Source organism: Pogona vitticeps, chromosome 3 (assembly GCF_051106095.1).
Source record: "Pogona vitticeps strain Pit_001003342236 chromosome 3, PviZW2.1, whole genome shotgun sequence".
NCBI lineage: Eukaryota > Metazoa > Chordata > Lepidosauria > Squamata > Agamidae > Pogona > Pogona vitticeps.
The window spans coordinates 196901686-196966436 of record NC_135785.1 but is presented as its reverse complement, the minus strand read 5'-3'; the positions used below and the strand labels follow the sequence as shown (position 1 = coordinate 196966436).

The window sequence follows — 64751 nt, the reverse complement described above, 5'->3', positions numbered from 1 at the left end:
AGAAAAGAATTTATTCTTCCAACCTCTGGAAGTTTTATTTGTTTGAAGAAAATTATTTTATTTATAACATGGGATAGGGTATCTTTTTAGCTATAATTATGGAAGAGCTGGTCCAAGATCACTTTCTCTTAGGATTTCTATCTTTCAGGTCATGAGAATTCACAGTTGATTCAAGCAAAGATGAATCAACTGTGCACAACACTATCAGCATATGAAACATTAATGCATTTCAGTGGTGCCTTAACTTTCCTGCAAAGCTCTTGGTTCTCAAAATTACTTTTAATGTTTTTGTTAAAAATCTGCTTCAGTTGGAGGACTCTCCCAATGGCTTTGAGATTATGGCGTGCGCGCGCACACACAAATAAAACAAAAGCTATTTCAGTTGCATGTGTATTCAGCTCAACATTCTGGTATATAGTGTGTTTAAGTACATAGCAACGGCCAGGTAACCATGGAAACTAAACTGGATCGTTACAACAGTAATGCAAAAACATGGGGTGAAGGGGGAGAGGGAATGTAATATTAATTTGTTTTCCACAGTGGTGCCACAATTCTCTTCAGTCATTCAACAATTCAAACCTACACAGAATTCTTCCATTGTGTTTGTTCTACTTTAAATTGCCACAGAAAATGCCACACCATATTTATTCCCTGAATTCTTTCAGTTACTTAGGGTTAGATGGAAAAAAAAGATATACGTCCATTTGTTACAGAAAATATCCTGGTTCTTCTCCTGCACAGCTTTGCATATCACAGGAACCAAAAAGCAAAGATTTCCATAGCACCCTGTGTTGTCACTGCATGAGAGTGCAGTGATATGGTGCTGGCAGAGCAAACTGACATTCTACAAAACAATTGTAAAAATGGGGGCAGCCCAGACAAAAACTTATAACATAGAAACTAGACTTTTAATAAAAATTGTTCCAGCTATAGCCAGCTGAATGCAAAGTAATTGTTTCATGCATTAATCACAAAAAGCTTCAAAGCCCCCAACCTCTCTAGGGACTTATTTGGAGGAGGGGTGTACCTTACTATTAATCCATTTAATGGTATCACATAAAATTTAGTTCTGTACAATGTCAAGAAGATTCTTTTGTAGATCCTATACCTATTACTAACTTGATTCACAAATTACTCCAAGTTTGTGAGAGGAAATGCTGCCCAATATGAGTCAAGTATACTGCAAAACTGGTTTGGGACTCTGGCAGAAAAAATGAAGCACTGATTTCAGGCTTGCTTATCCATATCCTTGCACATATTGATGCTCGGTAGCTCCACAGATTGTTCTAGATGTTTGCAAACTTTCTATCCACAGTTTAACAACAATTTAAAAACGATCACTGACATACCTTGTTTCCCCAAGAATAAGACCTAACCTGAAAATAAGCCCTAGCATGATTTTTCAGGATATTTGCAATATAAGCCCTACCCAAAAAATAACCCCCAGTTAAGTGAAGCCCCGCCTTCCACCATTATGCAGCAACCAGAAGATGACATGACTGTATTTGAATAAATATAGATTGTTGTACATGGAAAAAAATCCCCTTAAAATAAGCCCTAATGTGTTTATTGGAGCAAAAATTAATACAAGACACTGTCTTATTTTTGGGGAAACACAGTACTTTTGACTCTCTGGCAAGCTTTCAACTTTGTTACAGTTCTGAGTTCTGTTGGTTGGCTCCCTGAGGTACAGTATTTTTATGTTGTTTTTAACTGAGAGCCATGTTACTATTACTTCCTCATTTTAATGATATATTGCATCACTATTTGTTTTAGATAATGTTTCCTGGAGTTCTGCTAACCAAAAATACCTCTGGAAGGGGAAAGTAGGGTATAAATTACAGCATAAATATGTGATTTAAAATGTCTACAGAAGAATTATGTAACTTTAATGTGGTTTGTGAAGAAATCGAAATGGTTAAAGATCTTCTATGCTGTGGTTTTGTCATCAATCAGACGGCAATAGCCGTCATTTATGAACATGAACTAACTAATAAGCTAGCTAACTGTGAGGCACTAATGGCAAAAGGGAAGCGAAGACCCCCTGGTGCCCTCCCCTTTCTGTCTTTTATACAACACAGTTCAGTTTTGCCCTCACACTGTTGGCAATGCTTGACTTCCAACAAGGCTCAAACCTGAATGGAGATTGCACTTCGGGGTGGGCTGATTCTCAAGTTACAGTGGCTCCAGCTCAGCACTCACTACATGTATTTTGGGGGATTTGCTCTTACCTTTTTTTTTTAAGTCTTCCCGAACTCCATGCCCACATACCTATGAAGGATGTCTTACCATCACAGCAGATCATCCAGCAGTAGTTAGCAGTAATATGGGTAAACTATTGATAGCGACTGACAGTAGCATCCTAAATCTCAAAGTTAGGTGACGACTTTTGAGGTACACCAAGAAACAAGCAAACACTCTTCCCATGGAACAGTGAGGTAACATTCAGCAAGCCGCTCAACTGAGGGGTGTTCCCTTCTGCATATATAGTGAAGCAAATAACTGCCATAGGAAGACCTTTCTTTTGCTTTCTTTCCCCTCTCCCAGTCCCAGAAATTGGCCTGGGAGATTCTAGGTGATTTCCGGGACTGGGAGTACTTGAATTACGAAAATCCCACCAACTGCCACTTCACGTTTGTTTTTAAATGGCTTCTTAGGAATACCCTAAGCCAGCATGATAGCTCTATGTGTGGAAGCAGGCTGCTCATTATGGAAAAGCTCCTCCCTATCTGGATGAGGTGCAGACATTGAACAGGCCCCAGCAAGTCCCTCCCATTCTGGGCCGCTTCCTTTTCCGTCCATTAGTAGTCCCCTATCACTACTGATTCAGGCTGATCTGATCATGGTCGCCTGAGAAGAAATCCTGTATAGGGGACATCAGTTCCAGACATCACTTTGCTGACCATTGGTGGGCTACTTGAAGGATCACTGATCACAATATTGTGAGTTCAGGGCCAACAATGCATGGAGGGCTGTTTTGTGCTATGCAAAAGAAGGAAGAGAAGCTCATGTGGCAAACAGTGAAGGGGTCGCTCTGTTTTGTTTAATGTTTTAATTATGTAATTATCCACCATGGAAGATCATGCATTACATGCTGTGTCTTTACTCTGAGAAAAGCACCTCTACAGCATGTGCAAGAGATTCCCTTTCGGAATGAATGCAGGGGAATACTCAGAACATTAAGAGACCATGGGGTTTTAATCATAAAATTCAGAAGGCTATGCACCAGTGCTGCTCTCCAGGACCTTCATCCTTCTATCCAGGCACCAAGTTCCCCTTCTTCTGTTCTCAACCCTGGTCATCAACATTTAGATTGGCTATGGCTACCAAGATATGGAGGCAACGACGGATTTTACTTTCTTGGGCTCCATGATCACTGCAGATGGAGAAAGCAGCCACAAAATTAAAAGACACCTGCTTCTTGAGAGGAAAGTGATGACAAACCTTGACAGCATCTTAAAAAGCAGAAACATCACCTTGCCAACAAAAGTCCGAATAGTCAAAGCTATGGTTTTTCCTGTCGTGATGTATGGAAGTGAGAGCTGGACCATAAAGAAAGCAGACCACCGAAGAATTGATGCCTTTAAATTGTGGTGCTGGAGGAGGCTCTTGAGAGCCCCCTGGACTGCAAGGAGAACAAACCTATCACTTCTAAAGGAAATCAAACCTGAGTGCTCACTGGAAGGACAGATCCAGAAGCGGAGGCTCCAATACTTTGGCCATCTCATGAGAAGACTCCTTGGAAAATACCTTGATGCTGGGAAAGTGTGAAGGCAAGAGGAGAAGGAAACGACAGAGGATGAGATGGTTGCACAGTGTCATCGAAGCAACCAACATGAATTTGTCCCAACTCTGGAAGGCAGTGGAAGATAGGAGGGCCTGGCGTGCTCTGGTCCATGGGGTCATGAAAAGTTGGACACAACTAAACGACGACAGCTACCACTGTAGAGCTTCGAAGTGTCTGTTAACAGCTGTGAGCATGCGCCTTTGCAGCTAGTGGGTACTTCACAGCAAACAGATTGCCTTGCAAAAGTCGTAACATTAACACAGCTTGAATGCTTTGGAGTGTTTTAAATCGATACTTTAATGCTAATTTAAGTGATGTTCAAAAGGCACATTTCACTAAATTATGGAGATGGAGAAGCACAGATGATTTCTCACATTTGGCAAATGTAATTATCAGTGAAAACATTAACCTATCTGAATCCCCGATCAAAATACTTCATTAGTGTAATTTGCAATCTATACTGGTTTACCTGAAATACATTATTTTCTTTTTAGAGAATGGTATGCTACATTTATCTATGTTCATTACCAATTTGGCTTCAGTGCCCGATTTAGATTTAGATTTGGAAAGCCAGGGCCCAACATATCCCCATACAAGGTGACCATGGGCCAGGAACTACATTGGTGTCAGAGTCATAACTACATTAAGACCTGCTGTAATCAGTAGAATGTAAGTAGCCATGATTGACTTAAATTCCACTGATTTCAGTGGGACTTACTACTATAAGGTCCAAGGCACTGTCTCTTAGTTTAATCTACCACATAAAGTTACTGGAAGAATAAAGGGCAGGAAGTACATTCATTTGTGCCAGAATGAAAAACATTATCTGCATTGTATTTGGCAACCACTCTCTGGGTCCCTAGATTCTGTTTTAAACTAAGTGCTTCCTAATTCACTCGTTTAAAAACAAAGAAGAACGCAAAGTAGCATCAAATTCATTTGCAATAGAGGAGATATTTGTTTGTGCAACTCAGGAGCACAATGTCCAGATGAGGTCTGGCTTGCAAAATTGATGCCTGGCAGCTGCATTTTAGAAGGGTGCAAACAAAAACAAAAGGGATGGAAGACTCTTCAAATAGCGAAAGGCCTAACACTCAAAACAAGGCAAGAGTTTGCATCTTTACTACTGGCCGAGAGGGCAGTATTATATTTAACAGATTTAATTTACAAGGGGATAGGCTTTCATTGGACATTAGGAGAAAGGTATTGACAATAAGAGTTGCTCAGCAATGCAGCCAAACTCCTCAAGAGGTGGAGGGTGGATGACCTTGACTAGACATCTCCAAGTGAAGACCGGGCTGCCATCTACTGGGAATACTCTACATTTGTTACAGCAGGCAGAGGAGTAGACAAGGATCCTACTTTGGAGATCGAAAAAATTATGTTGTTGGACTACAACTCCCAGTATTCTTAGTCCAAAATTATAATGTTTCCAAACACTTGACTCTCTCTCATTTCCTGTAAAGCAGTTCTTGTAAAACAAGTAACACACCCTTCTCTCTGCTTTTATCAATGCAACTTCTTGGAAACTTCTTTTTATTTCATTATTTCCTTTTAAAATTATGTAATATTACTTATTTTGATTCATTCAAGTCCATGATGAGTTTTGCAACACCAAATAGCTAAAATATATTTACAGTTCTTCTGCAGCTTAAGAAAGCAGTAAGCAACAGGCACTTGATAGAATCAGCATCTAGTGTAATAAGCTACTAGAGAAATCTTTTAACATTTATTTGTTCACTGTAAGATTTTTAAAATTAAGGGTGAAGTTTTTCATAAGCATTAGGAAATGTGCAAAGCTGCGCTTCTGGTTTATTCTCATTGTTTTATTGGTGGGGTAGTGATGGAAGAGAAAGGTCACTGATTTTCAACCAAGTAAAATCAATTAGGGATGAAAAACCTCTGTTGCTTCACAGGGAATGGCTTAAATTTGGTTGGATATGTTGTTTCAGGTGTCCCAAAGAGGGTCTCTCCAAACACAACATTCTCAGCATGAAGAGGAAAGCAACAACTGTTGTTTCAGATACACTCTTGGGCGATAAGTCCCTTTTTATAGGCAAAGACTCCAGCTCCAGCCAAAGAGGTGATGAAAGCAGAAAATCCAAGGAAGGCCAGGAATCCTGGGACGGACGGCAAGTTTCTCTGCAGAAATGTTGTTGTGATGGGGATGGCTGGAATATCCTAAGAAGGAATACATCCAATGTTACTGCATGACACTTAGAACAACTGAGGGTACAACTAGCCAACCCAGTTATCTCAGCCTGAATCAGTCTAGATTATGGCAAACAGGGTCACTTTGAGAAGTGGTATGTCATTTGGGATGATCCTTGCATCGACATGCAAGAATTGATCACACCATATCTTAAGCAACCTTGTTTAGCATGATCTAGATAATTTTTTTTCCTTTTAAAGGCAGAGAGGAAAGAAAAACAAAGAAAAAATAAAAACTCTCCTGCTCTTCCATGCTTTACCTAAGCTCCTTGATGATCTTGAGAAAGGGGAAGCTTCTTTGCTGCTCACATGTAGAGGAGAAGCAAGAGGAAGTTTTCTCTTTCTTTTTAACCGGTGCTGACACAGCATATCGATGATGCTTAGAAAAGGCTTTTGGGGGGAAAAGAACCCTTTCAAAGCATTGCTGGTGATCAAGCAATAATTAAAAAGAAATGGAAAATTTATTCTCCCTTCCCCTCCATAGGCATGCAGCAAGGAAGCTTCTCATTTCTCAAGGTTGTTAAGCAGTTTCAGCAAAGGGACAGCCAGCCAGCCACTCTGGTTCAAACCCAGTGATCACACATGCACCAGGAAAAAAAAGTAGCCACCACTTGGATTAGGACCTGGAAAACATGAATCCTATTCAGACATTATATGTCCTAGAACGCCTTCTAGATATTTTTAGACTACAACACCCATCAACCCTCTACTATATAGCAGAGCAATGATGAGAAACACTGGAAGTGACAACCCAACAAAATCTATTCCAGATTACGTCAGCATAAGACAGCACACTAGTCTGCCCTCATCTGTTTTTCCCTCTTCTCCCATGGAGAGTAATCACCCTTTGTGTGTGGAGATTGTTCACACAATTGCAAACCCTGAAAAATCAGTGTTCTTGATCACACAGAGAACCTTTACACATATGTACAGAAGACCCTCCTCTTTGTACCATTGCCCTCTGCACATGGAGAATGATGACAGAGAGGAAAGGTAGCAAGCTTCCTTCCTGATGTTTGTTTACTCATGGTGCAATCAGATGGCAAGAAAGGTGCACCTGTGATTGCACTGGAAAGGGTTGTTTTTAATGGGAGCAATCTCCCTAAAAGTGACTCTTCTATTCATTGTGGAATTATTCCAGTCCAGCTTCGAAAAGTACAGGCCTTACTGTTGAACCAAAAAGATCCAGCTTAGGCATGGATCAGGGTCCAGCAGAGTGCTATTGCCTGTATATCATGTGATAGCTGAGAAATGGCTCACAACATACCACAACACAGTCAGTCCAAAATGCAAGTTATATGCCACATGATCACACTCTTAATCCAAACCATATAACACTCAAGGTGACAGTTACAGTTGGATTTGACAAGGGACAATAAAGTGTCAAGTTTAAACAATGGTGGGAGAATCTGCAAAGGATATTAGGAACTAGAAGCAGATATAGAGAGGTGACATGGGGTACAGATGAGCAATCTGGGGCACAAGTGTGGGAGAATGACAAGATGGGGAAGAACTTTGTTCTGTACTTGTTTGTTTCATTTCTAGGCTGCCTTTCTACCTGCAAGGGAGAAATCATTCCCATTCTAAGCTGGTAAATCCCATTGTAAAACCAAGATAGAAAGGGAAATTAGGGACCTAATATTGCAGACTGAAAAGGAGTTCAAATACATATTTCCTGTATATCTTTTCATTCCTTGAGCTGAAATATCAACCAGTGATCCCTGACACTACCAATCATACCCTCAAATCCAGTAGGATAGAGAACCCATTTTATTCCCTACTGGCTACTCCCAGTTGTACCACTATAATGCCTCTCCAGCAGGCTGCAGGTTACAAATGAAATCTCAGAGACACTTCCAAGTTAAGTGCTTCACATAGAGAAAGAATAGCCGTATCAATTCATATGCATGTATAAAATGGTGAAAGAAGTACAATCCTTCACTAAAAAGTGGGTCGAAGGTTTTTGCATGAGGCATCCTCCTCGTAGTATGCCAAGAAATTAATCAGTGAGGTCATATAATCTAGGTAATGCATCAAGAATGTTGTATTCAGGATTTCTAGCAAGGCACTTAAGAAAACACTTGCCTTCGATTCTGGTTCTTTTACCCAAATTTCATTCTTTGAAATTTTCCCCATGCTCCACAACACCTGGAGAATTGAAAACAGAAAATTATATTGTGCTAACGATTATTCTTTTATATCATAAAAATGATACAGTAAAAGACTAAAATATCACAAAAGGTAACATCTTTCTGTTCCATGTATAGTGCAGATGCAGTTCAACACATCTGGATTCTGCAAAGTCTGTGTCTTTTAATTTGGGGTGGGTGGAAAGTCATTTGCTGCTCTGCCTCTGGCCCAGCCCATAATATAGTGGGAAATGAATTCAGAATTTTTAAAATATAAAACATGTAAACATTCCGTAAGCTACAATCATTCACATAGCCAATCCTTTCAAATCAAACCCTGTTATTTATTCTAAGCAATTGGCAAACCAATCCAGATGGCTGAAGATGGTCAGTTGGGTCATACATAATACTCTCATTTGCATGGGAGATCAGAAACTGTTTATTAAAAATACTTATAACATAACAATTCATGGCAAGAAAAATACAATATGACATAGAAGAGCTAGCTGCTCGATAGTTGAATTATGCATTTTTATGACTGTGAGACATTAATTTCTTAAGGAATTACTAGTTTCCTAAGGAATTACACTCATGTATTTGACTAGCCCTGAACGATCACTGAAACTGTAGAATATTGAAAAAGCCTGAATTTGACCATGCCATTCAAATTATTCTGGTTTTGTCTGAAAAATTAAACTTATACTTAAAACCTGTTTCTTTTAGCAATTAAACTCAAGGAGGCACACTCTTTCATGATGAAAAAACATTATTGTGCATCATTGTTAATCAGCCTTCCTAATTTGATATGCCTTCTTTCTTTTACGTAATAATAGCATTTCAGATGTGAATACCAAGAGCCCAAAACTCTTTGGGGGGAGGGACTTCTTTTTACCTCTCTGGCTGCTCTTTCTCCAGCTTCCACTGCCCCTTCCATGTAGCCACTCCACTGAGTAGCTGTCTCAGTGCCAGCAAAGTAGATCCGACCCGCTGGCTGGCGAATTACCCTTTAAAACAAATATCACCACATGGATTATTATGAGAATAGAGATAACCCTCCAACTTGCAGGTAATGGCTTTTTATGAAATGCTGGTATTATGTACCAAGGATGAAGAACCTAGAATATGTGTAGTAAGGTGCTAGTGTCGTGTTTGATGTTCTTAGGAGAAGAAATCAACAGCAGCAGCAACAACAAAGATGTTCACAAGGAATGTGAAAATATTAGCAAATCCCCACCTCTCTGGAATTTGTCTGCATTTTTTCATGTGTTCACATTTATTAACTTAATCTGACTTTACCTCAGGGAGAAAAGTGGCGATGCCAGCTGGGGCACTACTTATCCTGTCTTCCTATGTTCATAGACATTTTTAAGAGTTTGACCATAGATGAGAACTATCTTTACTAATTTTGGCAGAATGTGGAATGTGGATGAACATTCAACAACATGTCTGTATTTCTACAAACCAGATGATAACACTTCATGTGTCGAATGAAGTGCACAAGATTCATAAAAGCTTTTGTTATTAGAAATTACTTATTCTGCAAGATGCCAGCAATTAAATGCTTGGAAAATATGGTAAGAGTACTATGCTTTACATTTAGAAAGTTTTATTGTTCACTGATGTCCTATAACAGTATCAAAAAAAAGTATCTAATTTCACCTTCCATACTGGGACATGATGCCTGGTGGAAAATACGCTGTGTAGCAGCCTCCAGAATATTGTTCTGAACTCCAGTTCTTTTCTTCATAATGCACTGGCTGTAAGAGCAAAACAAACATCAGAAGGTGAGTAGCTCATTGATTCTCGGCAGCATTAAGACTGGGAATGCTGGATCCTTCTAAATTTTCCTTTATTACACTATATGGAGAAGTATTCATATAAACCAAATACATTAGAGTGAAGCAAGCAGGGTTGCACTTTCATAGAGCTCTGACTCAACAAATTTGGACTGAGCTGCATTTCACACCTATTGGCCACTACACAAAATGTTTCAAAAGCTTTCCCAATCCTGTGCTTTATTTATTTCTCCAGTACTTAGAGTGTTTTTCAAGATTAGTTGGTGAGATAGTTATGTTCCAGCAACCTTAAGAAAAAACTGTAATAATGGAGCACAACTTATTTCCAGAGCTGGCACTGTTTCTGTGTAATGATCACATTGTGTGGAACTAGTAGGCAAGACGCATCAACCCAACGGTGGCATTTCAGTAGGAGTGCACAGCTTAGTAATTCCTGGCATTAGAGGCTTTCTGCTGTACATATGAAGCCCTTCTTTGCCATGGTTTAGCGGTTAGGAGAGAAAAGAGGGAGATGGGAACAGTTAGCTAAACTGGCTCATGTGAACAGCAATTAACAGGATAATTCCACTGAAATTTAACTGAGTGATGGTGCCTTTTTTAATTAGCTATAAGATGCCTAGTCCATTCAAGTCAGTGGGATGTACTCATTACATAAATCAAACTTGCTTCATACATTTCTCATGTGCCAATTCTAATGAGTGGGGAAACAGTGGTGGGAAACGGTTGATGGAGAAAATGAAGACTGCGGTTGATTGAGAAAATGAAGACTGAGGAAGTCACTCTGCTGGAAAGACAGATGACCCATGAAGAGACTTTTAGGTAAGCCAACTCTCACTTTGACCCAACTTTGTACCACAGTCATTTGCAAGTGCAGAAAGGAATAGCCATATTCACACCTATGCCAGTGTACTCTATAACACTCAACAAGGTCTGAAGTTAGTTGTAACTGCTGGATAGCTCAGTGGTTTAATCATCGGTTGGGAGTTCAATTCCCTCCTGTGTCTCTTTGAAAGGGGCTGGACTCGAGGATCCACATAGTTCCTTCCAGCTCTGTAGTTTAAAGGTTAATAAAAGCTCTTGATGCTGCCCATTACTGAAACTTATTTGACTTATTTATGAACTGTGCTGCAGTGCTTCTGACATGAATGACAGAGACAGGGAGAAGCATAGTAGCTCTGTCCCTAGGTTGGAGAAGGTTTAGCCTTGGCATAACTCCTTCCTCACTCCATCCTTTCTCCACCATTTTGATGACTGTTCTGCTGGCGGATCTTAGCCAGCAAAATGTTGCAGTTGACAGATCTCTAAGATCAGTCAGCAGAAAGGGGTCCTGATAGCATATAGATATTTGCACAGCACATCTTTGCACGATTACTCAGTATGCTTTTCCAAACACAGAGCAACATGGCTCCTCATTTTGTAACAGCTTCACTTAATGACTTGTTTGTATTCTTGGTTTTTCCCCACTTCAGAATAAAGTAATCGTTAATTTCAGGGGAAGTCAATAATGAGAAGAACCTGGTGGCCCAACATTTAACACTGGAAGTCAAAGGTAGTGTCCCATAATCAATGATGATACAGCACAATGTCACTAATCATGCTTGTTTACAACTTAAAACAAGTTGTAAACTTGGACCATGGACAATCTCTCAGGAGGACTCCTTTAGCCAGATCCAGATCCTTCATAAGGCAAAACAGGACCAGGACAACATGAGTACTCCACCTTGATTTAGGCTTGAAAGATGAAGACGTATGCTTGCACAGAGGGTAAGATGAAAGCTGGAACAACTTGTTATACTGCACACCGCTACCAATCATGGGGCATGCATGTTACATACTTAGTCTAATATATAAGACTTTTCTGGTTTTACACAGATTAAGTTATGCCAATTGAGAAAGGGGCTTCTTACCAGCTGGCTGCTGTACTTTTTTTGTGATATACTTTCAAACCATATTTTTTGTAGCTGAAATTTAAATCTATAGTGTATCGTTCATCTTCCTCTGTACTTTAACTGTACCTTTTATTCAGAATTACAGTGAACTACTGCAAATCCTGGTTTTGGGGGGAAAGGCAAGCTATAAATCCAATTTTAAAAAAATAATCTAAAATAGCCTTCACTCTGGTCTTCAAAGCTAATCATTTTTTGATCAGTACAGGGCAAAGTAGGTACAAAATTATTCCCACAGCAGACAGCATAAGCAGATCCTGCATCACAATCTCAAATTATATTGTTTGAAGTTTCAGTTTTATCCACTTAAAGATTTTCTATTAGTACTCTATCTACCCTCTTTACCTTCTGCAAACCTGACACACATGAAAAAGCATTTGGTGGTGTAAACTTAGACATCTGAATCACAGGAAAAAGCATTTGAGGGTTTGAAGGAATTCATTCAAACTGAGAGGTAAAAATAAGTGTCATAAATTATCTTTTCAATTTTTTCAAAAAAAATTGATATAAGTAAATTAAAATGGCCAGTTATTCACATAGTGATTAAATCAGAACTATGTATATAATGCTTCACAGATGTTAGATGGTGTTCTTCCTTACCTGTAATGCTTCTGTTGATCCCAATACTTTTGCATACAGTTCACTTATCTTTTTCTTCCTACATGAAGAAGGAAAAGATAGAAGGAAAAGATAGGATCCAAATCTGTCATTAGATTTTCAGCTCTTAGAATACCACAGTACAAAAGTACAGTACAAGGCAAATACTGGTCCACAATATAAAACAAATCATTCCATATAAATGTAACAAGTTCATAAAATCAAAGATTAGTTTCAACTTATGTAAGAATGAATGGCTTAAACATGCCACCAAGTATGAAAAGGCTGCAGGTTTAAAACTTTGCTTGAAACTCCTTGGAAGAAAGGTGGAATAAAATATAGTGATATTAATATTAAGGGAAAAAATAAGATTGGATAAAAGTAATTAGTTGTTGTATGTATTACAGTCATCCACAGAGGTCTGACTGCATACATTACAATACTGTAATTTACTTAAAAACATATTAGTAAACATTATTATTAGTTAGTTTTACATAATTTAAAAAACATAAATTTTTAAACTAGATATTTAAAAGTCATGTCTTCTTACCTCTCCTCTTTGCTAAGCTCTGCTAATCTAAATGCCCTTCTTGTAAGAATAAAGCTAAATGGGGAAAAAAACCACCAAAACATAATTAATATGTCAGTATCAATATCAGTATCTATTGATCGATCGCTAACCAAAATATTTGTGCTTAAGTAATTATTTTTAAAAAGCTATGTACAGTTCAGTTCTACACAGACAACTATTTTAAAGAGGAAAAAGAAATGAATTCTTGATTTTACATACTTTCACTCATTTCACAGTGGAACTCCTGACACCTCTTTTTCTTTCTTTCTTTCTTTGTTGTAAAAACAAACAACCACAGGATATCATTCTAATCAGGTGGAAGGAAAGGGACTGTATATACTCTTTAACTTTTTGCACTACTCTGTCTGAAATCATATCTCCACTCTCTGATAGCCCATTGTTGTATATTTACTGGAGGCCTTGGTTTCATGGCTTGAGAATAACCTCGTCGTCCCCCCCCCCCCACTCCCAGCAACCTTACACAGACTTTCTCCCATATTTTCACCTGAATAGCTACAAGAAGGGATCTGGGAGCTTTTCATTCTGTGTTTGATCAGCTACAGTGTGACATGTCACAGTAACCCAAGAAACAGTGGTTAGTCTTGAAAATGGTTTGTTTGAAACAAGTGAACTACAGAGCACAACCTTTGGAGTTGGCTTGATTCAACAAGCCATAATTAAAATTAACCAATTTATAGTTCAGATACGTAGGAAACTGTGGCTAATCAAGGATGAAACAAAAGTTTCAGTCTCCTTTTCAGTCCCCACATGGAAGAACAGATGGGTATATGAGCCGCTGAGGGAAGCTAGACATGTTAGCCTTGATTTTCACACTCCCCCTGTAACATCTTGTAACATTCCAATGTGTTTGGAGGTCATGTAGGCCTTATCGTATTTCTAGGAGTCAAAGTCAGCTAAACTTCATTACATTTGGTATGAGGAATCTTGTTTCTATACGTGTGCTACCTTACTATATGTTGATGTATGTTTCACTACTTTTCTTATTCAATACCTACTCGCTATAAGAATCTCTCTCACAATATTAAACAATGGATTAGTATCTCATAAAATGATCTGTACTCCACAAAAGCTGGTGCTAAAATACAATTTTTTAACTGAAAGCACCCTTGAAACTTTCTTTTATTATGCTGAAACAGGCTAACATGTCTTCTTCCTTGAAAATCTGAACACAATATCTGTCTACATACCACTTGCTATAGAATAAATGACATAAGCCTCCATTCTGGACCAGTTTAGGTGTATATGAATGTACATTTAAGCAGGTTTTATATGGACAACTTTCAGGGTTTATGGCAGTAAGTCATTATAAGGGTGAGGATGATTATGTAGGGCTGGGAGTGTAAGTACAACAATTCAGCAGAACTCCCTTCAAGAAACCAAGTAGTACCTAGTACAGTGGGGTCTTGACTTGAGAACTTAATCCGTATTGGAAGGCGGTTCTCAAGTCAAAACGTCTGTAGGTCAAGTCTCCATTGACCTACAGTGCATTGAAAACCGATTAATCCCGTAACAGGCCGTTTTTGTTCCATTTTGGTTTTTTTCTGGTCTGTAAGTCAATTCTCAGGCTGCAAGTCAAACCTAAATTTTGCGGCCAGAGAAGTCTGTAACTCAAAAAGTCTGTAAGTCAAGCCGTCTGTAAGTCAAGGGTCCACTGTAATTGTGTGCCCTATACGTCCAGCAACACGTGTAAACAGATAATTACATAAGACATAAGACATAAGACATAAGAAATTTATTTGTCATTGCGCTCACAAGTGGGTGCAACGAAATGAGGTGCTCTTCCCCAAGGTAAAACTGGACAACACTACAAAAAAAAGTTAAAATATACACAACTTTCACCATCCAAATATAGATACCCCGTTTTCTCTCAGCAATTAAAATCCACCAAAAACCTATGGCCCACATTTAAACTCAATACTGCACTTGGGTAAAAACTGTTCTTGAATCTGCTTGTCCTTGCTTTCAATACCCTGAATCTCCTTCCTGATGGTAATAGTTTAAAGAGCTGATATCCCGGATGAGAGGAGTCTTTCAGTATGTTAGATATCTTCCTCTTACATCTGTTCTTATACAATTCTTCCAAAGAGGGGAGTGAACAGCCAATGATGTTTTGGGCCGTCTTAATCACCCTTTGAATTGCCTTTTTCTCTGCCACTGTGCAGCTCGTGAACCATACACAGAGACAGTAGGATAATATGCTCTCAATCGAACTCCGATAGAAGGTGATTAACAAACTCTCAGTCAATTGTTGCTTTCTAAGAATCCTTAGAAAATACAACCGTTGTTGTGCCTTCCTGATTAACACAGCGGTGTTTGCACTCCAAGTCAGGTCATTTGTTATGATAGTCCCAAGAAACTTACATTCAACCACCTGTTCCACACAAACTCCATCTATATACAGTGGCTGAATGTCTGCTCTTTTTTTCCTATAGTCCACTATGAATTCCTTGGTTTTTTGGATGTTAAATAAAAGATTGGTTTTTTTGCACCAGCGGGATAGCTGTAATACCTCGTCCCGATACGCAGACTCATCATCCCCAGAGATAAGTCCTACTAGTGTAGTATCGTCTGCAAATTTGATAATCCTATTACTGGGATGGTTATTGGTGCAATCCGATGAATAAATGGAGAACAGTAGTGGACTAAGGACACAGCCTTGTGGAGTGCCAGTGCTGAGTATCTTGTCAGTAGAGATGTAGTCATTCAGTTTAACCCTTTGTGGACGATTTGTTAAAAAATCCAAAATCCACAGACAGATAGAATCTGGAAAATCAAGATCTTTAAGTTTGTCTATTAATCTGTGGGGTATAATGGTGTTAAAAGCAGAGCTAAAGTCCGCGAACAGCATTCTTACATAATTCCCTTGTGTTTCCAAGTGGGATAAAGCCATATAATTACTTCATGTATAATAAATTTAGGGGCAGGAAAGAATTAGTAGGATAGCAGAAATATTTCTCTGTAGTGTTATTTCATTTTACATAAGATGGTGACTCTCAGTCTTTTGTGTCTTTATATTCTACCCATTGTACTATCAACTAATCTGCATCCTGCTGGTGGTATATGTACCACTGGCTGAGAATAACTGACCTAGGATATGTTCCATAACTCTACAAGTCTAATCTGATCTATCTGTTTATGTAGCTGATTTTACAAATTAACATTTTAATATATATATATTATTACCCCATAATAGCAGGTATGGACCCATCAGGTTTCGTATCATCTAAAGTTACTGAAACTGGAGCCTCATCATCCAGAATCAACATGGCTCCACAGTATCCTAGCAGGAAAAAAGAAAACAGGAATATAATCAGAAATACTGAATGCAATTATCTCAATGATATACATATGCATATACCTTCACTATTCTTCCCAGTTCCCAAGCATTCTGTATATTTCAGCCTATCTAACTATCTAAAGGAACACACATTATTATTTTTCAGGTTTTTATGATGAAAATGTCTGCACCAAGCAACGTATTGATATGTATTGCCATTTCCCACTGCCATGCACAATGGTTGCATTAGGAGTTCAAAACGATTGAGGCAGTGTAACATTAAGGCTGTGATTTAATAAGAGCTGAACAAAGAAAACACATTAAGCTCGGTGATTGTGCATACTCACATGGGCAAGAGGACGTGACCCACCAAACCCAAACTGGCAGTTTCATCACTACTTCTGGGTTTTGCCATTGAGGAAAGGGTTGGGGAACTCTGCCAGGCTTGCCCCATTTCAATTCTCCTTTGCAGGAGAAGTTTTGAGCAATGAAAAGTTTGACTCAAATTAGTTCAGAAACTTTAATTGTGCTGTAATTAATTCATACTCACCCATTCTTTTCCAAAAGGGTTCTTTGTAGTACATCATGGTTTTAATAACAGAGCCCATTGGAAGGCGCTGGATTAACTGGTTTCTTTTTGTTGGCAGTTCTGGTTTGAAATGGATTTTTGTGGTTAGGATTGGCGGAATGGCACAGATCACAAACTTGCACTACAAAATATAAGGAAACATCTGAGATATCATTTTAATTATATATCTAAAACATTTTAATTCACTTTTCAGGACCCATTTCTTTTACAAGACTCAGACCATATAAAATACAATTCATGTTAAAATAGAATAAAATATCAGCAGTTCAGGATTTTTTCAAGTCCTGTACAATTAAGTTAAATACAGATGGAAATAAGAATGATTCAGAACTTTAAACCCGCGCCCCTCAGTCCTCAAGCAAAGATGAGGTCATAGGTGTCTCTCCTTTGGGATACAAATTCCAGAGCAGTTCTCATAGTGGCTAATGGCTCAGATTCTGGGACTGAGCTTTTTGAAGAGTTGGACATGACTAAACAACTAAACAACAACAATACATGGTCGGGATACAAACTTTCTAACTATGTACACTTAGCAATTCAATTAATTTGACAGGCACATTGGTGCAAGACAAAAGCAATGAGCCGTGCAGTAGTTGACCAGAGATATACTGACAAAAGGAAACAAAGTACAGAGAAAATAAATTTCAAAGACTATACAAGGGCAGGCCAATTACACTGGGCTAAGAGGTCTACTAGATATGCCCTCTATTAATAAATACACATGATTTTTATTCTGACTGAATTACCTTATATATCTCATGGTTCAGTGTCTCCACAACGACGTTATCACCTGATTGATCAATGCAAAATACAGGACTCTCCAGTTTAACGTTTCCTTTGAGTCGCTCCATGATCTTTTCTGTTATCTGTCCAGAACCCCCAACAAATTTTCTCTCCTGGGAGCATAAGAAACAACAACAACATAATTGTGAACTTTAGCAATGCACAAGTGTTCTACCAGAGCCCATATTTAGCCTGAGGGCTAACATCTACATACTTTGTTGTTTTGGATCACCTATTTTTTCACTCTCACATATGCATTCAGTGTCCCAGTTTGATCAGAACCATCACATACAGGAGATTATGCTTTAAACCTTTCCCTCCTCTTGTCAACTTTTCACCTGTACTCACACCTAACCTATACAGAAACCAAAAAAGTCATGAAATGGTATCTGTACCAGTACAGGGCTTTCCCTTCCATTCACCCCTCCTCCTTGTATACCCTCTATTGAAGGGGAGAAATACACATACACACATACCTCTGGTATTCTGAAGCTTAAAAAAGAAGGCAAGAATCTTTTGTGCTCAGATTTCATTTTGCCTACAGCTTAGAAACTGTTTCTAATGATCTGAATAAATGACACTAATGTTTAGCACTACCTAACTATTCTGGGTGAATTGTTATTTCTGTAGATATTTGATTTATTTGTAAAATGAATAAAGGGAAAAAACTGAAGTCAAAAAAGACAGCTAGAAAAAATTAAAAACAAACAGTGAGAAATATCTATTCCTATCAGGATGGTGCTTAACAAATAAGAACTTTTATTATGAGCCAACAGTATAGTAAGGCTGCAAAAAAGGGTCAATAATCTGTTAGGCTTCATTAATTAACAGAAGGATAGTCTCCAAATCACATGCACTACTAGTTCCCTGGTATCTAGCACTAGCTGGGCCTCATCATGAATATTGTGTCCAGTTCTGGATCCCACACTTAAAGAACGATGCAGACAAACTAGAACATGTTTAGATGGGAATAAAAAGGATGACTGGAAACCAAGACCTGTAAAGAAAGACTGAAAGAACTGGGCATGTTTAGCCTTGATAAAAGAAGATTGAGGGGAGATACAATAACAAATACTTTTAAGATGTCATACTGAGGAGCAGGATCTGTTCTCAGTCATTCCAGAATGCAGGGCATGTAATAATGGGGTCAAGCTACAGGAAGTCAGAATTCAGTTGAATATCAGGAAAAACCTCTCAACTGTTACAGCAGTACAAAAATGGAACCAACTTACCTCAGCAGGTGATGAGTACTCCCAAAACTGGAGGCAAAGTAGCCATCTGTCAGATATACCAGTGATTCCTAACCTTGGGTAACCCAGGTGTTCTTGGACTGAAATTTACAGAAACCCTGGCCAGCAGAGCTGGTAGTGATGGCTTCTGGGAATTTCAGTCCAAGAACACATGGGTTACCAAAGTTCAGGAATCACTGAGGTACACTGTGAGTCAGATTCCTGCATTGAGCAAGGGGTTGGACTTGATGGCCTTATAGCTCCCTTCCAACTCCATTGCACTATCATTCTATGATTACTGAAATTTCTACTGAATTTTTCATGGGCAAGGAAAATGTTCATTGGTTTGTGCATTCATGAAAGAATGCAGAGCAGGTCAGAGATTTACTTTAATCTCTCCCCCTGCAAGAGGAAGTTTTCTTTCCACGGCAGAAACAGCACAGTAACTGTGTTTTATAAAATCTGGGAAAACTAACTATGTATGTACATGGGTTTTTTGTGGTTACCAAATTCCTAATCATTGCCTGTGCTTTTATCAATGATCACATACAACCAGCAATTTCCTAAAATATATATAATTGTTTGCAAAGAACGTTAAAGTACAATGATTAAAGAACAAGACAATCTGCAGGCTTACAATGTAATTGACATAACAAAGAGGAAGAAGAGATTGGGGGACAAAACTGAAACTAACAACAAAAGAAATGTAAACAGCAGGAAAAGTGACTTTCTTGGATGCCCAAGTAATATGAATTTTGCATTTTCTTTATTCTTTAGCTAGGAAATCACATAAACTAGGGCCAGAAACCTACACTAGAGATGATCTGTGACTGGAAAATGGAAATTGCTGACCAATGTGCATATCTGAGAGTCACAATTTGAGCTCTTTTCACTTTCAAGACTATGCAGATTAGCTTCTTTTCTTTGATGACAGGTCCTCCAGATTTAAGCATGGGACTCCTTTGTAGTTTGATTTCACAAACATGGAAAGGCTGTCCCAATCACCTTTCTGCAACATTAAAATGCTTTTGGCCATCTCTATGGGCCATCTCTAATGTCTGTTTCTTGCCTAATTGTTTTAAAAACTAGTTTTTAGTGCTGCCATCAAAATCATTGCTTGAAGAGGAGGGCATGCTCACTAAAACTGCAGTCAAGCCATGACTTGCCAGAGCCTCAAAATACATTCTTCAGTTCATATTCAAGAATAAAAGAAGACTGAAGCTTCCACCTGAATGAGAGGGTCATGTCAAAGCCACATGTCTTCCTCTGCATTGCTGACTGAGGCATTGGTTCCCTTGGCTTCTGAGGACCAGAATGTCAATCTGAACTTGGGAAGTTACTAGCTTAGAGTACAGATCATAGAGTCCCCCAGTCTGTGTGGCCAGTGGCAGAATTCTATCTGTAGGAAAGCAGATTGCTTTTCTAACATTGAAGGTTATTTATTTGACTGTAATTACAACTAATCCAATAAAACCTTTTGCTACAACGTCAGGCTGTAGAGACATGGACAAAGACTAAAATGAAAGCATAATGCTTCCAAAGTGTGATTCGTTAATGGCATTCCATAGCATCAGTAGAGTGTTGCTTTCTATAATTTATTTTCTGCAATGGTATCTATTTCTTCCTGACTTCCATTAGAAAGGTTATTTTTTTAAAAAAAAGGAGAAAGAAAAATAATGTTCTGCAGTCAAAGGACCTTCACAAAGACCTTGGGGATTATGATATCCAATAAATAGTACTTCAGATGCATGTGTATTCAACTTGAGATACATGTGTATAACAAGCTTAAGTTAAGTAACTAACTAGTAGCCATGGAAACTAAATTGCATCATTATAATGGACACAGCAAAAACTATACTGAAGACATTATGGGGTGAATAGAGGAGAGGGAAAATAATATTAATTTAACTCTGCAGGATTCTAAATGTGATTCCAACATTTCTATGTTGTTATTCAAAAACTGCAAAATTACACAGACTTTGCACACAGGCAGAAATCCTGTTGGTTAGCATACTAAATTGCATGAGACTAGGCCCATTGAATCCATGGGGATTTGATAAGTCAACTCCTCTGTAAATTCCATTAATTAAAAAATATACTCTTAAAATAGGCTCATTTGAATCAATGGAACTTACAGGGGAGTTGACTCCAAATATTCATAACTGTGTGGGGCCTACTGTAGTGTGACTTGCTGTGCTAAGCAATGGAATTTCACTGTATTTTAAATTCTTCATGAATTTCAAATTCATGAAGAATTTTTTAAGAGCCAACTTAAGACCTGGCTCTTTAGGCAGGCCTTCCCTCCTGTCAATACTTGATTTTTAATTTTATATTTTAATTTTCGTCTATATTTTAATCCATCTTGAATGATACTAATATTACTGATTTAAATTGTTGTTTTTAATTCTTTTATGATATTTCTATTGTAAGCCGCCCAGAGTAGACGTAGTCTAAATGGGCGGGATATAAATCTAATTAATTAATTAATTAATTAATAATATCACACCACACTTATTCCACAGACTTTCTTAAAGGAAAGACACAAAATTCCACGTACCTGCCCTCCATTGGTCACAGAAAAGATCCTGTATGTTCCTCCACACAGTTTCACATACCACAAGAACCAAAGAGCAGAGACTTCATGCAGCTCAGAAGTGACATTGACATTAACAAAGAGAGTAGTGAAATCTCTAGCAGCTCTGTATATAATTGAGAAGGAGACACAGCACAGAGAGAGATTCAGTTTATTTTGCTACAGCTATTATGCAGTTATGCAGCAGTTATGCCCACTGGGTCTGGTAGGGCAAAGTCATCCTAATCAGCAGCAGTTATGCCCACTGGGTCTGGTAAGTCATCCTAATCAGGGTCAACTACCCCCAGTTTACAACCTAGGCCCTCACATGTCCTAAATATGTCTTAAACCCACATACCTGCTGGTTGGGAGGCGCACTGAAAGTGGTTGGTGCCCCACCTGCCCAACAGTAGGACCACCTCTGCTTCAAAGTATATTTCTTTCTACAGAAGAATTGTCAAAGGAATTACTTCTTGGAAGAGTGGGTTGAACATTTCTTTAGTTTGATGGTGAATGCCCATTAATTCTCTAGTGCTACAGAACTATTCAGGGTTTATTATATGATATGGGAAAGCTAAGAAACTAGAATATTTGGAAGCTGCAGCAGGAACATCTCTTTGGAACATCTCTTTATAACTCCTATCTTGGCTCAGTCACACTGGCTGCCTGTTTGCTTCTGGGCCAAGTTCAAGGAGCTCATGTTAACTTTCAATGCCCTTAACGGTTTAGGATCTTGTTACCTGGCTGAGCGCCTCTCCCTCAAGACATCTATCCGCCCCACCCACATCTCTCATATTGGGAAGGCTCCACGTGCCCACCCTGAGGGAGGCCCAGAAATCAGCTACATGGAACTGTGCCTTCTCTGTGGTGGCCACTTCTCTCTGGATCTCCCTCCCACTACAGGTGCAGTTGGCGCCATCCCTCCTGAGTTTTAGGAAGCAACCGAAGACCTGGTTGTTTTCCCAAGCATTTCAATCATTGGCTTCTAATCAAGTAATTTTTTTGATTCCCTCTTTTATTTGCCAAGACAGAAAAACAAACGAATTTATTTATTTATTTAAAATATTTTATGCTGCCTTCCTCCTTAAAAAGAACTCAAGGCAGCTAAATAGATAAATAAATATTAATAAAATGGTTTCAATATGGGTTAAAATCTCCTACTTGGTCCAGCAGTGTTTGTTAATGAACTCTTTCATGGTCATTTTGTCTAATTCTTCAGCAAATGGTGCATCCCATGGTGCTTCAGCAGGAATCTAGAGAGAAATACAAAAGAGGTTGTATTGTGAAGGCTTTCATGGCCAGGATCTAATGGTTATTATGGGTTTTTCGGGGTCTTTGGCCATGTTCTGACTCCTGTCCTCTGAAAGATGCGGGATGGCCACAGAGACTGGCGAAACGTTAGGAAGAACGACCTTCAGGACACGGCCAAAGAGCCTGAAAAACCCACAACGACCATAAAAGAGGTTGTATGGTCAGTCCACTGTTCTTGTTTACTGAGCAAGGTCAAACCTGAGCCGGTTCAAAGCAAGGTGACATCCAAACAACAGCATCACTTCACAATCTGATCCTGAAAATAGAGCATATTGGCCCAAGTTGTCTTGTATAGTTATGCCAGGGGAAAGGAAATAGCATAATTCATAGCAGCAAATTACTGTCAATTAATGAGTCCCTGCTAGGATTCCTCACTAGGGGTACACAGTGAGGAGTCCCAGGGAGAGCACTCATTAACGAACAATTTGCTGCTGCATGTTATGCTATTTCCCTTCCACTGGCATAATTACATGTGGTGGTGTTTTTTGTTTGTTTGTTTGTTTGTTTGTTTTGCTATTAAGGCAATTCTAAATTTATATCTACTTCTTCATTTATGAGGAACAAACTAGCATGGAGTAAAATTCAGTAGGTAGAACAGAGCCAGAACAGGGAAATTGTTATTTGAAGATAAGTACAGTATGTTTCTGGATATTTTCTAATGCAATAGAACTTCCCTATCTTTTTTTCCTTTATTCTGATATACTGTATGTTTTACTGTCTTTCTCTGATGTATAATTGCAATATCCCTGTGAACAGGACAGTTATTTTGCTTATTTTCTTTTCAAAATGCAACTATTTAACAAGTTATGCTTTGAGCAATTGCTAGGTATGTATTCAACATTCCCTCTAATTTTCATCCCAGCTGTGCCTGGCTGCATGTGGGGGAAGGGGTTTCATCGCAAACCCGGAAGTAAACAGGCATCAACAACAGTTGCCGCTGTGCCAATGAAGCTCTGTGCACACACACAGAGACCCCTTAGAAGGAACACTGGGTGTACTGCTTGGTGTAATGGTGATAGCCAACATTCTCCCTAATTTTCTGGAGTCCTGCATGGGAGATTTGCCCCCAGCAGCAACCAGAAACAAATGGGCATTAACACTTGCTTGGCTGTGCACACCCAATGCAGCACTGTGTGCCTACACACCCACACAGCTTAGAGAGAATGTTAGTAGTAGCTGTGTGCTCAAATACCTATTCAATGGCTCACACAAGTACATGGTATCCCTTCACTGTTTCCACCATACCTGTTTTCCCAATTCATCCATTGTTCTCCAAATATTGTTAAAATCTAGGTATACAAAAGGATTCCATGTTGAAGGAAAGAAACCATAGAGTGGATAGGATTTCCCCTAGAACAGAAATAAATGTAAGTATATGAATATTATTATTTTTTTAAATTCTAGCATTTATGTAAGTCTCCATAAGTAATAAATTTATGTGCAGTTATAGTGGTGATGATAGCTGTGTTCAATATACAAATCTGAAAAGTAATCAGCAACATAACATGCACCCCCACAAAAAGCATTTGGAGGATAAGTCTAGTTCTAGTTTTGGGAATTATAATTCTCAAGAATCCTCAAACAGCATGCCCACAATATTCCAAAAATGCCATTTCCAGGAGATATTCTTCCTCTCATTTGCTATTAAACCATAGGTTGAAATAAATTAATTATTTTTAATTGATTAGGCTATTCTACTACTTTTTTAACTCAGTAAGGGTTACTATTAACATGGCCCTAATTAGTTTAGCACCCACCATTGTCTACAAAACCTCCTAGAAAGGAACTGAATACCAAACAGGAGTAAAAAGCCTGTGCCCTTAGTATAGTTAACAATCATGTAGGTTCTCCTATTGTTATTTTATGCCAGGGATTCTCACACTCTTTTACAGTACAAAGCTTCAACGGAATAGATCTAAATATCAAAGGCCACCATCCCACTTTGACTCACAGACTTTGCAACTTTCTAACCAACCAATTACTGTCTCTGTATTTTGATGCCCTGTCTAAATATTTGCCATGTTTTCTCTCTCTCTTTTATGTCTGAGGAAGTGGATTTTATCCACAGACACTCCCATTAAAATATAACAGTCTTTAAGGTGCCAAATGTTTTTGTCTTTTTAATTTGTTCTTTTATTTTTGTTCTGTTTTGTTTTCACCTGATATGCTTGCCCAGACCAAAGCAGCTACCTCTTCTAAAACCTGTAACTCTCATATCTTGAATAATATCTGTTATGCTGATCTGAGTGGTAAAAAAGGGGATCAGGTTTTGTGGAGCTCAAGAAAGAGGCAAGGGGTCATCTTCAGGCCACTGCTGCCAACAGAAAAGGAGCTGCTGCTGGAAAGAAGGGCATGGTGGTGCTGGGACTTGACGAATGAAGAGTTAGAGGCACAGACAGAAGGAGACAGGAAACGGATCCTGGCAGCAGCAGCAGTGGATGGTGGGGGAGGCTAGTGCATGAAACTGCCACTAAACCCGGACATTGCCAGAACAGGTACAGACAGGTACAGAATGCAAGGTTTCTGTGTGGGGGAGGTAACTGGAGCTGACTTTACAGAGGTGTTGGGGAGGGTCAGAGTAAAGCCTTCACTCAGAAAAATGAGAGCGGAGGGATCTAAAGAAATTTCCACTCAGATTTTACAAGCAGAGCTATGCAGATTCAAGGGACATAAGAATCCCTCTCTCTGCATGATAACTTTGGATTTTCACTTTTAATCATGTGTGTGGATTTTTAGTGGGTGCATGAAAGTTCAGGATGCTCTTCAGTGGTACTGAAAAATGTCCTCGCTATGCTCAGAGGTACTCAAAATGTTTTATTAAGAACTCTCTGCCCATGACACACTGCCTGCACTTTGTAGTCACATCATTGCACTTTAGAGTATTTCACTAGATTAATATCCTTTACCTGTAATAAATGCAGTTTTCTCTTTTTTTCCCTAGACAAACAATAAATGCTGTTTAGAAGGTGAGTGTAATAAGTGAAGTGGGGAAGGAAAAACAAAAGCAGATCTGTAGCAAAGCTTATCAAAACAAATTGTTAGCCACATTTAGAACAACATTCTCCAACCAAGCACTTTACCTATATCTTAGACTACAAACTGAATAATCACCAGCCAGTAAATGAACTGTACGGTTTGTAAACCAAGTCTTCTGTATAAAGTACCAGATTGTTGTTGTTATGTGCTGTGAAGTCACTTCTGCCTTACAGTGACTCTATGAAGGAGCCATCTCCGGAATGTCCTGTCCTCGACAGCCCTGCTCAGCTCTTGTAAAGCCTGTAACTTCCTTTAGGGAGTCAATCCACCTCATATTTGGTCTTCTTCTTTTCCTTGCTGCCTCCAACCAATCTCAGCATTGCTGTTTTTACCAGTGAATCTTCCCTTCTCATGATGTGTCAAAAGTACAAAAGCCTCTGTATCATCATTTTTTGCCTCCAGAGATAATTCAAATTTGATTTGCTTTTTTTTTAGCCCCACAGACCAGCTGGGGAAGGTGGGGCACCTCCTCTGCTCATGCACATGCATGAAGGGTGGCGCAGTGCTCGTGCGGGTGTGTGCATGCTTGCATCCAGGTGCAAACAGGCTGGGGGGTGCGTGGGGGGGTGCGGGGGAAGTCTCTCTCCACGGCCTGGTCGGGCTCAGGCCACGGACTGACACTGGGCCGGGAACCGGGGTTTGAGGACCTCTGCTCTAGGACACAATTGTATCTCCAAAGCTCTCCTGTAGCATCATATTTCAAATAAATTGATTTTTTCCCTGCAGACTTTCTTCATTTTCCAGCTGTCATACTCATACATGGTGACCTTAGAATCATCTTGCTCTTGGTCTCCAGTGACACATCCTTACATTTGATTATCTTTTCTAATTCCTTCCTTGCTGCCCTTCTGAGTCTCAGTGTTCTTCTGATTTCTTGGATGCAGTCTCCAGTTGTATTAATGATTGAACCAAAGTATGCAAAACCTTTAACACTTTCAATTTCTTCATTGTCAATGTTAAAGTTGTGTAGTTCTTCTGTACTCATGATTTTTGTCTTCTTAATGTTCAACTGCAGTGCTGCTTTGGAACTTCTTTCACTTTCATCAAAAATTGTTTTATGTCGCTGCTGCTTTCTGTGAGTAAGATGGTGTCATCTGCATATTTAGGTTTCCTCCACCAATTTTCACTCCTTCTTCATCTGAGTCTAGTCCAGGTTTCTGTATGATATGTTGTGCATATAGATTGAACAGAAATGGGGATGAAATGCATATTTGCCTGAATTGCTGAAAAACTGCATTGAGGGTTCGGGCCCTATTTCTGTGATCTTTTACAGTACTTTTGCTTCTTGCCTGTCCTTTACAATGTTTCTTCCATTATCCATCTAGGTTTTTCTTTTTACTACTGGAATTGTCTTTTTGCATTCTCCTACAATGACATACAGTGGGGTCTTGACTTGAGAACTTAATCCGTATTGGAAGGCGGTTCTCAAGTCAAAAAGTCTGTAGGTCAAGTCTCCATTGACCTACAGTGCATTGAAAACCGATTAATCCCGTAACAGGCCGTTTTTGTTCCATTTTGGTTTTTTTCTGGTCTGTAAGTCAATTCTCAGGCTGCAAGTCAAACCTAAATTTTGCTGCCAGAGAAGTCTGTAACTCAAAAAGTCTGTAAGTCAAGCCGTCTGTAAGTCAAGGGTCCACTGTATTTGGTTTTAATCCATAGTTATGATTCATGGTTAACTGAGTTTAGTAATGAAAATCTGTTCTTTATATGGCCCTAAAGTTCATCAGGAATATTGTTTAAATTATATTTTGGCACGATGATTCTTCTAGTGTTCTTTTTCAGCTTAAGTCTAATGTTAGATATTAAGTACCACAATCTGCTTCTGATCTTGTTTTGGCAGAAATACAGCAGCCACATTGCTAACTGGGGCCAGTCACAGAGATCACCCTATTATGGCAGCCCCACTGGCTGCTGATCTGTATCTGTATCCAGGAACAATTCAAAGTGCTGGTTTTAACCTATGCAGCGCAAAATGGCTTGGGTCCAAGCTATCTCAAAGACCGTATCTCCCATTATGAGCCAGCTCAGGTGTTAAAATCATCAGGAGAGGACTTTCTCTTGGTCCTGCCACTTTCACAGGTGCCTCTGATGGGGACACAGGAGAGGTCCTACTCTGTTGCTGCTCCTAGACTCTGGAACTGCCTCCCATAGGAGGCCAGACTGGCCCCATCTTTGCTTTCCTTCCGCAAGCAGGCAAAGACCTTTCTCTACAGGCAAGCTTTCCCTTAGTGACTGGCTGCCTGAGTGGGCCTTTTATTTAAATAGATTGTTCTCCCTTACTATTTTGAATGTGTTTTAATGTTGCTTCTGTTTACTGTCTTTTACTGTGGCATTTCTTTGATGCTTTTTAGTATTTGTACACTTAATTTTTTTTTTTTGCTTTAAATATTGTCTTTAACGATGTATGCCACCTTGGGTCCTTAAAGACAAAGGTGGGGTAGAAATGTTTTAAATAAATAAACAAAAACAAATATGCCTGTCAAACACCATGCAAAGTTTGTAGGCGGCTACAGCAGGCAAAGTCCAGCAAGAATTTGCATGCTTCTTTGTATGTGCTCTCATATGCATTCATGCTCTGTAGCTCCTCAGTTTAGAATGAATCCTAGAGCAAAGTATTTGCAACCTTTCCAGCAGCCATTGAAAAGCAGCTTGCCTTCCTATTCTGTTCACAACTTTCCAACATTTAGAAAAAAACTTGTCTTTCCCCATAAGCTTTTAACTTTGTTGTTGCTCTGGGTTCCTTTTTATTTGACTCCATGAGCTCTTTTTGTGCTGTTTTAAAGCTGAGCAGTGTGTTACTTTCATTTCCTGAAATTAACTGTGTGCTTTATCATTATTTGCTTATATTTTTAATGTTGTTCAGTATTAGCCAGTCAGAGCATTGTGATAGCTGTGGCAAGCAGGGCAAAACTCTTAGTTTAAACAGATGAAACATGGACAGACACATCAAGAGCTCCACACATTCATTCCATGGTACCAGAAAAAAGTAATAAAATGCATGTTCATCCTTCAGCTGCCATAGATTTAAAGGTTAATCATTATCAGGAACTTTATTTTCTGACTTTCAGCAGTGCAGGGAAAAAATTCCTTCAATGTTAATTTCCTCTTCAGCTGTTTTCACAGCTCTTTTTTTTTTTTTTTTTTGCAAGAATGCATCAATTTGGTCTTTGGCATAGATGATGATGATGATGATGATGATGATGATGATGATGATGAGAAGAAGAAGAAGAAGAAGAAGAAGAAGAAGAAGAAGAAGAAGAAGAAGAAGAAGAAGAAGAAGAGCAGTGTGCTATATAGTTGATTCTGACTTATGGTGACCCTTTCCAGAGTTTTTAAGGCAGTGAGTGGTTTACATTCCCTTCTTCCAGAGGCCCTTGGGACTATGCAGCTTGCCCAGATTACACAGGCCTGCTCTTTCCCTGGGAAGGAGCGGGTAATCCAGCTCCCAACATGACAGCCAGATAGCTAAACTCTTGAGTTACCCGGCCAGCTAATAATTGTGTGCCATCAAATCAGTTCTAACTTGTGCTTTTCAGGGTATCTAAATAAGCAGTACTCAGAAGTGGCTTACCCTTCCCTTCTTCTGGGGGCACCCTGGCACTCTGCAGCTTGCCCAAGGCCACAAAGACTGGCTCTTCTGGGATGCACAGCAGGGAACTGAACTCCTAAACTCTGGCTCTGCAGCCAGATACCTAACTCACTGAGCTATCTGGCCAGATTGACACAAAAAGCCAAGGCAAAAGATATTCAAGCATCCAAGCAAACACAACCAATTACTTAGAGACTTTTTTTGTTGTTATTTTTGTTGTTGTTGTTAAATTTTCCTACAGAAAAGAGCTGATATGTATAAGTTGAGGCAGGGTCAAGTGAGAGAGGCTAGGGTTTCACCAAGTAAAATTATGTTCTGTTTATTTTCCGGGAAAGGAAGAACAACTTGGGACCTCTGCCAGCTTAAAGAAGCCAGTAGCAGCAGCTGAGATAGTGCTGTGGCTAAACAAACATGCTAGTAACATAAATAAGGAAGCTACATAATGGCCAAAATTCCATTTAGAAATACAGTATGGTACATGTAACCGTGTCATTTTTGCAATTTGCTGGCTGCTAATAAAGGAATCTGGTTGCATATCCCGTTGCAGAACTAGATGGTTTTGGAGGATGCAACAGATAGCTGGCAAGATGACTTCTATTACTTGCATAGCTGCTGTTATACAACGTGCAATAGGATTCTAGGCAATGATATTTGATGGGTCACATCTCACTGAAACCGATGTTTCTATGTTAGTGTTCAGAGTTACAAGGAACTACGTAGTACAGAAAAAACAAACAACCTGTGGTCCCTGCACAAAACAAAGGCAAGGACAGGCAATACTTTAACTGGACCACTAAAAAGAAATTTAAACCAATATCTAGCTTTTGACCTAAGTAGTTTTCATCAGGCTGTGAACCAGCTTTGTTTCTTTTTGAACAGCCACCCAGAGAATCATCTAGAAGACAACATGGATACTTAGCATCAACCAAACAGGACTGGAAACTCAAGAAAACATCTGAATCCAAGCACTAGGTAATACTATTAACTTGGCTTTAATTTGGCTTCAGTTGGTTTCACCTAGTGGGTACACTAAATTTTATTCCCAGTTCTCTGATGGGGGCTTGCCACATTTCTGTGTAACTTTTTTTTAACTTGGCCAAATAGGAACTTTGTGTTTCAAAAGAAGACAATGGAAGAGGGAAATTCTGAGTAATTGCACTTCTTTGTTTGAGGTGTGAGAAAATTCAACCAATAGCTACCAAAAATACATTGGTGCACAGCCTGATGAAGACTGATTTGGGTTGAAAGCTAGATATTGGTTTAATTTTTTTCAGTATGCAGATTAGGGTATCACCTATACTTGGCTTCATAAGGGAAGGTTTTAACTCAAAGTCATTCTGTTTAGTTTTTTAAAGCTATTAATCCAACTGGATGAAGCAAAAGTATTAACAGAAACATGAGAAAACTTGGATACTTCCAGACACATTGCTTTATTTTATAGCTCTCCTTCACACAATTTTACAGAGGGCCCAAATATAGTCATTTGCCCCTTGAAATTGTTTTGTGTTTTATTTCACCACCAAAAACCATTACAGGGGGCAAGACAGAACAGCTATTTATATAGAAGCATTCTTTATTCAATTATTACAACCAAATTTGATATATCCCACAATACACTGCTGGCTTAAAATTACCTTTTGGAAAAGGAGTAACATATATCCATATAAGCACAAGAAAAGTAATCATAATTCAGGGCAGCTATTTCTCCTCAACAGTAAAAAAGATATTGTACTTCTAGGTGATTTGTATACATATGAAGAAACTTAACTAAATACTTCTTTTTAAACCAGTGACAGCTAGTTTAGAATTATAGCCTCAAGCTTTGGAGGGGAATGAACATGTAAGCCAAGCCAACATGGTAACAATTATTTCTTTTGACATATATTTTTGGCTAAGACGTCCATTATTGTTCATTTTGAAACCTCTTTTTTAATTTTCTGAAATGTCACAAAGTTTTCAACATGCTTAGCTTTATCTATGAGTCCGAGCCAACAAGGCCTGAAAGGAGATTTACAAAACAATCCTATACACAGAAGTACTGGACAACACCAGCAATCATTATGTCAGACTGCACAGGGAAGCCACTGAAATCCACAAACACCACCAGAGCTTCAACAAAAAATAAGGAAGTCTAAAACTCAAGAAAGCCTGCCTCCCAGCAATGAAAAATACAGTGTGCAAAAAGTCAACGAACTCTACCCAGCCACAAGGACCAGTGGTCACTGCATACAAAAGACCAGCTAACAACACCCTTCAATCACAGTGACAGATCATCTCTCCCCCTTATCACAACAATACACCCACAACAAAAAACGTGCTGAACACATAATCACCCAATCTCCTGAAAAGGACAAAAGCAGATCCCACAGTTATAAATACTCAACTATCCCACAAAGCTGCACCAGAGCACAGACAGAGTTCTGACTCCTGTCCTCTGAAGATACCGACCACAGAGACTGACAAAAAGTTAGGAAGAACAACCTTCAGAACACGACCAAACAGCCCGAAAAACCTACTACAACAATCCCATACATATTTATTCAGAAGAAAGCTCCACTGTTTTTCAAAGAACTCACAGTGAAGGATACAGAGAATTTCAATCTTAGTTTTAAAATTTTTGAGAGCAAGATGCTACCTAACTGAGAAACACTGAAGTGACAAGTAAAGAGAAGGCCCTCAGTATTCACACCTGTAGCCGCCCAGAGTAGACATGGTCTAGAGGGGCGGGGTAAAAATCAAATAAATAAATAAATAAATAAATAAATAAATAAATAAATAAATAAATAAATAAATAAATAAATATTCACCTTTCTACTTTTTAATAAAACAGTGCTTCTACGGCTGAAATTTGGCTAGAGATCACACTTTCTGGCCTGTCAGTCATGACTGGCTTAAATTAAGCACTTGGCTGAAATCTCCTTTGGCCAGTGAAGGTTGGTCCATTATTGCATCTAGGGCAGTGTCCCAGGTCATGGCTGGAGCCCTAATCCTAACCTTCTGCCAGTCCGTTCCAGTCTGACTCCTCAAAGAAGACTAGGGTTAGGGCCCCTCCCTTGTTCCTCTCCTACAGAACCTCTGGTCCTACACTCTGTGCAAGTGGGTGTGGGAAAGGGAGGGTGAAGAGGAATACAGGAGCAGGTAGGAACATTTCTAATTGGGCTGAAACTATTTTTCTGCTCCTCAGTTGAGACACCAAATGAAGAACATGCCTTGGTTGAATGCTTACCTGCCTGTATGTATCTCTGAATGTATGACCCTGTGTATCTGTATGCTGATATAAACAAATGCCCCTAGTTCTGCCTCATACCTGTAGTAATGCCCACAACTGGCTGCTGTCCCTTCTACCTCACCAATCACAAAGTGCATCAGTTGCTGCAGTTCCTTCCAATTCCATTCTAGCCATTCTTAATTTTCTTAGACTCTGTGCCAGCGTACCTATCTGAAGCTCTCTAACTTCTGATCAGATCACCCAGTAGTAATGAGCAGCTGTTTGTGCAATCACAGAGACAGACAATAACAATTTAAGTCTTGTGTTTAGAGAAGCGTGTTTGAGGACCACCAGCTAAGGAACAAAAAATCTGAGTTGAAATTACTTACAATCACTATAAAAGTGAAACAATTGAAGCATTGGCCCTCTATGGAACTTCACAATCTCCTCTTTCTATTATTTATGAAGTTTGCACCAACAGATACTACAGTTCATTCACTGCTAAAGATAAACAAAGTGGCAATTTGAGGCAAAAGAAGAATATGGAGGCTACACATGGAATATTTCAAATTAAAAACTCTAAACACAAATTGATCCTCCTGTCTATGAATAAAGTGTTAGATCCTCCCCTCCCTTCAGCAATTTCCATTGGAAGAATAATATGTTTGCTGTTTAGTTTTTAAATAAAGATGCAACAGCAAGAATCCAATAGATTTTTTTACATTGGTGTAAATGCAGTGGTGTAACTCAGAGCAAGGAGTTTCTGGTTGAGTTTCCTAGTCACCTGTCAAGCCTCACAACTGGTGTGCAATTAAGGATTTAATTTAGCACTCATCAATTAGCAGCTATTCACTGCTCCAGGTTGCACCACTGCAGATATGGTGGTGTAAATATTCATTTGGATTCTGGCCATTATCATTGAGTCAACAAAGTGAAGCACTGAGAGCAGAGGGTTGCTTTGAAGGAGGAACAACACTCATTCTTCTTCAAATCTATAATTTTTCATGATTACACTAAGCCCTGAAATAGCTTCTTTCATTCAGACATTCTTCACTGTTCATTGCACTGCCCTAGCAAGCTGAGTTTTAGAGAAACAACTGAGGAATAAAGCAGAAACACTTCACTTAGTTAAAACAAAAACAAAGCCCTGTGACACTTTAAAGTTGAACTAGTCTTATTACGGTATAAGGTTTTGGTGGACTCCAGCAGGTTCACAATAGTTTATTCTAAATAAAACTTCTTAATCTGTAATCCTTAAAGTTTCACAAAACTCTTGGTTCTTCTTTGCTTCAAAAGACTAAGATAGCTAAGACCCTGGAAACTCTACTCAGCTGATGACAAATGAACGGAGAAACCATGCTTAAGATTTAGACCCTTCACCTCATAATCCACCAACAAATGCATTTATACATACAGGGCTAGCAGAGCTAGATAAATAAAAGTATTTTTGTTTACTTCTTTATGCAGGATGGCAGGCTCATCAACGTTCACTTTGTATGTTTCTATGTCAAGTTCTTTAGCCAGTCGCAGAATTCGATTCTGAGTAGGTCCAACATACGATCCACCAACATCTACATAGTTCACTTGCTTGTTCTGTCGAAAGAGGGGGGAGGGAAAACTGTAGAAGTAACAAAAGCCAAGAGATATTTGTGATAGAATATTGAGAATGTACTTATGTCTCATTAACAAATGAAACACCTCAGAAGTAAGCCTAATTCGTATCTCTACTCTCAAAAGAATTGCCTGCATTCCGTATGATTATGTACAACATTTTCAAGAATTAGCACTCTTTTTCAGAATGTCACATCCCACAATATTAGTAGAAAATATGAGAATGGTTTCTTCGAACACTACTTACCCTAATTGTGTGAGTCCGTCCCCCAACTCTGTCACGAGCCTCTAAAACCACAACACTAAGTCCAGATTCAAACAACAACTTTGCCGCTGACATACCTAAAACAAGATTGTTACATGTTTTAAAAAATCATTTATAAAATACTTTATTTTTTTAAAAAAATTACAGACTAACTGAACTAATATATTTTTTCCAATTTAACATAACAATTATTAATAACTAGTCAGTGTTGGAATGAACTGATGTTGCAATGTTTATGTTTTCAGGTGATATTTGCACAGCTATGCTTAGAGGTATGTATACATATTCATCTTCTTTTCTTGACCTTTTCATAGAAACGTTTATATTTCCACTTGTTTTAAATATCATTTACAAATTTTTATACTCTGAACTGTGTCCATGCGCTGAAAACTATGGCATCACAAATTCAGAACTGAATTGTACAATTAGACTACAATAGAGTAGAATGGTTTTTCGCACATAACCCATAACAATGATGTTGTAAACAAAGGAATAAAGAAAAGCTACTAATAGGTATGAACTGAAACTCATCAGTACTCTCTTTTTCCATTACCTCCTTTTCATTTCCTTCTTCCACTGACATTTCTTAACAGTTTATCCATGTGGATGATGTGATGAAATACTGAACAGGCTCAACATTATGAACCTGGGAAATTATTTTGATGGCAAAACAATAGCATTGCTTAGATCTGCTACATTCAAAGTCATGATCACTCTTATGACCCCCAATGTAGCAAATGAAGCTCAACAATATAAAAAAACTTCTGCAATAAACCTAATCTTCATTTGCAAGTATCTTTAACAGCAAATCTCTGGACAATCAAGAGACAAGTTACTTCTTAAAGTTGAACCCAAATGATGACCACCACGAGATCCTAAGGCTAACATTTTAAAAAGTTTTGCTCTACCATTCAGATACCAATTCTTGCTCTCATTTATCCCATTATGTTTCAGTTTTGGTTCACCCACCGCATGGCAGCACCAGCCCTAGAAAGAAATGTGAGGGTGGGGTGGGGGTGGACTTTTCCAAATTTCGCATACTATATGAACATTATATATGAACATTTTCCCCAAGAGCAGCGCTTAGGGGAAAAATAGTTATCTTGACTTTTTACTTCTAATCAATCCCTTTTCATAATAATTAATGTACAATGAAGTTGTATTATAATAAGATAACAATGAACACTTGTGCAAACTATACGAAAACGTATGGCAGATTAAACTAGCTAATTTTTAAGGTGCCACAAACCTCTTTATTCTTTTTTGTTAAAATAAACTATTGTGACTACCACCCCATCCACCCAAATTTCTGTAATGCTCTAGTTAATTTTGATTACCAGGGTGTGACTTTGCTAAATGGTGGAAGTGAAATGCCATGTGCTTCAAACACTGACTGGCTTGTGTGGGTTTTGTGGTGCTGCTTCATGCATGGTTCTAGGAGACTTGAATGGGAAAAGACTGGTAACACTCACATACACACAAAACTCTCGCAAATACTGTACGTATCTTCTTAAGACAGAAATAACAGGACAGATAATGTTTTAATTGGAAGTGTTTTGTCCAGGAACATGTAAGGTCTTGCGGAATTGGGGAGGAACTGCTTAACAACACAACATGACTCAGAGCTCTCAACAATCAGAGGAAGGAAGCAGGCTCATTTCCAATCTTGCTATACGGTAGACAAAACATAATCCAGCCATTCGCTCTCTATGTTATCAGCTGGCATTGACTGTGGAAATGAAAACTCTTTGGAAGACACTCTTTAGCTTTCAGACCTAGGAATGCACGCAACAAGAGGGCTTAAAGCTGGTATTACAGAGTTTGGCTCATAACAAACCTGCAGAACACAGTACAGTAGACTATGCTCTTTCAAATCTTTGTTTCTGACTTCGCTTTCCCTCCATTTCAGTGTCTCAGGCTGTCTTACTAACACCTATGTGTAAGGTATATTCAAAGCATAAATGGGAATTCTTGTATTATTTATAGTGAACACACTCTCAAACTATGCACACTTCTTTCTCTCCCCCCCCCCAGAGTTCAAAGTAACAATGTGTGGTTGGATACTGGTGTCTATTTTCTACTTTGGCGAATACCGGAAAAGCCATGCAGGGGAGGGTACCATGTGGCACACCAGTGATCTGTAGGGTCTGGTCACCTGAACTGTGAATTTTATGGGGACCCTCCTCCAAATAATCAGATATACAGTTTGTGGGAGTGAAGACCTGCCAAGATTTACCTTACCACTGGATTGACTACTAGGCAGACAGGCAACTAGCTCAATGTGTAGTTACAGTTTACACCCACTGAACTCTCTACTTAGTGTGCTATGCCAACTCTTTGCTAGAACACTGGAAAGGAACTATGCTCATCCCTAAGAGCACAAGAGTGCATCAAAGAGAAAAACAAGACACCACAAGAGTGGAAACACCCAGGTCAACAGTTCTTCATGCAAAGTGTTGTTGCACAATAATCCAGCTCCAAATCTTACCGTCCATGATAACCCTGAGTTCTACTATTACAAGAGGGGGAAAAACCCTCGCCTTATTTTCTTTCAACTGCATAAATTTATGTGCTTCTTTCAGATTTCCCTCCTTGCCTTCTTAATATGCTTTTAGAGCCCTAAACTTGACCTGTCTCCATGGAAGAGCTGCTCCAGTCTCTTGATCTAAGTCTGCAATAGGAGCAATGTCCAGAACTACACACTATCATATTACGACGTTGGCAATATAATTTTAAATTCCTCTTAAATGTGACCATTCTTTCAGCAACAACTCACTAGGTTGTTATTTTCCTTTGAGCCATCCTTTGCAATCCTAAAATCCTTTCCTCAGGCAATCCTTGTCTGCTCAGACACCATGAGTTTATGTATGACATAAGGATAGTTTTTTGGGTTCCATTTTGATCTATTGTGTATCACTGTGTATTGCTTAAACTGAATCACATTTGCAGAGTCTTTTGGAGTGAGCACAAAACACAGTTGCCCTGGTTGTTACTAATGGTGGTGGCCTCATACACAGAGGAGGGCAGATCTATAATGGCACTGTTGCATTGCTGCCAGCTCTTTCCACTTAGAATCCCACTAGCTTGAGCTCCATGTCTAATGGTAAAAATCATACAATAAACTTTACTGATGGCAACAGAAGAAAAATCAGGAAAAAAGGCAAGAAAAGTACAGGAAAAATGAGATAACATTTAAAATGCTGTAAGCCGCCCAGAGACCTTCGGGTAGTGTGGGCGGCATATAAGTTAAGTTAAGTTAAGTTAAGTTAAGTTAAGTTAAGTTAAGTTAAGTTAAATAAATAAATAAATAAATAAATAAATAAATAAATAAATAAATAAATAAATAAATAAATAAATAAATAAATAAATAAATAAATAAAATATTACAGACATAATCCATCATTATACATATCATCCTATAGTCATCATAGAATCATAGAACAATGAGTTGGAAGGGGCCTATAACGCCATCAAGTCCAAACCCCTGCTCAATGAAGGAATACAAATCAAGGGCTATCTGCTGGTGGTCGTCTAAATTTCCCTTGAATGCCTCCAGTGTTGGAGCTCTCACCACCTCTCGACGTAATTGATTCCATTGTTGTACTGCTGTAACAGTTAAGAGGTTTTTCCTGATATTCAGCCAAAATCTGGCTTCCTGTAACTTGAGCCAACTGTTGCGTGTCCTGCACTCTGGAATGACTGAGAACAGATCCTGCTCCTCCTCAGTATGACATTTTAAAAGTATTTGTTATTGTATCTCCCCATAATCTTCTTTTATCAAGGCTAAACATGCCCAGTTCTTTCGATCTTTCCTCATAAGGCTTGGTTTCCAAGCCCCTGATCATCCTTGTCGGCCTCCTCCGAACTTGTTCCAATTTCTCAGCATCCTTCTTGAAGTCTGGTGTCCAGAACTGGACACAATACTCAATATGAGGCCTAAATAGTGCCGAATACAGGGGAACTAGTACCTCATATCAAAACTGAACATTCACAGTTGAAACTCAGCTTTAAAAAACTCCACTATTATATGCATAGTGAGTTTTTAAAAAAACCAATGAGGGAAAATGATACAGACAAAATGCATTGTAAGAAGGAAGGAGCAGCTAGGCCATCCAAATGAGCATTCTGCTACAGGCCCCTCTGTGCCATAAAAAGCCTTGCACATTGGTCATTTTAATGTCCCTTGATTAATCTTTATGAGAATAATTGCATTGTATTTATTTGTTTGTTAATTCTCATTTCTGTGCTGCCTTTCTCACAATTAAGAGGCCCCAAGCACTCAGAAATTATTTAAAAAACCCAAACTGACTAAAGCCACAATCAAATTATACTATTAAACATACAGCAGTATTAAAACACTTAAAACTGTCAAAAAAACTTATCTAAAACACACATAAAATGATAATAGCATCAGGCACACAAAATCAAAAACTGCCCAGTTAGTTTTTACAAGTTTGTCTGGGAAAGCTGGTCTTTGCCTGCTGCCGGAAGGACAAACAGAGCAGGCCAATCTAGCCTCCCAAGGGAGGGCATTCCACAGCCAAGAATGTATCACTAGCATTGCATTTTTATACCTCACATTTTTGTTGTCAGAATTCATTATTAACCTCAGCTCTTTCAAACAAATTAGGGACTAATTCTCACTAGTAGAAATTCTGTTGCTTAGTGAAGTAAGTTGCACTTGACGTGGCCCATTGAATCGGTGGGGATTTGGCAAGTCAGCACTGTAGGTTCCATTGATTCTAATGGACTCTTCTAGTTGTTACTTATTTAAATATAGTAAATTGCAACTAGAGGAGGCGCATTTGTATTAGTAGAACTTATGAAGAACTCGACTCACGAAAACTCCACTGATGCAATGGTCCTCCTCTAGTATGACTTATTACACTAACAGGATTTCAGCTATTATGTTATGAGAGAAACATTCCTATTACATATTCAACTTGTTAACAAACTCTTATCACAATAGGCTATTGGATACAATTCATCTTGATATTTATTTGATCAGGATGAACAAATCACAGTCCCTTGAATATCTACCTAGGTGTTTCTGTAGCAAGGTAAACCAAGCTCCATCTATCTAAAGGCGTTACAAAAGAAAACTGCATCTCAAGTCACTGTTGTTAAGGTCCTTAAACTGTTCTTGCTAGACACAGCACTAGCACTGACCTATTTTTAGCACTAATTGTCAAACAAATCTAAACATCCAAACACAGATGCTCAGCAATACATGCAATTTGTTTTGTGATCTGAAAAGCTTAAAAGAAGTTAAGCTAATGTCAGGTTAAAGATTACTACAAACTAACTCTTAACATCTATCAAATCCGCTTAGTAGAAAATTGCTGGATAGTCTTTTGCTTTCAGCAAAAAGTAAAAACTTTGTACTTTTACATCTGCAAATTATATAAAAGATGCTAGTTATGATAACCAGCATACCTAAGTATGTGAAAATGGCATCAAGTACCAAAGCAAAGAAAAAACAGTACTCATTTTGCTGCAAGCCACAATGTGCTCTGCAGCAAGCTCATTCATACTAAATGGACTTCCCTGAGGTAAACGAGTTGTTACATTACATTAATTTTGAACAATGCACATGAAACTGTAAATTAAATGCATTTCACATGCAAAATTTCTTCCTATAATCTATTTCAAGGGCCACGTAGGAAACTGTGCAACATGGCTGATCCCCGATTTGATTACTATAGAGGTTTTGGGACATTACTGAGCCTATAACTTTTTATAAATGGCTTGTATGGCACTATCCAAAGAAAACCATGGGTTAAATTAAGATGTAACTGCCAAGACAATGGCACGATGGACAATGAGATTAAACTAATACAAAAGCCCTGATAACTGTTGATTACATGGTGAGTTCAAAAGTTGATTCAAGACATTTTGCTGCTTGAGGCAAAATCTGTGTCTAGACTCCCAAACTTACCTATATGGAAACATGCTGGACTAGACCACTGGTTCTTAACCTTGGGTTACTCAGGAGTTTTGGACTGCAACTCCCAGAAGCCTTCACCACCAACTGTGCTGGCTGGGGTTTCTGGGAGTTGCAGTTCAAAAACATCCAAGTAACAAAGGTTAAGAACCACTGGACTAGACAAACTTGATGAATTTTGATTAAGCATCAGTGGCAAGACAGGGTCTCCCAATCTGAGGGCAACTAGTTTAAGGAATACAAGAAAATTCTAGTGAATGTACAGCTCTGTCTATGGAGTGCAGGTCCAGGGGGAGTTCAAGGGGGATGTATATGTGTCGCTATTGCTACCTCCAGCATCCGTCGCCCAAAACAAACATCTCACTCTTCCTATTGGTAGGACAAGCCTTGGCAAATATTTCACTGCCTAAACCTATGTACAGCAAAGAGTACCTAAATTCACTGATTTCAACAATATTCCTCAAGTTTAACAACCTTGGCCATAATAAGCACTTCATAAACATTGACTCATTCATTCTTACAGACAGAAAACCAAATGCTCTTCCATGGTATTTTTAAAGCAACCCACCCAGAATGCCCCTGACAATCGTGGAAAACATTACACTGCTCTGTAGAAATATTAAAGTGTCTTTATAAGGTTCATTACTAGGTCTGTGCCATGGACCTAACAGTGATGTTTTGAGTCCAATACGGCATTATGAGAAACAGTTAAATAACACAGCTTTCTAAACATCAAGCCACTCTCAGGTGCTATTAAGAACAAAATTAAATGAAAGAAGCTGGGTTTATTCACATAGGGAAAGATGACATATCATTTATTCATATTATTTTCTTGCGTAGCTATCTACTAATTAGCAGATAAAGAAGAACAAAAAAACTAACCCAAGAATATGATACAGACCCTTTATGAGATTATATTTAGTATACTGCATTAAAAAGTGATCAGCCCCTTTACAGCAGTTGCCTGGCTCGCTGATATTTTTATTCTCTTACAGCACATCAGTTAGTGCTAAAGAAAGCTAACTGCCAGTGTTATCTTGATTACATTAGACCTCCACCACAGAGATGTACTTTTGCTGTGATTTACTTTTTCACCACTGCATTGATGGGAAATCTAATTGTTTCTAAACTCAACTGAGAAATGAAATCTGACAGTAGCCATCTTAACCTCAGCTCTTGTTAGTCAAGCAGGAATGTCTGTGCCAAGTAAATGTGGAGCAGCCAATCTGAGCCAATTGACATTTGTAAAACACCGTCGGGGTAAAGGCTCCTGTCAATTCCTCCCTTTCCCAATATCTGACTGGCTTTTAGTGACATTTTGTTAGCCCAAACAAATAACAACTTCAATGCAGTGGTCTACAGTTATTTTTTTAGGCCCCTTCATGCAGCTACCTATTTCTCTGGAACCACAATTCCCAGCGATCCAGTAACTATAAGGACAGATAGGCACATGAGCCACTGTAGTGCAGTGGTTCGGGTGATGGATTAGGACTGAGGAGAACTGGGTTTGGATCCCTGTGGCTGTGAAAGTTCTTAAAGCCACCTACTATTTCTTAGCCTAACCTACCTCACAAGGTTATTCTGAGAAAGAAACTGGAGAGGAAGAGCATGATCCATAGGAAGGAAAGGCAGAATTTAATTAATACGTGAAGATGGACAGTGCAAATGAAACAAAGACTGTATGATGATCTTCTGCCTAAAAGAGGCACTGATTTGGCTAAATATCTACAAATATTCCTTTTTCCAATAACTAACACATAACCAAGTTCGATTCCAATTGTAAGAGTAGTGTCATTTCTTTCATATTGTACCTGTTTCTGATTGTGCTTATAGTTACAAAGTGTGTGTGTGACTCACTACTTAGTTATGTTTTATACCACAGCCTAGTGCTTGTAGCATTCCGATTTAGTAAATAACATACTTTAGCTGCAATTATTTTAGGTTCTGTTGAAGAACAAGAAATAACAAATTTACTTATAAAAATTGGCAACTTAGTACTTTGGGGAGGGCTTGTTGTGACTATAACTTAGTGGCTGAAAACCAGTTCTCCTAGTTATGTGACAGGTTTAACATTTGGAGGTAAAACTGCCTCGAGTTAAGGAATCTCCACAGACACTATTTGTTCTGAGTTGTGTGACTTGATATGAAACAGATAATGCCAATAGACGTGGTCATTTTGCTTTTCTTTCTTTCTTTCTTTCTTTCTTTCTTTCTTTCTTTCTTTCTTTCTTTCTTTCTTTCTTTCTTTCTTTCCTTCTTTCTTTCTTTTTAACATGGCAGTTCTTTTCCATACATTATGTCTTTTGCATAACAAAGTGACTAGATTTTGGCCATTTAAAATAATTTTCCACACTATGTTTTCCAATATTTCACCTTCAGTTATTTAAGATAAACTGTTTAATTTGAATAATAAATTATTCAGCTTTGATGCACGACAAGTCATGAGGCGATATAATTAGAAAGTTACTTTGTGGGAATGCTGACTAATGACTTTCGGGCGTAACATTTATGAGCAGTTCCTCTTTCTAAAATATACCATTTTTGCCAGTTGAACCATTTTCCCCACAGAAATTAGCAGGCATATATGAATTGAAAGATCTGACGAAGACAGAGCAGGTAACTGAAAATGATTCTGTTATATGCAAAATCCGGAGGTTAGCTGGAATGACAGCAGATCCATTGACTCAAGGGGAATTCCTTAAATATTGATTTAAGAAATCCAATTCATCACTCTAACTGGCATAACAGCTGAATTTACGCTTATGTTACTATTCAAGATTTACAACCTGCTTAGGACAATTATCTTAAAAGATGATATGTATAGAAATAAAACGATATTAGAACTCAGTTTTTGACCTAAGGGGAAATATTAAGAAACAGAATATGGTTTTGTTAAGAGAAAACAGTACAAAATGAAAAGGTTAACACAATATCACCCCAATCTCTCTCATTCCACATGTGCTGTTTCTTAAAAAATAAATGAACTAATCCAAACCCAGGAGAAGCAAATGACATTAAATTGATTGGAAAATGTGGGTCTAAAATCAGTCTTTAGCCCTATTTGTCTTTTAATTCTTGCTTTTAAGCAGTGTAACCCCAGCCTTGTGATTTAACTTTTAAATCAAATTTTGCTAGGAGGTTTATCAAGTAGACTGCAGTATTAATATGATACTTTTTGCTATCATCTTCCTGATCAAGTCACAGGTTCTCATTATACTATATTTTTATAGGCTTGCTTTGAAGCACATTTAAGATTGCAGTGTTAAGCATTTAACAGTGGTCTTGAGTTCCCCTGCTATTCATGAGACTGGATGCACCTAAAATTTACTGGCATACACCCAATAAGTTCAACACACTGATTCTCAAAATCATGTCACAATCATAACAGAACACACTTCCACAATGCTTTTGGGCTGAAGCAAAGGCTTCCTTCTCTTGTCCCAAACCAGATCCCTAAACAAAAGTAATATTAAATACAAACCGCATAATATATAATACATGTAGTTGTTGTCATAGCATTTACAAGAGAAACCTCTATACCTCAAATATGTCAAAGTTAGTTAAAAACTGAAACTTGGAAACATAGCAAAATTAGTTCTTCAGGCAGGCTTTCCCCCCTTCCATCACTTAGTTCCCTCTGTTTTCCCATCTTGGACTTTGCTTACTTTTTTTTTTTTTTGATATTATCTGTTTTAATTCTTGTTTTATATTGCTCAGACTGTAAGCTGCCCGGAGTAGATTCGTTTGAATCTAAATGGGTGGGGTAAAAGCTGAATAAATAAATAAATAAATTAGCAATTCTGGATAATAGAATGAGAACAAATTATATTTTGTCCTTCCTTCCAGTCATTTTAGGCTTCTTTAAAAGATGGATATGGCAGGAAGAACTTTCATTTTCCACTGTACCATCAAATTTGAGAAGCCACTCGATTTGACATAGGAGGATGTCTTTGAATATAATACTAAGTGGATTGTTGCTTGGTACATCAAAGTCATCTGTGCCAAATGAGAGGATCCGGCTTCTCAACACTAATTATGAGCATAGCTTGGCTGTTTTCTTCTTCAGGTTTACTTAGAAATATATCTAACTGCAGGGTTCTTTTTGATGTTTCCATACCTCCATTACAACTCCCACTTAAAAGATCACAGCACTCTGACCATTATTAGAATTGCACATGAAGGGATTCATATCCTTCTTCACCAATATTTTTCAGAGAATGGTCTTTGTAAACCTCCTTCTATAGATGAGAGCAGGGCATACTTGAAGGTTATGAAATATCAGAAGAAGAAAATTCAAGGCATTTAAGAGCTCTTTTGCCATAAAGGAAATATATGGGGTCTCCTACCCCACCGCCACCCTTTTGTTCTGTTTTGCTTTCTTAGCTCTGAGCACCAGAATTATTCAGGACCAATCCTGTGCAGCAGTCTTGTTATATCTTGCAGACTTTAGGTCCATTAATCCAATAACTTTTATTTGCACTGTGCCAATATTCACTACCTTAGCTCATCACCATAATCACCTTAGAACAGCCTCTATTTTATTGTACTTCTCCATAAAACTTTTGCTAAATTTTATCAATCTTGAAAATGATATGGGGGCTTCAGAAAGAAATGCTTGCCTCCATGTTCACATGTATATACAGGAGCATTGGTATTCTGCAGGAATCGGCTCTTCCTCTTCTCCCTTTAATTCTCTAGAAATTAAGTATCTTAGTGGATAACCATTGCTTCCTATAGTGCACATATATGTAAACAAATACGTAACTATGTAAACACAGAAGGGCACAAAATAAACATTTTCCCTTCTGAGTAGGTTGGGAAAATAAATAAACATTTTCCCAACCTACCCCTTTCCCACCAGTCACCTAATCCAAATAAGTGGTTCTTAACCTTTTTGAAAGAAATGCCCCCTTGAGCCATTGAAGAAGTTATCATCGCCCCCCTCCCCACAGTGATGATATCTTATTTATTTGTTTGTTTATTTGTTTATTTTTTTTATTTATTTAAGACACTTAAATCCAATGACCGCTGAAAACAAAATTAAATTCCAAGAAAATGAAATGCTCCCAAAAAGTAACATTTAATTATTTAGTTGTAAGCGAATTTTAAGACGCAAAAAGAAATATTAAAAGGGCATAAAAACAAACCGCAATGCAGGAACTAAAAATTTCAAGACAAAAACTCTGAAACTAAATTAAGATTGGAGGAAAATATATATTCATGCACACTGTAAAAAGGCTGCATCCATCTTCACAGGTTTAGCTTGCTCCAATGCCCCCACACCGCCCCTTTTCGTTCTACTGCCCCCCTGAAAAATGAAATCGCCCCCTGGGGGGCATTATCGCCCAGGTTAAGAACCACTGATCCAAATAATCAATGTAGATGAACATGCTTCAGTTGCAATTATTTTGTGATACATACAATGAGGTTCATGAAATGTTTTTACTGTTGTTACCGTTATACTTTATATACTTGGCTGCATGAAGAGGACAGAGTCACACACACACACACGTAGGCATGCACCTTAGAGAGAACCTTGTTTGTGAGAGTTGGAATGTACAGGTATTATCAGCAGCAGCAGCATGATCGTCATAATCAGGCCTGGTCCTACAACTCTAACTTCCTTCTAATAAAGACTCTGAATGCATATCTAAAATACTAATCATTTATACAGATGTGAAGTTATCCATTAACATGTACAACTGTCATACATGAAGCATAGATGGCTGATTTGTATGTATAGACAGTCATTCTAATGCAACTGGATGTACATGTGTTCATAAAGGAAATCTCAGTAGGAGCCCAGCAATTTTTGCCCATCCAAGGACATTCTTTCACCTGGAAGAACATGTGACAGAATGCTGTAGCTTTTACCTTCCTGTTAAAGTATTCATGCTTACTGATTAACGGGGACGGGGGCAGGGCGGGAAGAAGCCCTGTGCAGGTCTGTCTTGTCACATGATTTCCATGCACAAGGAGAAACATCCAAACAGCTAGGTTCTGACAATAATCAGAGCACAGCTACATACAGTATGAAGCTCCCTGTAGTGAATGAAAACCCTTATGGATGCCTGCTGAACAAGTGATTTGCAGTTTCCTTTGCTGGTTAGGGATGGGCAAATTTGTCAATTTCAGCCCCAGCCAGTCTCTCCTTTTTCTGACCTTAACTCCATTTGAACCTATTTGTGTTTCAAAAATGAGTAACAGGACCTACACACTCTCGGAAAAATTTTGAATGTGTGCATCTACGTATCTATTTCTGTCCAATGTATACATTATTTTTCAAGCAATTTCCTTTTATTCAGTGTGTGAATGTGCCTAATTTTCAGCATTATGTGCATTTTTGTGCACACTAATCCAGAAACTATGCATTTTTGTACATGTCTTTTGATTGGAGAACAGTACTAGAAATCTGGGAAAGTGTGCATTTGGCAGCAGAAGTACGTTTCACTTCATTTCTTGTTTTCAAAGATGCAAACTGAGTAACTTTGAAAATATGGACTCCATGTAGACAATGTAATTGGAAACAGATTAAATTGCCAAACAAAAACATTTGGGACGAAACATTTGATTGCAAGTTTTTTGGCCAGAGCCAGCTTTTTACTGATAGTCTCTGGACTCAGTAGATCCTTGTCAATGCACTGTATACCTAGACGTTGTAATAAAAGTACAAGATGGAGCAATAATGTAATTAAGCAATATAAACCACAAACAAGTCCAAATCCTTACCCCAAGGTCAACTACATGTTATGCTGTGATACTGATGATATCACAAAAGCTTCTTCTTCTTTAATGCCCTAAAGGCAGTCAGGGGAGTAGAAGGGTCACTGATTTAATTAGCGAAGCAGAAGAGAGGGCTCACAACATTTAAACCTTTCACCTTCACAGTTGCTTACAACTCAGCTTACAGTAAATAAATGCAGATTTTGAATGGGAAGGAGGAGAGAGTGAGGATCTCCTCGGCTTCCCTTGATCTTTCTACACCTGGTCTAACCTTTGCTGACCTTCCTTCAAACTTAAGATTGCTAGGTTTGCTGATGCCATAGCCTTCCCTCTCACATCTCTGTCTTGTCCCTCCAAGGAAGAGACACATCTTTCTTCATTAGAGATGACAGGGGAGCTGTGGTACCTGGTTATGTTTAAATACACAGTATTGTTTATATGGTTCGTTGCCTACATGATGGGAGGGGAACAATGAGGGGCATGGAATATTGTCATGAAATGTTCTGACTGGCTAGAAGAAACTAGGGAGAGACAGGATGGTTTTGGTGTCTAAGGTCTGAGAGAGAAATTATGCTAGGTTATGTATTAGAGCAGTTGAGAAAGCAAACTTGGTCCCACTGCCAATAAAAACAGCTGTTGTAAATGAGTTCTGCTTTTTAAAGAAGATTTAAATGTAGGCGTACACACAAGATACGTGCACGCACAGAGTAATATCGCAGGGGAGTGAGTTTTCCTGCTCATCCACCAGAGGTCCATTTATTTTGAGGCAGATATGGAATTAATTTCAAATATGTGTACTGTACATCCCTACCCACATTTTTAAAAACTTCTGCTATTTTTAAATAGCACTATACCAGCTAGTAGGAATTAAAATAAAAAAAAAAACCCTCTTGGTTTGCTTGCCAAAAAATCCCCTACAGTGCACCCAACATCTGAGTGGAACCACCTGACTGGAGATGATGGCAGGGGTGGCAACAGCGGGGGGGGCAAGGGGGTGAAGATGGAGAGGAGGCCGAGGCAGCAGTGGTGGACGGTAGAAGGGAGTTGGCGGCGGCCAGGATGCACACACCAACCCAAAATCAGAAAAACAACCTGATCCATCTCCTGATTTTTTTCCCAAAAAACAAAAACAAAACAAAATAAAATATGTCTCTCAATTTATTTAAGCAGTGGGATCAGGCCCTAAGAGACAGTTTGAGAGGGATAGCTGATAAACACAATAAAGAATTCTGTGGAATAAACTTAAAAGTCTGGGAATAAATAATATTATTGTGACAGTGTTGTTTTTAATAAAACCTTGTTCTATTCAAGCTGAGTGGTGCTGAGTTCAGTACTTCAAGGCTGGTTATGTGGAAGTGTTATAAAGGCCAGAGTGAGGGAGCAAATACAGACACGTGGGGCTGCTAAAGGTTGGATGCAGTGATTTAGGTATCTGTCTATGGAGTCAGAGGTTGAGAGTTCAATTTTCCACTGTGCCTTCTGGAAGAACAACCAGCCTGTGTAGCCTTGGGCAAAATACCGAAGAAGAGTGCCCCCAGAAGAATAGAATGGTAAAAGGGCCTTGTGGCACAGTGGTTAAACTGCAGTACTGCAGTCAAGACTCTGCTTGTAATCTTTGTTTGATTTTGACAGGCTCAGGTAGCTGTCTCAAGGACTTCTGTCCTTCTGAGATTGATAAACTGAGTACCCTGTATAACTTTTTTTAAAGTAAACTGCCAAGAAATTGCTTTAAGCGCTATGGGGCAGTATATAAGTAGCACATTTTGCTTTGCTTTAATGACCTCTGTGTATTTTCTGCCTAGAAAACCCTGGAAAGAGTTGTCATGTCAGAATCACTTGGTGGCTTATCATCATCATTTAAAGAGACTATTACTTAATAGTAAAGGGGAAAAGATAGGAAGGTTTGACATCAGGATATGAGAGAAGGGATGTGACAGTAGTATGGCTTCTGACATCTGCAACCTACTTATCTAGATGCAGGATTTTCATCACCTTTTCAATCAGAAGTGTTGTGGTTGTTGTTATGTGCCATCAAGTCACCCCCAAAGTATAGTGACCCCATGAATGAACAATCTCCAAAATGTCCTGCCCTCAGCAGCTCTGCTCAGCTTTGCAAATTCAAGACTTTAGGGAGTCTGATGGGAGCAGAGGATAACGGAATAAAAACATGGCAATAGTTATGTCTATCTCTGGCCTCTGTGGAAAGGATCTAGAATTAAGAAATGTTATGAAGAAAGGGTTAACTGTTGTAGTGACTTCTGAATCACACCATGCTGTGGAATAAAAATCAATACTCAGAAGCATAAAATACAGCCGTTTTTTATTTAAAGTACAAGCAAATATTTGGGAGGAGAGACACCACCAGCAGGGAGAAATCTTGGTTAATGAGTTTCTGACAATGATTATAAACAAGTTGTATTTATACCCTCGAAAACATGTTTTCCCCCCTACAGTCAGCTTTATCAGCAGAAGGTCCATTATCATTAAGCTACATTCCTCGTGTCTCTACTTTTATTAAATAATATTTAGTTGGATATACTCAGTACCAGGTTCATATCTCACTCTGTCCTCTTCACCCTGATCCCAACATTCCTGTAAAGAATTAAAAGATCCACTTACAGAAATAAGCTCTGAAGGCAAACAATATGGAAGAACTATGAATATAAGTAACAGATTGTAAAAATTTAGACACATATCATATATCAAGATGTTTAAATGCATATAACATGTTTCCACAATGCACACTATTGTACTTAACAGAACAGGATAATCATGGCTCTTCCAATATACAGTACTCTGTAACTTGGCCCTTAAGCTGTTTCCACATAGGAGTTTTTTTGCACTAAGAAGTGACTGCTTTTCTTCTGCGAGTTTCACAATGGATTGACTTCTCACACTATTAAGGATATTGCAAATTTTCTGTATGTATTATGGAGACATTTGTACATAACATGCTTATGTGCCCCCAAGTCAGTTCTGACTTAAGGTGATGCTTTCCAGAGTTTTCTAGGGATACAGTACTCAGAAGAGTTTTACTAGTCCCTTCTTCTGGGGGCACTCTGGGACTCTGCAGCTTGCCACAGGCTAGCTCATCTCCTACAAGACAAAGTGGGGATCCAACATCTGACTGTTGCTCAATCCAGGTCACTGTGCTATCCAGCTGCTAGTAGATGTAGATATGACAAACATAATTGGGGTGAGGAAGGGGAGAAGCCCTATCCACCTGCATGACCACTTGGAAAAATATAAACACACACACACACACACACACACACACACACACACCCCAAATTCTGAGCAATGCCGTTTAAAAAATTGCATCATAAAGTCTCTCTCTCTGTTTCTGCCCCCCATCTTGCTTACTCAAAGACACATACTGTACCCCTTCATCCTCAGGAAGCAGAACTGTAAGTAAGATGTAAATGCAAAGAAATGGGTGTGCAAAAATATTTTTCTCCAGTGCCTCATGTAGCAGGTCCCATAACTGTCTTAGTCCCCCACCATGCATAAAGCATGAAAGCAACTCAAAGCATGCCTACTCTTACTAGACCTGGAAGTTGGTTCTGGGGATTGTCACCCAGAAAAGTAGCTTTTGCAAATTTTATGAGGAGGAAAAGAGTTCTGCTGACATTTCCATTCTGCCAGCAAGAGCTTGGGGAGGCTACAATGCCATCACACTCACATCCATCTACAACTCAGATGGGAGTGAATCTCCACACCCGTTCCTCCAGTCTTCCTTCCCTCTAGCATAGTAACTTTAAACCCTCCTATATACTCATAGCTGGATAAATCCTCAGTGCTGCTCCAACTTGCTCAGCTTTCTGCAAATTTTTGTTTCATACTCTTTAACGTCTGCTAGATCTTGCTGACAAAATACTGTATTAACTCTGTCATTCCTATGTGTACTGTTCCATCCTGTGGGTTGTTGTTTTTTTTCAGATAAAGTAAATCTTGATTGATCCCCCCCCCCCCCAAATAAAGTAAAGCTTATAGATTATTCATCACCACTACTGCCTTTCCTTAATCTTCATTATTCTTCTACATGTTGTATGTTCAAGATCTGGCACTGAAACGGTTTAAGAGGCCATGCCTATATCTTGTTATGACTCGCTTCTTTTGTTACCAGTTAAGAAATCTTTTATGCTTTACATTAGAATGATAAATACCGCTGTCAGACTGAATAGGATATCCAACTCCTGGTATATCAGGAAAAAAACCCACACCCAACAAACAAACAGGAAAGCAATAAGACAAAATCAGTGTGGCAACTTAAAGACTAACTGCTATATTTTAATCTGAGTTTTTGCAGATCAAGTCCACTTCCTCAGACATTAGCTCGATTCTTGATAGTTTACTGAGATACAAGATGGGAGAGAGGGCAGTTTCAGAGCGCAATCAAAGATTTTCCACACACACTAGCAGTGGCAAGCATCCAAAAAGCAATGCGATACAGCCAACTGGTAGTGAAGAACAGCAACAAAGCTGTTACTATAAGCCTTTGCTGCCTTGGCTAACACAACAAATTCTTTGTGTTCCAAAAGGTTAGTACAAAAACAAAGGCTAAATATATAGGATTTTTAAAAAGCTATAAAATTAATTAGCTCCATTAAAAAACTTTATAGTCAAATATTATGTATAAATTTACTCAGAAGTAATAAAAATAATTGCATGCTGTCAAATTGATCTCAATTTATGGTGACCCTTTTCAGGGTTTTCTAGGTAAAGAGTACACAAATGTAGTTTACCATTTCCTTCTGCTGGGAGCATCCTGTAACTGTGCAGCTTGCACAAGACCACAAAGTCTAGCTTTTCTCCAAGGAGGCAAAACAGAAAATCAAACTCCCAACCACTGACTATCAGCCAGTTACTCAGAAGTAGGGCCCAGTGAATTCATGACAGGCTTACTTCTGCATAAGTACTTGCATGCAGTCTTGCAGTGTAATCTCCTGTATATCGACTCAGAGTATAAGTTTCACAGAGTTCAATAAGGCTTACTCCCAGGCATCACACTGCACTCTTTATCTGTTTTCTTTTTTTAAAAAATAGCTTTCCTAGATACGTTTTGTCACCTGATTCAAATGCTCTTTGATAAAACCTCTTTGGGTGGCATACAGTACAATACCACTGCAGACTTGGATGACATAGGTGTTCTCTATGGCACACCATCCACATCTGAACATCCACAGAAATAATATAAAAAACCTTGTTTAGCAAACTTGTATTTGAAATGGGGCAACCAGTGCCAAAATTCAAAGGCACATGTGCCTATTCTGCCTTTTGCTTCTTAATGTGGGGGGGGAAGCACTGGGAAGACACAGAAAGCTTACAAATGGAACATGACAGATGGACCTCACCCACTGCCATAAAATTCTGGCAATAAGGTATGGAAATTACAGTCTGAAAGTCATTTTTAAAAGCATCCTTGAGTGCTTGGCTGGTGTGCACAAGTCCAAAGGTAAGAACCTGATTTTTTCAGCCTTAGGTGAAGGCAACAGATCTCATCAAGAAACTACTCTCCTGGAAGAAACAGGCAGCCCAACGAAGTTTAGGTTAAAATCCCATTTCAGAGACAACTGTTTTTATCTTTCAGAGCAGGAAGATTTTAATCCCAAACATACTGATTTTTCTGCATCTCTTAAACAGTGCCTAAATACCTGCCTAGCTTCTCTCTTGCCTAGACTACTCACTAGCACTGCTCTCCACTGTAGTAGCAGTAGTAGTGGATAAACTGAACTAGTGTGGCGTAGTAGTACATAGAGTGTTGGGACGAGGAGTTATGAGATGTGGGTTCAAATTCTTGTTCAGTCATGGAAACACATTAGGTAAAATTCGGCACCCTAGTGTATTCTAAGCAATGTTGAGATATCTAAGGAGAGGTCTTTAATATCTCACATTGCTTAGAAACCACTAGGGTTGTCATAAATCCAAATTGATGGTGCACACACGCACACACACACACACAAGATTGAAAGAGTTGCCAAATACAGCCTGCAATACAGGGACAAGACGATCCCTTGAAGTCAACCGAGGGCAATATATAACGTGACTAGAAGGTAGCAGGAGAAAAGCTGACAAGGTAAAAGCAATTCTAGGGCAAGTAGCTAAGGAATCAAGCTGACACAATGTGCACTGCAAAAAGCAAACAATCCACACCCTCTCTCAATACCCTTCCATTCCGACAGTCATCAACCTGTATGAAAAGCCAACACTGTGACCCAATGCATCTCTCCTCAAAGGCAAGTTCTTACTAGTTTATGGGGAACTGACAGGTAGGCAAACAAAAGCACAGAAATACGAAGTATTTCCTCCATAAAGGCAGATTGAGGGATTGGGGACAAGTTCATCCTTTTATTGTAACTGTGAATACAAGAAGATCCGATGAGGTGGGGTAACCCCACCGACCTGATTATTCATCCTGTCGATCAGCTGTAGAAAAAACCAGGTGTGACGGACAGCTCTCAGAACACTCCTGTCAGTCAGGTCAGAGCTCCGATGTGGGAGCCAATGACATGACAGGAGGGGCGGAAACAGGAAAACAAAAGGAGAGCAAAAAAGACAGTTAGGACAGTTTAGGCAGTTAGGGCCGTGGTTGTGTTAGAGAGAAGAGCAATAGAGAGATAGATAGGAATAGGACAAGTGTTGGAAAGTTTATGTGATTAAGATTGGAAAGAGTTAAAAGTGCTAAGACATAAATAAATGGTTGAATATATAAATACCATGATTAAAGTGAATCTACATAAGCAAACATAAAAGCAATCAAAGCAACGTTTATTGAATGAAGAATAAAAGACCATCCACGATTTTCTTTATATGATTTCCCTACAAACCCATAAATAAACGTTGTTATATTGGACAACACTGATCTAATAGTCATATTTGGTGCAGAGAGGTACATATCCTCTGGTGGCAGCGAAAAAGGGTGAAAAGTACATGTCCTGCCCGAAAGGGAACTTGAGTGTGTCGAAAAACTAACAGGGGAACTGGTGTGTGTGTGAGAGAGAGACACCAGGCTTGGCGGCACCTGAAAAACCTGAGACCCTTATGGCGGGCCGACCCGTGGACGTGAGGAGGGCTGACGCTTCCAGGGGACACTTGACGCCGACACTCCCAGGGGACACTTGCCTCGTAGGCGCCCCCTAGACGCGCGGAGGCTGGCGTCGGAGAGTTACGACAACCACTCGCCGCCTCCTTTCGAGGAAACCACCCGCCGAGCGCTCCCAGTTTTCCAGCGGGCGCCCTAGGACACGTGAACCGTCCGACGCGCCCCGACACAACTTTTTTTCCCGCCCTGCCTCCCAGCCGTCCAGAAAGGGGAAAGGGCGGCCGCCGGGGCGCTTTTTTTGGGGGGGGGAAGAGAACCGCCTGAAGTTCACTGACCTGAGATGCCTCCCCCGATCACGACCACGTCGTAGTCGGCGCTCATGGTTGCCCCCTTTGCCGCCGTCGGCGTGGCTGCCTGCCTAAGTCTTGGTCCGCACCGAGAAAGCCCGCGGGAGGGGGGGGGGATGCCCTCCCTGCCTTCTTCGCCTAAGCACCGAAGTCCGCCTGCTTGTTCGGGCGAAAGGCAGCGGCGAGGAACTTCCCCGCAGGGTCTCCCTCGGCGAGGCCCCGCCCCTCGCCGCCGCCGCTGCCAATCACGGGCTGCCCTCGGGGATTGGGACACTGGCGGAGTCAGTCAGTGCCTGCCCAAGCGAGAGGCGAGGGGGGTGGGAGTGGGAGTGGGAGTGGGCTGGTTGGGGCAGCGGGGCTGGGCTGGGGGGGGGGGGAGAGGGGGGCAGGCGGGCTGGCAGCGTTTCCTTTGACAGACGGCGTCAATCCCTGGGCAGGTGGAAGCGAGGGCTGCGCCCCCCCGTCCACAGCCCCCCCCCATGGAGAGCGCAGCGCCTGGCTTGCCTCCTGAGCCCTTCATGACCCAGCTCCTCGGTGGGAACCGGCGGACTCGCTTCCGGCGGCGACCGAAGCCCGGCTGAAGGCGGTCGTCCTCTCAAGGGGTGGCCGGGATGGCGGCGGCGGCGGCGGCTGGCATTTAAGTCGCCTTCCGAAGGCCAGGCGCCACCGAGGTTAAAGTACAGGCACATGAAAGAGCTAACCTACTTTCACCACAGGAGAGAGAAAATCGGATTTGTATTCGGCGGCCCTCCCCAACCCCATAGCGCTCTGAGCGCTGTGGACTGCAGGTCCCATTATCCCCAGTCCTCATGGTTATTTTGCCCGGGATGGTGCTGGAGGAGGTCATTATTCACCTTATTCAGGCTTTCAGTTCCCACACAACAGTGTGATCTGGGCGGGGAGTGAATTGAATAGAAAGGGAGAAAGTTGGGGGGGGGGGTCGAGGCTCACTTCCCTCAAGCCGCGTTAGAGAAAGGCCGTTCGGGGTCCGCTGATGGCTGCAGAAGGTCCGAAAATTAGGACCAGCTCTGGATTGAAAGAACTAGATGTGGGAGCCCCCCTTTGAGCCGGTGATCAGCAGCGCTTGCAGTCACTTGCAGAAAAGGAAAAACCAGTGGTTGTTATGACTCATCTCTGACAATGGGCACAAGGGAAGGGGGACCGAAATTGTCACAGCGAGAGTGGTAGCTTTGGAAAGTGGAATTCGATTTTAAAAAGCGGTTTGTTTCTTGGCATCTGTTTGCTAACAAAAATCAGTCTCTTAAATGTGACTGGTTTTCCTCATGACTGCATCTGGCGATTATTCTCTCTAATCATAGGGTTGTTACTACAAGTTAGAAGTGACTTGAAAAGGACATAACAGACGCACGCACGCACAGGCTGTTGGTTCAAGGCGATGGCCTTGGCAATGGTGTGTAGAGTCACAGACTTTAACAGGCAAGAATGACACAGCAAAATGATTGTAAGACGGTAAAATGTCAGAGGCATTTGAAATCTGGATTTACTGTAGCTAAGAGTTTTTTTAGTTAGAGGCTGATTGAGGATAAAGACAAATGTATTGTTTACTGTTAACTATAAAGTCGTTTCAGATTTAAATTGCCCCTGTAAATAACTGACTTTCCAAAAGCTCTATTATTAACAGTCCTCCTCAGATCTTGCAAAGTGAAGGCTGTCACTTCCTTTGGAGAGGAAAATCTACTGCCTTCCATTTTCAGTAACAATAATTGTCTTTCCTAATTTTGCTTTCTCATGATCTGTCCAGATTATAACATCCTGTTTAGTAATTTTAGCTTCCAGTGAGATTTCAGGATTGGGTTGATCTAGAATGCACTTGTGCTTTTTTTAGCATCCCAGAGTGTGAGAACCAGTGTGGTGCAATGGATAGAATGTTGGACTAGAACTCTGGGGACATGGGTTCAAATCCCTGGTCATCTGTGAAAACTCCTGAGGGGATAGCAACAGTAAATATTGCTTTGAACATCTCACAAACTTCCAAAGATCTTACTAGGGCCATGAGAATTCCTTCATTACTGCCCTCTGGAGTCTCAGTTGTCTGATTTCTTGCCTGCACTCTTAGTTTTGTTTGATAATTAATACAGAAAATCTTTAGCAATTTTGATTCCTTTATTGCCAACACTACAATTACATAATTCTCTTGTGGTTTTCTTCTTCATCTTCTTCTTTATGTTCAGCAATAATCTTTCAACTGCAATCCTGTTCAGAGATGGGAAAGTTAGAAGAAAGAACTCAACAATTTTGTTAACTGTCAGTGAACCTAAAATCTAATTCAGTTAAGGTTAAGTTGGAGGAGACAAAAATTTAATAGTTAACTTGATATTAAATAGTTTAACTTAAAGCTTTAACTTAAAGTTAGGTGACTACCAGACAAATCCATTTCAGTGTTTTACTCCTCTTGCACACCACAGTTTAGGACAGATGTGAACAGTTCAAGTCACTCTTTACCATGTTTTCTGTTCAGCCCTTCTGTTGTATTGGAAAATCCCAAATAATGATTAGAGCAAGGCTTACCCACCACTCACCCACCCACTCCTGTGCTGTTCCTTCCTTCCTTCCTTCCTTCCTTCCTTCCTTCCTTCCTTCCTTCCTTCCTTCCTTCCTTCCTTCCAGAGAGAGAGAGAGAGAGAGAGAGAGAGAGAGAGAGAGAGAGAGAGAGAGAGAGAGAGTATGTATATATATTTCAAATGATGGAACAAAACCTGGGTCAATGCCATAATGAAGGATGTTAAAGAATAGCTCCTGACTTGTAAAGAATTCCTTTTCACACTCTCACTGATGGGATTTTTAGAAATAATAGCTAATTAAATAACAGGCATGTTGCTGTTCCTTTATCATGCCACTCAAGAGACATAATTGCAAGGCTGACTTTTACAACCCAGAATATTTAGGACCACAGTTCCCAGGATGATCATAAGCCATGCCATTTTCTACTTGGAACATTTGTCTCTCCCTTTCTTTTATTAGGATCATGATCGTTTCTACACATAAATATCCCTCAATACACTTTAGATTTATTAGTCATGATCACTTAACACAGATTAGTTGCCTCATGAGAATCTTTAGGTAGAACTGCTATTACTCACTCTGCCTGAAAATACCTCTTCCATAATGTATGATGGAATTTTATTTTGCGAATACTCAGGGGCATTTGTGATGATTGTTTGTTGTTAATAATAATAATAATTCAAGTGCAACAATAAAGCTAATTGTCTGTTCACATCCTTGTATTCTATTTTAGATGATAATATGACTTGTTTCCAGCCTGGTTCAGTACTCCTATCCAGATACCTGAAAGTAAGCCCAATTGAACTCAGTGGAGCGTACTTCTGAGCAGACATATGAAGGATGGTTTTGTAAATGATATTAATCCTTACTCTGTCCAGGAGTTTCCCATTTAAAAGAATAAAGCAAGAAATAGAATACAGTACATAAACATTGTTATACTTGGTGGGAGGGAAATACCGTATTTCCCAGAAAATAAGATAGGGTCTTATGTTAATTTTTGCTCCAAAAATGCATTAGGGCTTATTTTCAGGGGATGTTTTATTTTTTTTATGTACAACAATCTACATTTATTCAAGAACAGTACAGTCATGTCATCTTCTGGTTGCTGCACAGTGGTGGAGGGCGGTGTTTCACTTAACTAGGGCTTATTTTGGGGGTAGGGCTTATATCACGAGCATCCTGAAAAACCTTACTAGCACTTATTTTCAGGTTGGGTCTTATTTTCGGGAAAATGGTAGTATAAATTGATATAAGATGTTTTCAAGCAGATTGTCACAAAGTGGTCTACTCTGGAAACATCATGCCCAGAAAAAAACAGTGTGGCTGTAACAGCACAGTGAGATATAGCACAAGCAGTTAAGGGATACAATGTAAAGTCTGATCAAGTAATATCAATCAGACTTCATGGAAGTCTGATTGGTATTACTTTTATTCAAGTCTGTACTCCAACTCCGGAGCTGGAGTCCCGAAGACAGTTCGTGTCGTTCTGCTAACTCCTGTGACATTGCTGGAACCAGTTGTATTGGCTCTTGCCTTTCCATTGGACCATTTCAGCAATGTGGAGAGGGGGATTTGCTGCTTGGGTAACAGCCTATCCTCCATACTACTTTACCCAGGCTTCATGCTCTGGAGAGGACACTTCTCGATACAGAGCATGTTACCATAGTCTCTCAAGACTGAAGGATGCCTATGATGATGTACTCCAACTACAGATGTTGAAGGAGCAACAATGGAAAGCTTTTGTGGAAATGTCCAGGAAGAAAATGATTCTACCTTAAAACAGAAAATGGTAATAATCATGGGTGACTGGAATGGAGAAGGAGGAAATAAAGTGTAACCAAAAACTGTTGGAGAAGTTTTCTGAAGAGTAGGGAATGAAGCAGACAAGTAGCGCATAGAATGTGAAGCGTGCAATTTGTTTCATGATTCAGGCAGCCTAATAGATGACTGTATGTGTGGGCATTACTGAATTACTGAATATAAAAATAAAGTAGACTACTTGACTGAAAGCAGAACATAAGCTCTATCTCTTAAAAAAAATAAAAACAGGAGTGGACTGTAGCACAGACCATTAAAAGTTAATATGATTAAGTATGATTAAGCTAAAGAAGCCACTGGCAATGGTGCGGCTAAAAAAATATTGTAAATAAATAAATAAATAAATAAATAAATAAATAAATAAATAAATAAATAAATAAATAAATAAATAAATAAATAAATAAATAAATAAATAAATAAATAACCCTAAAACAATAATGTGCCAAAATATGTAATATCCCAAAATATGTAATATTCAAATGATATTCCCTGAAGAATTTAGAAACAATGTAAAGAAGCAGTAAAGAACAGGTTTGCATTACAGAACTCAACATGAACCAGAAGAACTGTGGACCAAAACCAGAAATATTAACAGGGAAGGATGTAAAATATTATTCTTGCAATTAAGAGAAAAGAAAAGCCTCAATGGATGATTGGTGAAATCCTTTGAATTACTAATGTCATACAAGAAGCAAAAGCAAATGATGACATAAAAAGGGCCAAACCTTAAGCAGAAATAATAACAGTGATAACAAAGCACATAAAATGTAGAAAACTAGTGTCGTGCCCTGTCAGATGAATCTTCAAGGACCCATGATCACCAGGATTGTGGGGTTGCCCAGAGGGGCATGGGGATGGAAGAAGGCATGGCTTGGGATCTTACCAAATATGACCCCACACAGGGTGGATGAAACAATCTGCCCAAATCTGAATGCTGATTTTCCTTGGAGGCTTGAGTGTATCAAATCAAAAAGGTATTTCAATGTATCCAAATCTGGAGGCACTCTCTAGTGCAATATAAAGCAATTATATCATGTCAAGGAAATCATATTTGCAGTAAAAACAGTTGGACTTAAAATAGCATTTCTGCTTTATAGGTTCACTTTCCCTCATTAACTTGATATATTCCTATACAGATTTAGTGTTACAGTTTAATATTTGATTCTATTTTATGAGTTCTAAGTAGGATGTGCTGCCAACCAGATATGATTTTTTCTTTGTTCAACATGGTCAAGATTCTAGACTCCTTTATAAGCCTTTTTACCTATCATGTTGTTTCTGGGTGAAGGCCAATTGGTCTTTGAAGCATCATTTCTATATCTTTTGAAGATCATATCAGTTTTCAGAGGAGCACCTTTTTAGAGTGCCTGAAGAAGTAGATTGTAATCCACATAAATTCACACTGAAATAAATTTGTTAGTCTTAAGTGTGGCACAATGTTCTTTGGCTTGTTTAATTATTTTGTTTTGTTTTTGCAGCATCAATTTGCAGCACTGATTAAAAAAATTTCCTGCATGACTAGCCTTATGAATGATAAAGTACTTCAAATACATTTGAAGTGATTTTACAAAGGGGTGGGTGGGTGCAAGGCTCAAACTGATAGTAAATATGACAGGTGAATCAATAACCAGCTTAATCAGCATGTATGATAACAGATGAGTTCAAAAGCCCATTCAGAACCCTTACTATAACTGTGGCGAAGGGGAAAATCTACACAGAGATCCAAAATGGGAATTGGAAGTCACATGGTATGCCGGCATTAATTTCTTTTACAAATTATTAAATCACGTAATTTGCTAGTATTTAAGACATTTTCAGGTGGTAAAAAACAGCTAGACATAATTTTCTCTGAGGCTTAGAGTCAGATCACACCTTAAGGTGAATGTTAATTTCCCCCACTCTTACAACATTATCCTTCAAGGCATGTAAACCTTTCAGTGCTGTTTGTCACAGACATCAGACAAGCAAACAAATCCATGGTATCTCCCAGCTGACCAATTACAAAACATTTGGCATTTTTATTTGCCAAATTAGACAGAAGCAAGCATGTGTAAGAATAAATAGTATTTTCTTCTTAGCTGGTTGGACAGCTCAGTGGTTTAAGTATCTGGCTGTAGAGCCAGAGGATGGGAGTTCAAAACACCACTCTGCCCCCTGGAAGAATGATCAAGGGCCTATTACATCACGGCCAGAAGGAAGAGAATGCAGACCACACTGTAGCTTGCTGAGAAAAATTTGCACAACAGTTTGTAGTCAAAATTGCTTGGATCCACTCTGACTTGGATGCTGTATTTGACTGAAGTCTGATTAACGTAACTATGGCTTGCCCAGTGTTAATGGATGAGTTTCAGTTTCTGCAGCCTGAGGATATGGATCGGACCCCTGGAGAGTGAAGCTACCACATGTCTGCTGGATCCTTGCCCTTCCTGGCTTATAAAAGCTGCCGATAAGGGACTGGTTGAGTGGGCAGGAGGAGTGGTGAATGCCTCCTTGTAACAGGATAGAATCCCAGCACACTTAAAGGAGGCAAGAGCAAGACCATTGTTGAAAAGGTCCTTCCTGGGATCCCACAATACTCAATAATTGGCAACTGGTCTCTAATATTCCATTCTTGGGCAAGATGCTAGAGCAGATTGTGGTTTCTCAACTTCAGGGTTTCCTGGTTGAGATGAATTATTTAGATGCATTTCGATTCAGTTTCAGGCCTGGTTATGGGACAGAGATTGCTTTGGTTGCTATGAAGAAAGGTGCACAGATTGAAGGTGCTTCTGTATTTGTCTCTGAGCCTAGATGCCCAGGTTTCAGTGGCACCCAGGAGTGCCTTTGCACAATTAAAACTAATGTGCTAACTCTGTCTATTCCTAGAGAGGTCTGATATGACCATGGTGACACATGTCTTCATTATATCATGGCTTGATTACTATAATGCACTCTATGTGGGGCTGCCCATGGAAGCAGTCTGGAAACCTCAGCATTCCAAAACACAGCAGCCAGATTGTTGAATGAGGCTAGTTACAGGAATCACATAACCCCTTGTTACAGCAGCACTATTGGTGGCTGATCCATTTCCAGCCTGAATTCAGGGTGTTGGTTCTAACCTATAAAGCCCTAAATGGCTTGGGCCCAAGCTAGCTCCCTTTATGGGCCTACTCAAGTGTTAAGATTGGTCCTGTCATCTTCACAGGTGCATTTGGGGGGTACATGGGAGAGAGCTTTCTCTATTGCTGCTCTTAGACTTTGGAAGGCCAGGCTGGTCCCATCTTTGCTGTCCTTCCACAAGCAGGCAAAGACCTTTCTCTTTAGGCAAGCTTTCCCTTAGTAGGGGTTTTTAAATGGATTGTTGTACCTTACTGCTTTGAATGTGCTTTGGTGTTGCTTGTGGTTTGTTGTTATTTTTTGGTATGGTATTTGTTTGACCCTTTGTAGTATTTGTATACTCACTGTTGTTAGCTTTAATGTTTTTTAATGATGAAAGCTACCTTCGATCCTTTTAAGAAGAAAGGTGGGGTGAGTCAGAATTGATCTGACAAAACACTATGGTGACGATGGTGATTTTAAAAGTGCACTGTTTCTACATACAGAAACCACATCTTGCTTAGTAGAGCCCTTAGTGATAATAGCCCATACTTTTTTTAAAGTTTCTCATTGGTTTTGTGCCTGCAACTAAACATGGTTTTGTGTATTGAGGTACTAACTGTTCCTGGTAGAGGAAAAGAAAATTGGAGAAAGGGGGGGGGGGAAGGATGACAGATATCAGCACATTCTGCAGGTAGCCAGTATAATTTTCACAACTTTTGACCTGCATCATTGCAAACCTTTCCATCTTAAACAGTTGAAGAAACTGACTGGTGGAAGCTTTGTCTACACAATGGAGGTCAAGCAGTAGTTGTAAGACAAATAAATTGAACCAAATCAAAATGAACAGTATTCATACAATCTTGATTCATACAATAATCCAACTATGCCATGCGAACAATATTTTATTTCACTTGCAACAATGTTCACTTCACTGGAACAAGATTAGATCTCTCTTCTCCATTGAGATTCATATGGTCCAGCTCTTATTAAATAATGAACTCAGCAAGAGTCACTCACAAAAAAGTGTGGATTGAACAAACTGACCCACATGGTTATTGAACACTGCAGCCACACCACATTTTTGAAATCTAACCCCACAAAGTTATGACACTATCATGGAAGTACAGAAATGGGTGGAAGGATGCTCCAGTCTCTCCTACTTTTCTCAGGAATGAGGATCACTGTGAAGATGCATCCCTTCCCACCAAGAAAGAGCACTCTGCCAATGATGCCACTCTGTGCTCTACATACGACAAATAGGATAATATATGTGCAAAAGAATTAATGGACACAAAGACAGAGAGACAGCTGGGAGAAAATATATACATATGTTAAAAATGCACTGGTCTCAATATAAGCCAATATTTCTCAGACCACTGTTAAATGGAGAATATTTTATTGTATTTGCTGTACTCCCAGCTATATTTCCTTTATAACAAACCAGTGACACCTCACAAGTCAATTGGTGAGCAGAGACACTCATTATCATGTTGTTCCTGCTCATTATCTATAGCATGGGATTAATTTAGCCACCAATCATTGTCAGTGTTTACAGAACAATGCATTCTGAGAGGAGAACTGAATATCAACAGAGGTCAATGCCAGATCAATAACTTGTATCTAAATACAGTCTCTGGTTTGGTACTATGTATAAATGTATAAATATTTGCCATGTAGTTCCACGCTTACGTCTAAAGAAGTGGACTTGTCCAAGAAAGCTCACATTAAAACACAGCAGTTAGTCTTTAAGGTGCCACAACATTTTTGCCTTTATTTTTTATTTTTATTTGGTTGTGCCTGATCCGCTAGCGTAAACTAACCCAGCCGTCTCTTCTAATAATAAAGAAAAGGAATAAGGAACATTCCTAATAAGGAAATGGCAAGTGATGTCCTGAATATCACAACTATGCATTGTACTAATTCTGAAACAGACACACTGAACATTTAGGGGAAGCAGTGAAAGACCAAATTAAATCTGCTGTAATTGCAAATCTGCATTTCAAATGCTGCCATGTTTCTTCTGAGACTTTACTTTTAACTTATTTACATTCAGCATACTGTGCAGAAACTGAACCATAATTTGAGACAAGAGATTGGAGGTGGCTTCTTGCCCCCTACATCCATTTTGGCGCCTGATGCTGATATTTCCAGGTTGTTTTAACCTATATCTGTCTTTCTATGAGAAGGTAGCATAGTTCTTTCTCATTCTTCTGGGCACCATGTTGAGGCAACACTTTTTCAGAGCCAGTGGGCTGTAGATAAAGCTCTAAGCACCCAGGAGTATTAGAACAATAGCATATGAGTCACAGGTTATATATGATTCATGCTTCCCTCTATAACCAGAGCCAAAGGCTAGACAAGAAACTAATGGCACTAGTGTGATGAATTATTTTAAAAGAGATGTACTGTAGTAAATAGAGCCTAAGGTAATGCAGAAAGCTAGTACATAGCAGACATTGCTACAAAAAGCTGTGGTATGCTCCAGAACAGGAGTTCCCAATGTTGGGTACCCAGATATTCTTGGACTACAAGAATCCTAGCTAGCACAGCTAATGGTGAGGATTTCAGGGAGTTGTAGCCCAAGAACATTTGGAGAGCCAAACTTGGGAACCACTGCTCTAGAACAGAGGTCTCCAAACTTTTGAACATAAAGGCCACATTGTATATCTTTAACATTTTTGAGGACTGAAGGAACGTGCATGACTACTGACCCACACACATGCATCCCCCTGCATGCCTGGATGTCCA

The 64751-nt window shown here is 39.3% G+C and overlaps 1 protein-coding gene across 1 annotated transcript; it reads right to left on the bottom strand.

Moving 5' to 3' along the window:
- Positions 1–4065: 4065 nt before the first annotated feature.
- Positions 4066–54794, bottom strand: LOC110074057 (amine oxidase [flavin-containing] A). Its single transcript, XM_020783900.3, has 15 exons — positions 54573–54794; positions 34511–34605; positions 34108–34245; positions 24065–24169; positions 22670–22761; positions 21494–21635; positions 17671–17820; positions 16886–17045; positions 16242–16338; positions 13017–13070; positions 12470–12527; positions 9787–9884; positions 9020–9131; positions 8084–8146; positions 4066–5968 (listed from the first exon to the last, which is right to left on the bottom strand). The coding sequence occupies exons 1-15, from the start codon at positions 54616–54618 to the stop codon at positions 5807–5809; spliced, it is 1572 nt and encodes a 523-aa protein (XP_020639559.3). The 5' UTR covers positions 54619–54794; the 3' UTR covers positions 4066–5806.
- Between the last annotated feature and the right edge of the window lie 9957 nt (positions 54795–64751).

Excerpts from the sequence above, each read along its gene's own strand:
- LOC110074057 (XM_020783900.3), bottom strand. The coding sequence starts at position 54,618 with ATGAGCGCCGACTACGACGTGGTCGTGATCGGGGGAGGCATCTCAG. Across the intron at positions 34,606-54,572 it reads GATCGGGGGAGGCATCTCAG|GTATGTCAGCGGCAAAGTTG; the intron begins GTCAGTGAACTT and ends ATCTTGTTTTAG. Across the intron at positions 24,170-34,107 it reads CTGCCATCCTGCATAAAGAA|GGGAAATCCTATCCACTCTA; the intron begins GTAAACAAAAAT and ends TTTCTGTTCTAG.